The 71,899-nt window shown below is 37.8% G+C and overlaps 5 protein-coding genes across 6 annotated transcripts; 2 read left to right on the top strand and 3 right to left on the bottom strand.

The window, feature by feature from the left end:
* Positions 1–850: 850 nt before the first annotated feature.
* On the bottom strand, positions 851–6,884 carry FDC2 (2Fe-2S ferredoxin-like superfamily protein). 2 transcript variants are annotated; one of them, XR_014348808.1, is made up of 6 exons: positions 6,578–6,884; positions 6,426–6,489; positions 5,513–5,601; positions 3,977–5,123; positions 1,298–1,342; positions 851–1,140 (listed from the first exon to the last, which is right to left on the bottom strand). XR_014348808.1 is itself a non-coding variant. In XM_028227731.2 (6 exons), exons 1-6 carry the CDS (start codon positions 6,788–6,790, stop codon positions 1,096–1,098), a joined length of 525 nt encoding a protein of 174 aa, XP_028083532.1. In that variant the 5' UTR covers positions 6,791–6,884; the 3' UTR covers positions 851–1,095. The 2 variants fall into 2 exon arrangements, 1 of the variants encoding a protein (XP_028083532.1); XM_028227731.2 differs by having other exon boundaries at positions 3,977–4,045.
* Positions 6,885–14,021: 7,137 nt separating this feature from the next.
* Positions 14,022–14,429, bottom strand: LOC114317252 (uncharacterized). Its single transcript, XM_028263964.2, has one exon. It carries the CDS (start codon positions 14,427–14,429, stop codon positions 14,022–14,024), a length of 408 nt encoding a protein of 135 aa, XP_028119765.2.
* Positions 14,430–14,468: 39 nt separating this feature from the next.
* Positions 14,469–16,197, bottom strand: LOC114316799 (uncharacterized). Its single transcript, XM_082900469.1, has 3 exons — positions 15,762–16,197; positions 15,238–15,516; positions 14,469–14,821 (listed from the first exon to the last, which is right to left on the bottom strand). Exons 1-3 carry the CDS (start codon positions 16,195–16,197, stop codon positions 14,469–14,471), a joined length of 1,068 nt encoding a protein of 355 aa, XP_082756595.1.
* A 2,130-nt stretch (positions 16,198–18,327) lies between these two features.
* Positions 18,328–20,676, top strand: LOC114284783 (late embryogenesis abundant protein 18). The gene is made up of 2 exons (XM_028227733.2): positions 18,328–18,516; positions 20,216–20,676. The coding sequence occupies exons 1-2, from the start codon at positions 18,430–18,432 to the stop codon at positions 20,447–20,449; spliced, it is 321 nt and encodes a 106-aa protein (XP_028083534.2). The 5' UTR covers positions 18,328–18,429; the 3' UTR covers positions 20,450–20,676.
* A 19,761-nt stretch (positions 20,677–40,437) lies between these two features.
* On the top strand, positions 40,438–50,379 carry LOC114284784 (AP-2 complex subunit mu). Its single transcript, XM_028227734.2, has 13 exons — positions 40,438–40,869; positions 41,894–42,071; positions 42,565–42,655; positions 43,910–44,004; positions 44,185–44,274; positions 44,354–44,402; positions 44,479–44,617; positions 46,216–46,332; positions 47,330–47,420; positions 47,498–47,640; positions 49,129–49,243; positions 49,795–49,839; positions 49,936–50,379. The coding sequence occupies exons 1-13, from the start codon at positions 40,787–40,789 to the stop codon at positions 50,014–50,016; spliced, it is 1,317 nt and encodes a 438-aa protein (XP_028083535.1). The 5' UTR covers positions 40,438–40,786; the 3' UTR covers positions 50,017–50,379.
* The last annotated feature ends 21,520 nt before the right edge of the window (positions 50,380–71,899 follow it).

Genomic DNA, 71,899 nt, shown 5'->3' with positions numbered 1-71,899 from the left:
CACCCCTAATGACAAACATACGTACAATTCAGAAACCAACAAAGCAAAAATGCAATTTATCAAGCATCTCATGTAATTTAAGAGCCACAATGGATGTGAGAATTTATCCAATTTACTACCTAAAAAGGACACTTTCTGTTTTACTTTACCCTTAAAGAAACAAGGCCTAGAAGTCCGTTCTATCCATCTTAGCCCCACAAGCACAAATATTGAAACCCTGCCACCAACAAATTGTAATCTCATCCGCATTAAAGTGGTCCACATTTACCGTCAAGAGAGTAAAAAATTCAACAACATGGATTAGACATACCAAACAAACAAAATATGGTAATCTAAATATCATCTTCAGAATATTAATGGATCTCCTGTCACCTGGAAGGGCTTTAAGGATTGTGGAGATGTTCCAACAAAACAAAGCCATTCTGGGTATCTTCACATTTCTTTTTTTATTCAAAAAATTGAGGCCCCAACTTGGTTTTTGATGCAGGGAAGATCTTCCATAATCAGTTAAAATGGTTCATCTGGTAACTCAGAGAAACAAGAAAACACACCCACCATACCAAACCTCAAATGGCCATAAGATATAAACCTCCATTCTTTCCTTCCTCTGCCTCAACAACCATATCCAAAGACACAGTTTAAGAAGTGTCCCATCAAATGACCTTCATGTTTAAAGTTTGAACAGTATCTAGGTGACATTTAAAACTGTCTAATCTAGTTAATTTTCTTTTCTTCTTTCTTTCTCAAAAATTGTTTAATCTTGTTAGTATTGGCGGTCTAGCAAAAAACTAAATACCCATAGGTAGACTCAAATCTTCATGAAAAAAAAAATAAAAAAAATCAACAAACGAAGGCAAGAATAACTGCTTTAAAGTCTCCCAGAAAAACAACATTCAGTTCCATGGGAGAGCCATAGACAGCATGGAATGTCTACTCAGAGAAATCATAGTACATTTTAAGTGCAAAATGGAGGTTACAGGATTGATTGATAAAAGAATAAAACAAAGATATGAAAGGGGAGGGGAAAATTATACATCTTCATGTTTCACTCATAAAACCTCACTTCTAATTCAGTATCCAACGCAACATATTCTGTTATTCATCACCCATAGCTAACTCTAATGCATAGTCATCCCTTTCCTGCAGAAATAATACATTGCAGAAGTAAGATAACTGAAAAGGACAACAGAAGTAATTTGGTGGTAACTCCACTCTCTTTCTTTATCATTTGACTTTATCATTTAGTTTGGTAAAAAGGGTTTCATTCAAAAAAAAAAAATTAGGAATATAGACTTACTACAGGTCCTCTGGCAAAATATCTTCCAAATTGAAGCCAATACACCTGAACAAGACAAGAGTTTCACATATCCATGATCCAAATAGTAGAAAAGATATTCAAAAAAATATATATTTCCCTACTATAGGACGTGGTCAAGTACCCAATGAAATATAATAACACAAGTAGCTTACAACAACCACCTCCAAAGGAGGTAACTTTTTACAACAAAGAAAATTAACAAAAATACACCTAATGACAAAAATACTCAAGTACGCAGAAACACAAACCTGTACTTGACCATACCACTCAATAAAATCAAATGAAAAAAGTTCCAATTTCTTAAACTCAATTTTCTGTCCTTTACAAGCAAACAAGCCACATTTTCCCATCAAATATGGGGTTGTTTGGGGCTTAGTTGCACGAAGCGGGAGCAGGGGCGGGGGCGGGAGCGGGGGAACGTGGCCACTTAGAGGAGTCGTAAATTAGGAGCGTTTATGTATTATTTTTATTAATTATATTTTATTTATTATAATGAATAATAAATTATGTTAAAATAAATAATAAATAAAAATTAGATGTTTTATTTTATAAATTTTTGATTTTTTTTTTATTATATATGATTTAAATAGATTTCTTTTAAACAATTAGATAATTTATTACATGTTAAAAAGTTAAGAAATAATTGTTAAAAAAATAAATAATAAATAAAAATTATATTATATATAATAAAATAAATAATTTTTTATTTTACAAATAAAAATTATATTGTTTATGATAAATTATATTATAATTTATAATTTATAAATTATATTATATATATTATATTATATATGATAAATTATGTTATACAAAATAATGAAATCGAAGAGGGAAAGAAAGAGAGAGAGACAGAGAGAACAGAGACGAAGAAAGAGAGGGAGAAGAAGAGACGCAACATAGATCGAGAGAGGGAGAAGCAGAGACGCAACAGAGACGAAGAGGAGATCGAGGGTGAGAGAAGCGAGAGAGAGAGAGAGAGACGAAGACCTAGGGCTTCGAAGAGAGGGACGAAGACTAGGGCTTCGACGGGGAAGTCAAACGGCAAGATCGAAGTCGTCGAACGGAGGATCGAAGCCAGCGACCAGGTACTCCGTTTGCCCTCTCAATAGTGCTCCCTTCCCGCATCAGATTCGCGTTTCCCTCTCCTCAGATTCGCGATTCTGATGCGATCCTTCCTCAGAAGCGCAAAATCGCGCTTTTTCCTCGGAGTCGTCGCCATCTAAGACGATTCCTGCTACTAAGGTTTGGGGTGTCCTAAATAAGTGCACATTTTGTCTTTTTGGACTAAAAAGTTGTGGAAAAAAATATGAATGTTTGGGTTAACTTTGACTTTTTATGAAAAAATATGTATTAAAAAATTGTATAAATATGTATGAGAAGATAGGGTGACAGCCGTACGGAATAGCAGTGGTGACGGGCTGTTTGAGTAGATGAGAAAATATTGTCTACTTCTCGGGTTTTGATTGGATGGCGTTGTTTGGCCCGTGTGGCCCATCAGGGGTCCCCTTTTTCTAATCGGAACCGTTCAATGTGTAAAACTCATCGAGTACTACATGCTTGTAAAAAATCACATTGATTGGATATCGATAACTATCTAATCGTGTTAGTTTTCTTTTCAACTGTTAATTATAATACCATCCAATTTTTATACAAAACTGATTTGATCATATAGTTAGCGATATCCGATAGACATAATTTTTTATAGGCATATAATACTAGACGAGTTCTACATATCGAACGGTTCGGATTATCAAAACGAGACTCATGGTGAGCCCCCACAGGCCCAACTTTACCATGCAAATGAGTGAATGTACACATTATTTTTTTGTTTTTGCTTTCCTAGCAGGTGGCTGACGTGTCTGTACGTTGATGGGTTGGTTGGATTGAACTTTTATATTAATTTACCATTTAAATTAATATTTGTATATTATTTTTTTAATAATTTTTTTTGGTGAATAGTGATAACTTTTTAACCATTTTGATAACTTTTTGACTTTTTGAATTTTTCAAGGGTTGCCAAACTTGGCCAATTTTCACCACATCTTTAAACCCCTCGCCCAGCATGTGCACTGGTAACATGCTTCTAATCTGATACGCCATCAAAAAATTTTATCCATCTATTTGGGTGTATGTCAGAGAGATTTGACACCATAATCACCCATGGAAAGCCACCAAAAACAACAGAAACTCTATCTCCCCCTCTCCTCTCTACTCTCTCTTAGATGTTCTTCCAAAACTAACATGTCGTCAATAACTTCTTTTTCTATTTACTAATCAAATTGTGATGAGTGTTAGAGAGTAAAACAACGTATAACTGTATAGAATGTAAAAGCATTTCATCCATCCATTAAAGTAATCCATGGCAGGGCTGCATTGACTCCACGAGAATGTCTCTAGGACAAATTGCATTTTTTGAGAAAAATTAGCCAGTATTCCGGATATTAACAACAAACTGAAACCACAACATCTCATAGAACCCTAAAATGTAAAAACTAATTCTTCGGGCATGCAATGACTTACTCTCATTTTATTTTCCACATTTTACATTATAACCCACCCCATGCTGTCTAAAATGCAACCAAATGATTTGATTCCTTTTGGAAGTTCAAACATGTTGTTAGGTTTCTAAAAGCATAAATAGTTAGTCATCCACATTACCTCGTCCTCATCTTGTGTTTCAACTTCAATATCGGAGGAGGGGAAGCCCACGCAAAGAAGTGCATACCCCTGCATTGTAGATCAAACAAATGTGAAATTGTAATCAATTTTTAAACTAATAGATATAAAACATAAATTCCTCTATGTAACTTTTTATATTTTCCTTTTTTATTGCTGGAACAAGTAAATTGTTTAATTATAAGATGCAACATGCCAAAAGTAACCCATGTTCCAAACAAATAATGAGCTCCTTTTAGGGTTTTTTCTTTTTCTGAGCCAGGGAGAACTTTGGTAAAAGTTAAAATGAAATTTTCAAACCACTTATGCGAGGGCCATTTCAAATGGTTTGACATGACTTCCTAATTTGTCAAATAATAAACCACCCACAACTAAAAAGGCAGTAGTGTTTATTGCATAGTTTTCTTTTTTGTTTCAGGGGATTTTTATTTTTTTTATTTTTTTTAATTTTTTTTTTTATGAATCCTCCTTTACTCCTGTAGATTTTATGAGCTTTCTTAATCTCTTATAGTTTTTTTTTTTTTAAGTTACAACCCTTTGGCATCTTATTTATAAAATACTTTATTAATCAAAAAAAAAAAAAAAAAAAAAAAAAAAAGTCCCACAACTTTTAGATAGCTCCAACCTAAGAAGCACGTTCACTTCCAAGAAGGTGCACGTATCAGTGTCCAACACCAACACTCATTGGACACTTCCCGACATGTGTTGGACACATGTATATCTATTGCTAAACACACAAAAAATACATTACAAATTTGAACAAAATAACTTAAAAAAATACAATGATAAAGAAAAATAATATCAATTTATACCTATTAATCCCTCCTCCTTTAAACTTTAGAAATTAGTGTCATGTTAAATTTTTTATCATCTTCGAATGAAATATTTATATATATAACATATAATAAACATATAAAACTATATTTTTATGTGTATCCCCCACGAAGGACGGGCCTAGCGTAGCGGTAAAGCTACCCCTTGGTGACCTGGTGGTCACGGATTTGAGTCACGGAAACAGCCTCTCCATTTGCAGAGTAAGGTTGCGTACATCAACCCTTCCCCAGATCCCACTTAAGCGGAAGCTTCGTGCACTGGGTACGCCCTGTGTGTATTCCCCATATGTCATGTCCTACATTTTTTTTTTTAAAAAAAAAATTGACATATCAGCATGCATGTGTCGTATCGCATGTTCGTGTCAAATGCTTCGTAGGCACCAACATTATATGGCTACTTCCAGTGTTGTCCAACTGGAAATGTTCAAGATGCAGTAATTAACATGAATACTTTGGGTTTACACCGTTTTGTTTTCCCAAAGGATCAAAGTATCAATCTTAATCTTCAATTTCAAGCTATGCTATGATTCATGTACACATAAAGATGAACTACAAAGAAAATTCCAAGGATGCAACATGAGAACAAGAGACAAGAATTCAAACACAACCTTTGATTCACAGTATTCTAGTGAAAATACAAGCTCATAAAAAATTATATTTGACAAACCAAGTGAATTTTACATGCCTTAGATTTCAACTCCGCAGATATCCCTAATGCTTCAGGCTGTCTAATTTGCCCAGATTTTATCCGAACAGCACAGCTAGTGCAACAACCTGAAATGTACAAAAAAAATACTTATAATTAGTGCTTAGTTCCTCAGTAAAATAGAAAACAGTGCTAATATATGTAACCAAATTGCAAAATAACGGTCCCCATAGTAGGGAGGGAAAAAAAAATAGGTGCATAACTTGGAGCCGAAAGGCTTAAGTATCATAACACAATACACAAACTTAACATGTAAAAAGACAGCAATAAATAACAAAAAAACAAATTGAATTCAAACAAGAAACAAAAAAATGAAGAGTATTGTTATTCAAGCACAAAAATTAGACTCAAAGATGTGGCACTTTATTAAAATATCTACGTCAACTTTCTCGCTCATTTATTCTCTAATCATCAACCAATCATTTTATTTATACATCATTGGACATAGAAAATGGGTCTATAAAATGGAATTGCATATCATTTTCCAAAAATGAATTGTAAGAGATAATCTCAGTAGTAAAGCTTCTATCGCATTAATTCCCAAGCTATAATAGAGTTGGTGCCTAAATTCCTCGCACAATTTCAGTCTCCTAGATCTGCCTAACTAACAGACATTGCAAAAAGGGTAGTGCTACTTCAACCAAAAAATTAGACCCAATTTTCAAAACAATCAATTAGAATATCTAAGCCAACGCTCTCTCCTATCTCTCTAATTATCCACCAATCATCTCTCTTACAGGCAGTATATGTATATAATTTTCCTTGCAAAAATTCTACATAGACTCATTCGTGATAAAGGAAACATTTTTATACAAGTAAACACTCTGAAGAATAAAAATTAGGGAACGGCAAAAGAAAAAGTATCGAAATTTTGAGAATTACAGAACAATACCATGCCTGCAAGCGAAAGGGAGCGATATATTCTGAGACTCAGCAGTATGTAGTATATACTGGTCCTGCACATAAATTGATCATCAACAGAACTCAAAAACAATTACATACATATATACATATATAATTTATATATATGCCCTAGAAATTGACCTCGGGAACGAAGAACTGGTGGACGAGTCCACGTTGTCTGTCGTGAACGGTAACTCTGTGAGTTCGAACGGACGGCGAAGAGTCACCGGCTACCGGCGAATGAAGCTCCGACGACGTCGTTCTACGGCAGAATTTGAGCGAATAATTGAAGTTCGGCGAAGGGAAGAGCCGGTAAAGTGGAGTGGAGATAGTAGATGGAGCTTGGAGATTCATTGAGGCTTTTCTTTTCTGTGTCCGTCTCTACGGAGCTTTTGTTTGTTGGAACAAGATGATAACAACGGAATGAGAATTGTTTTCGTAAATCGGGGCCCATGTTGTTCGGGTCCGGATCTATTTCAGGGTCGGATCATAAGTCGGCTGAATTTTTGGAAACGAAAAATATTTGAGGGCCATAATTTTTGTGACTTAAGGTCATGTTTGTTTGGGTGGACATGAGTTTGGGATTGGACTAATAATCCAATAAAATTATTAATCCAATGTTTGGTTAAACAATTGAAATACGGACTAATTATTTTAAACTTAAGATAGGATACATAATCCAACGAATTCGTAATCCTAGGACTATTAGTCATGGGAATGTTAATCCAATCCGCCCAAACAAACATGGCCTAAATGGTTTGAAATTGTCAAAATGACGTTATTTTGGCAATTTCAAAGTTGTTTTGTACTCAAAACGATATCGTTTTGACAATTTCGAGCCATTTAAATCACAAAAATTGTGACCCTCAACCATTGTTGTTCTAGAAATTAGCTTCAACTTTAGAGGGGGGTGCTTGGGAATAGATATTTTGGACTTTTTGAGTTAAAGAAGTATTAAAAGATAAAATAAATTAAAATAATTAATAAGATAAAATATTACATCGAATTTATAATTATTTTACTTTTTTTCTCATAAATATCACATTCAATTATAAAAAACTTGAACCATCTTACCAAACACAGCTATTTTAACCTACTAAAATAATCAAAAATTAAAATAATTTATTAAAATAGCATGGTTCTTCGCCGTCCCTCTATGTAAGATGTTTGGCTCCAGTACTCAAGGTTGTGACTTCTTTTAAAAAATTACACTACGCTCCTGTAGAGTGGATGTGGAGCTTACGGTTATTTTGGTGGGTTCCTTTCTTTCAATTGAGTTAATAAATCTGTCCATCATGTTTCCATGGATTTTTTTCCTTGTTAAAAAAAAAAAAAAAAATTTGAAATATTTTAGAAATTGATTTTAATTTTAAATAGGGAAAACTACCAATAAATCCCATAAGTTGATCTTATGATCCATTTGGTCCCAATTTTAATCTAATGTCACGTTTGGTCCTGTGTTGCGTGAAAGGACATATTTGCCACAGTGTTTAATGTTTCCGTTGTTGGCGGATGGAAATGGCTGTGTTGTTGGCGCGTGGGACAACGCGGTTTGCAAAGTGTGGGAAGATGATTGAGTTGTGTCACGTGACACATAATAGCGTGTCACAGATTGGCAAAGCGTACTAAGGGGTTTTATAATGGTAATAGAGTTTTTGGTAGTGACATATGTCACACATTCGGGTTTGCCCACATAACCGAACTATAACCCGTTTTACAACTCATTTCATACATCCACATCCCCACATGTATAAAATGCTAACCCGTTTCGTATTTCCCACAATGAAGAAACCCTAATATAGTGATTTCGTGTATTCGGTAGATTTCGATTGACAGTATATTCCGTTGCGTGATTCGGGAGAGGGAGGAGCGATACTGAAGCTTGGTTGCAGCGTTACGTTGATTTAAGATTTGTGTGACATTGTCGGGCGTTCAACGTTTCGGAACCCTATTCTCAGTTTTTTGTGTTCGTTGGGTTGTCAGACGTCTGCAATGGCCAAACAAGGTATGTCACCTAACATTGGTTTTGAAATATTTGTGTGGGGTAATGTCTTATTTTGGTATTTGGTGTTTTTGTTCAGATTACCGGTGTGGTCGGTCGTGGTTCTGTTCAATCGAGCAGTTTTTTTGGGTGTGTGTTTTGTTTTAGGGGGTATTTGCGATGTGGATGTTGGGCGTGTGGTTTTGGGTGTGTGCTGGGATAGTATGGTTGTGTGTTTTGTTTTTATGCGTAGTTGGTTTGTGGGTTGTGTTTGTGATGATGTGTGTTTTTGGATGGTTGTATGACTGACAGTTGTGGTCAATGTAGTGGTATATATTATTTAACAATAGTTGGAACCACAGGAAAATGTATACTTTTTTAATGATTTGTCCTGCATATGTAGAGGTGGGATCCCCACTTTTTTTTGGTGCTGCAAAAAGTAAATGGGATATGTTGTGGTTCTGGTACGCAGGTGTGGATTGTGTGAATTTGTGCATTTTATTTCTGGTTTTGGAATTAGGTTTGGGTAGTTGGTTGGTTTTGTGTTTTTTTGTTATTGTGTGGATGTGGGTTTGTGTGTTGGTAAACTGGACAATATTTGAATGTGGTACATGGGTGAGTTGGTATTTGGTTTTGTGAGTTGGTATGTTGTTGAGTCTGAATGGTTCGCGTTTCGTAAGTCACATAAAATAGAGGGTGTTATGTATTTTGTGTGGGTTTTTTTTCTACAATGACTTTTGTACGTGGTTGTGTGGCATGTATGTGATTTGAAATGCATGGTAAATGTGTTTGTGGTTTTGTCTTGCAGATGGCGATAGGGTAAGGAGTCCGTGGACACGTTCATGTGAACATAAACGTGTTGAGGGGCAAACTGGGTCAAATGCAAACAACCTTGGAGTGAAAATGCAGGAGCGAATCCTATTCAAGCAAGCTAAAATAAGAAAAGGTGAAGATGCGCGGTCTGTGGGTAAGCTTGTAACGGGGTGCCAGCCTAAACACAACACGAGGATGAACTTCCGTTCAAACATTGCAGGGATAGTGAAGCTTGTGAGTTTGGCAAACCTGCAGGAGGGACACTTGAATCAGTTGAGAAGAACACCATTCTGGGTTATGATAGAGGCGATACACGTCAACAAGTTGATCCATACCGAATTCCGAAAGTGTGATGAGTTAATATGCTAAATTATAAAGGCATACAATGAGCGGGAGAATGCATTCAGCATTGGAGGTTCAATAGTGAAACTTGGTAGCAGTGACATTAGGTTAATCTTCGGATTACAATGTGGAAAGAGGCGCATGGACTTGTCACCTGGACAAAGACCAGCATCGGACTTCATTCAACGTAGGTGTTCTGAAACTTCACGCATAACATCGAAACTAGTGAAGACGTTATTTTTAGAGGCTGTTAGTGGTCATAGCAAACAAGATGAGGAAGACGCTGCGAAATTATTAGCGATGTACATTTGTGGGAAGCTTTTTTTTGCCAACTCTGGGGAGACAATAAGTTGGACATTTGTTTGGTACTTGAACAATCTGAATACCGTACGGATGTATGACTGGACAGGCGCAATCTTGTCAACGTTGATGGGTTCAGTCAAGGATTTTCATAAAACGCCGGGGAAGGTGACCGGCTGCGTGGTTGCGTTGCTGGTAAGTGTGTGACTGAATGTTTTGTGGTTATTGTCTTGTATGTGTGGTTGGGTTTATTTGCACGTTTAATTGGATTATTGAATTTTGTGATGTGTGTGTCGCAGTATTGGTTGTGTGAACATTCTACAATAGTGGAGCCTGACATCGAAAACATGTTTCCAAGGTTCCTTAAACGGGGCATTGGAACACTACTAAATAAAGCGCAAGGGGTAGAATTTGTTGGTGCTGTAACGTTCCAGGTATGCACGACGTTGGTTCCCAATATGGTTGTTGTGGAACTTTGTCAGTTGTAGTCTGATAATGACCTTTGTAATTTTAAAATGTCATTGTGTTTGTCTGTGTGAACAGGTGAAGACTGATCGTCTGAGGTCCCTTGAGTATGAACGGGAAATGATGGGATTGGATGTCGAAGCAGTTGACAGAGATGTGGCCGACGTTGTTGACATTGGCGCAAACAATATTGGCAGTGAAGATGATTTTGTTGACAGAGTTAATGTAATGAAAGAGACAGTTGATGTTGGAATGCAGGGTGGGAGTGTTGAGGCACGTGGGAAAAATAAAATTGGCAAGAGTCATGCGGGTAATGTGCGTGATCATTCAGTGGGTGTGTTCGGCGCTGGGCTGGATGTACAGCGTGAATTGATTAGTGCATATGAAAATTACACGCAGGTAGATTCTAAACTAGAAGAAGCGTTAACTGCAATCACAACACTTCAGCTGCAGAACAAAAACAAGGACAATATGATATCACTCTTTGAAGAAGAGATTACTAAGTTGAAGAGTAAGAGCGACTTGCAGGCTGTGAACATAGTTGGCGGTTTTGGGTGTGTTTTGAAGATGAAAGATGAGGAGCTTGAAAAGTTGAGGAAGGAGAATGGAGAAATGCAGAAAAAAATTTCATTACTGGGAGACCAACTGGAGGACCGTGACGTGCATGTTGTCACGCAAGTATTCCGTGATGCTAGAGATAAGCAAGTTGCTGGTGGAAGTAGCACGGGGTGCAGTGGATATGGTGGGTCGTTTTTGTGTGATGTGTCACCGTTATGAGCAGTCAATGATTGTGCATGGAAGGCAGGCAATGAACCGAATGAGGTGGAGGTGCATGATCCAATGGATGTCCAGCAGTGTGATGCGGAAGTAGAAGTGTTGCCATATGTGGGTGAAGGAGTACCGCGGTTGGGCGGGCTAAATTCGTTAGTACGTAACATTAAAGGCAAAGTGAGAAAGGAGCGGAAGTTGGCAGACTATGAGTACCCGTTGTTAGGGGTTCATGATAGAAGGATGGGATCAAAAAGTGATAATGTTGGGGGAGAGAAGAACTGTGTGAGTGGTAATGCCGTTATAGACGTGGATGTAGTTGAGGTAGCAGGGAAAAAATGGTCGGGATTAGATATCAACAGCAGGTTAGGGGTGTAGAAGATGATGACATTTGAAGAGAAGACGAAGATCAAACAAGCGTATGATCGTAACGGCGACGGGTAAGGTTTTTTTTATTGTTTCTCTTTTGTTATTTCTGTTGCTGTGTGTGCATCACCCTTTTGTATGGATTTTAAAAACATATTGTTTGTAGGGCTATTGTGTGGGCAGACGGTTTTACCGGGCAGACGGTTTTACCGGCGTGACAGTAGACTTTACAAATTTGAAGGGACTGGTTAGACAAAGTAGTGTACGGAGCAATGTACGTTCAATTTTATCTTTAATGATTTATACTTAGCGTTTTTTAGTTGTAGAGTATGAATGTAGCAAATGGTGGCAGCATGCGATGTGGTGGTGTTTTTGTTTTTTTTATTTTCTTGAGGCGCAGTTGTTTTGTGCAACGCAGGTGATTGATGCATATACAGAGCTGTTGAAAACTGATCAGCTGAAGGTGTTTGGAAATGATGATCAGGCAGACAAATCATATTTTTTCAGTAGTGTTTGCCTGGTGAGTTGTTGTGGGTGGGTGGTAAGTGATTATGTTGTGGTTATTTATAACGTGGTGTGGTTATTGTATGTGTGCAGGATATGGTGAAAAGCGCAGATGTGGGAGGCTTTGATAAGTTTGTGCGGAAGAATATTTCTGCCGGTACCATGTGTCGGTTCATTCATTTCCCGATGTGCCATAATGGACATTGGACACTTGTCGTATACGATACTGAGAGCGGTGAGTGGAAGCATTACAATCTGATGCGGCAGCGTATGGACAGAGTAGACGTGCATTACACGGAAGCGCTTTTGTTGGTAAGTTAATAAGTAAGGTTTGTTGATGTGTGGGTGGAACTTATGTGTTCACTATTGTATGTTTTTTGCATGCGTGGCAGAAGGAACGGGTGACGAACGTCATGAAACAGTCGTTGCTTGAGTTAGGAATGGATGTTCTTAGCATCGAGTTTGATTTTGATCATGTGCTGGACGCTGTGAGTAGGTGCCCACAGCAAAAAACAGAATCGTAAGTGTGGTAGTTATGAAAGTGGTGACCTATTGTGTGGGTGAGTAGTGTTGTGTACTTCACATAGTTTTACTGATTTAACGTAAATGTTGTTCAATGCAGGCTTGACTGTGGGATAATTGTGTGTGCCATAATGAGACAGTACGTGCACCATTACGATGTGGAACGGACACTGCAAGGTTCCAACTGCAGCATGTTGCGTGCAAATATGGTGAAGTCTTTCGTCAATGATGCAGTGCGGGGGTTGACATAGTATGTATGTCTGCTGGTGCTTGTTTTGGGCTGATGACATTATCATTAAATTAGATATATTTTTGCGAAATGTGCATATGACAATTTTTTGTTAGAAATGTTGTTATTCTCGTGTAGTTATTTAGGTTTAAAACATACTTTTAGTAGTTTTTGGTGTTGGTTTTTGCAGTTGTTCAACGTATGTTTTTTGGTGTTGACATACAGTCGTTGTCCAGTACTTGTCACGGGTTTTGAATGAAAATAGTTTTGGTTGGACAAATAATTTTGTGTGTTTATTGCTGTGTATGTATGTTGGCGGTTATTATTATGTGCATGATACTTGGGACAAAATGTCGACGAATGTAGCCACGTTTCTTTGGAAACGTAGCGATATTAGTACGTGCAGTTTGACTTTGTTGAGTTGTGGTTACTGTGTGACTGCTTTTAGGTAGCATAACTCATGTATGTTGTGATCTTGTATCTATGACGGTACAATATGAAAAGGACAGGGTATTATTGGGCAGGTCGGATTTATTGAGTGTGCGTTTATTTGTCGATGTTAGGTGGATTGATTGGTATAATGTGGTTTTGAAATGTGAATGTAACATTATAATGTTGCGAATCAATTAGCCGTCAAATTGTACAACGTAATAACAGGATAATATTAAGGTTCGTGCGTTGCATGTTACGTATCTTAAAAAAACAACAGAAAATGTTGTCGAAGCTGAAAACATTCTGAAAATGTAGCCACGTTTCTTTGGAAACGTAGCGATATTAGTACGTGCAGTTTGACTGTGTGGAGTTGTGGTTACTGTGTGACTGCTTTTAGGTGGCGTAAGTCATGTATGTTGTGATCTTGTATCTATGTTGGTATAATATGAAAAGGACAGGGTATTATTGGGCAGGTCGGTTTTATTGGATGCGCGTTTATTTGTCGATGTTAGGTGGGCTGATTGTGTTAATGTGGTTTTGAAATGTGAATGTAACATTATAATGTTGCGAATCAATTAGCCGACAACTTGTGAAACGTAATAACAGGATAATAATAAGGTTTATGCGTTGCATGTTACGTACCTTAAAAAAACAACAAAAAATGTTGGTCAAAAGCTGAAAACATTCTGAAAACATCAAAAGTGTTACGGGTCATAGTGTGTGGCAAACCCGATTATTCTCATTAAAAACATAAAGACTATAAAAATGTTGTATTTGAAAATATATGTGGCTGCATGTAATGCTAAATTGGTTCTTTGCACGTCTTTCTGTTGTGGTTCCCCAAACGTTGGCAACGGCTGCATCTAATCTGTTAAACTTCTTCCCCCCTTGAAAGCATTCGTTTTTTTTTTGGGGGGCCTTCCCGGTGGTCGTTTGACAGCTGGTGGTTCTATGATGTAATCTTCAATGCTAAATGGTGGTTTCTCAACCGTGGGTATGGGGTGTATGTTGCAAGCGTAAGAATTTCGGTACTCCGACACATGGTAATACGGATCGACTAAATCATAAATGTCGAGTCCGCTGTTGCGAATAGCAACAACAGCGTGAGCACAAGGGAACCCTTTGATTTGCCACTGGAAACATGAGCATGTACGCCTTCCCACATCAACCATTACTGATGGGAAAGAGTGGACCTCGAAAATCTCATTGTTGGACCGACTTAGAAGCCATGATCCGCCTTTGTTGTATGCTTTAACTAACCGATCTTCCATCTTCGGGCAAACAACACCAGGCCACGATTGCGCCTTGAGTCAGCGTTTGGACATCTGTCGCATAATCTTGGTCCGAATACTGTTAACCAATTGAGTGATTGGGAGGTGGCGTGTTTCCCGTATCCATGAGTTGAATGACTCGACGGCATTAGAACTCATTTCGCCATAACGCGCACCGCTGGTGGGATAGATACAGTGACTTTGTTGGACAGAAATATACAAGGTGGCATTGTGAGCATGACACAATATAAATTTGGTAAAATTAAAAATGGTAACTGTGTGCCGGAAATGCGCATTTGCCCAGTACTGTGGCAGTAAATCTTTTAAGAAAGCTGGTGAGACCTTGGGACTAGCCTTCATGAACTCCTCAAATTTCTCGTTGAATGCAACAACTGTTGGTGCATACGCACAAGATCGGAATTTTGACAACAAACACGCGCGGTATGAACTGTTGACGTAGCGTAATTTGTCTTGCAAGTTACGTTTCAAATGTTCTAAGCAAAATGCGTGATGTGCTATGGGAAATATGGCTGGGATTGATTCCAGCAGGCCTGCGTGTCGGTCGGACAAAAATGTTAGTTCTCTTTGGCCGTTTACAACGTTTGCGAGGTGTCCCAAAAACCAAGCCCAATTTGTAGTGTTTTCGGAATCAACAATGGCTATGGCTAAAGGGAATAGACCTGCATGCAATTAATTTGTCAAAAGGTTAGTCGAGTATTTTCTTATAGACTAATGTGTACATTAATGTAAGCAGACATGATCGAATGTGGCAAAATATGTTGCGCATGGTCACACAAAAACGTCATACCTTGGTTGCCATCTTTCGCTGTGGCGGCTAGCAAGTTCCCCTTAAATTTCCCCTTTAGAAATGTCCCATCCAAAAAAAGCATTGGTCGGCAATGGGTGAAACCATCAATACATGCTTTGAATGATATGAAATATCCTGAGAAACGGTTGTGTTGTTCGTCGTACTCAATGTTGACATAACTACCTGGGTTGTTAGTCATAACTGCATCGCTGTACCAACGTAATTGGTCAAACGAGATTGAGTGTGCACTGAACATTTCACCACGGGCTTTTTCGACACCTAACCAGGCAACCCGAGAGCTAACCTCCAAACCGTAATCTTTTTTCAAGTCGTACACAACATCAGTGGGACGTGTGAGGGGTTTGTCACGCACCCGTTCAGAATGGCATCAGACACTAAGTCAGAACCAGCCCTTGGGTTTTTGGGTGTCCGAACGGAAACACCACAAGTGTGCAAGCCATTCCACTTACATACGTAAAAAAAACCATTGGCACGTAAAACACGTGCATGTACGGACCACATACATCCCTTCGATTCGCGTATCATGCATATTGCTGTAATCCGAACAGAATCATTCTTAATATATTTGAAGCGAAATCCGTACTCCACCGCATACTTGCGAAGAACCGTTCGAAATTCAGCAGCTCCCCCTTCAAAACTTTGACCAACATTTCGAATTCCGTTCGCCCATAGAGCAGACAAAAAAACCTTATCGACGTGGGGACAATATTTGTCCAAACAATCTTGTTCGTCATCCATATCCGACTCGTCAGACAACACATCCGACAGACATGAACCAATGTGTACATTGTTTTTAGGATAGTGAACATTTTCTGAATATCCCGCACGTGGTACCTCAATGATAACATCAATGCATTGCACCCAAAAAGATCGAGCAAGAGATATCATGTTCTGCATATCGACATCATTCTGTAATGTGAAGTTATTGTAACCTGGCATTTTGAAGAAATAACACAGATTGGCAGGTGTGAGTCCGGAGAATTTTTCGTAAACATGATTCACCAAGTCTTGAAATCGGAATGGGGCTTCCAAATTGCCAGCGACATTTGTATTACCGTGACAACATATCAACATTACATGTGTATCCATCGGCTGTAACAGAACACAAGCCCACGCATTCAGAATATGAACTTCAATAAGCAGACAAAGTCACACAACCTCACCCCAGAAATTAATAATAGTGCCACTACAAAAAAACACAGATTTAGATGCACATACAGGAAACACCCATACGAAATCAGCACCATTCCAGTCTCCACAACCCACATCCCAGTGAATATACAAACATTGTAAACACATCCACACAAAGACAAACCACCACACAAACGAAACCCACTATCCTACCTCCCTTCCGACTAATGCATCACCACAAACACCCACATTGACCATACCCCACTAACACCAATTCATACACATGCCCAATACGTTATGTAACATGACGTCAACGTACTGGTGCAATCTAGTTCACAAAACAAATCAACAAAACGCATAAATCAACATCGCAAAAAAAGCATGACATACCTGCAAACCAACTGACATTGTCGAGGTCTGAAGTGCTGCATATGCCACCGAAACACACAGGCGTCACAGCACCAACACTACGACGGCGCACCACAAACCCTATCAAATAAGTGGCTGACCCATCCTTTGAAGCAATATTCAACTTACCAAATATGGTGTAACATTTCCAAAAAGAAACGTCTGCCCATGAAACACGTCCCACTGAACAAATTGAGGGCACAATCGTCACAAATGAATACAAAAAATGAAAAAAAGGATCAAATGGAACATATCTATCTAGTAATAGGACTTATTGGTTCAACAGTTTAAATTGGGGATTGATTGGTATAGTTGTTTGTGAGGTAGGATTTATTGGTAAATAATCCTTTTAAATAATACTAAGTTTTTTGAGTGAGCCAAATATTTTTCCTTATTAAAATTGCAAAAAAATAGAAGGTACATGAAATAATAATAAAAAAAAGTGAAAATAAAAAATAATTGTGGTATATAGTTAAAAAATATTTACAAAAGGATGGTCAGATTTTTTTTCTTCTCCTATCAATTTTGCCCCAAGTCCCTTTTGAAGAGGTCCATTTTGGAATGACATACAATTGCTCTCTCGGTGCGGCTTGTTGCCGTGGAAGGCTTCTAGTTAATAGGCCCGTTTGGTAGAGCTGTGCGAAAATGATTATGCCTTATAACTTAACAGCTTATACCTTATAACTGTAAACATAAGTTGATTTTTAACTTATAAATTAAGCGTTTCTCCTTTCCCATTCAAAGAATAAGTTGATTTTTGACTTACAAAAAGCTATAAGCTGTATTGTTAAGCTGAACCAAGCACATCAAAATAGCTTAAATTAAGCTAAAAGCTGAAATAAGCTGGAAATAAATCTTACCAAACAAGGCCAATGTGTGGTAATAGATTTGTATAGTAGCTCTTGTCCACCTCGTTTTAGCTGTTTTTTGGATTGTTTGCTATGAGCGTGTTAGATTCGCCTAATGTTTTGTCCAATAAGTCATTTTAAAATATCATATTAAAAAAATTTATATAAGTATGATATTTTGAAAATATAATTTTAAAAGATAAAATATGACATACTTGATGGGTGTTATGATTTCTCATTAATCACAGTAATATTATGTTAGGTTATGAAATGTAAGTATATTTTATTCATATTTTATATATCTTTTTTCTTTTTCTTTTTAAATCACTTTTTAAATTTTCTAACTAAACAGTATAAGAGAGAGAACGAGAAAAAACCAATCTTTAGTTGTTCCTTTCGAAAGATAAGTTTTACATTACAAAATAGAGACAGACAAATCAAATAAGTGTTTTTGTCATCACACTTATCTTTGCAAATCAATAAATAGAGACAACAAACAGAGATAAATAAATTGTTTAATGAAAAATAAAGAAGATAGAGAGAGTGAGGTGAAGCATGTTTTGGGATTTTAACGTGGCATCATCTCAGTACAAAAGGTCTGCATGTGAAACAAGTGTGCATCAATCGCGGAATGCTCACAAGGTCTCTCTCTCAACTCTTGTCTAAATTTATAAATAGTTGGACGATCCATCTTTGATTTTAACTTGTAAGTTGGTGAATCAACAGGCCTTAGATTTTTCATCATCAGTTGCTGTGATTTCGAGAGTGAGTGAGAGAGAGAAAGATGCATTCTGCAAAGGAGAAAGTTAGCAACGTGGTCAGTGAAGCCAAGGGAAAACTTGATGAGACCAAAGCCAAAGCTGAAGAGAAGGTATACAATTTGTTATTATATGAGTTATATGATTTTAAATCTTCAATATATTTTAATATATTAGTAAAAAATAAAAATTACAAAATATGTACATATTGATTTGTTCGTGATATGTTTTTATCTGTAATATTTACAATTATTCGGTCCACTCAAATAATATTTATTGGTCTTGGTTTGGGAGCGGTCTCACATTCAAAACCTCGCCCAAATAATTTCTTCGGCAAGCTTACTCTGGTTTTAAATGGATTAGGCTAGTGAGATTTATTTATTTATTTATTTTTTATCATGATTTCGTTAGTGGGATGGGTCCTCAAATTTTGACAAGGATATGTGTTATTAAAAAATACGTGTAGCTGTCATAATTTTTTTTTTTTTTTTTTTTTTTTGCGATTTATAATTTAAAAATCCTTTAGTATTTTTGATATTGTTACAGTAGCCTCATAAATTAGATTTAAAGTGTGACAATTTAAGAAATGACATTACGTGCTAGCTGAGTTTGGAATGTTTTTTATTATTAAAAAATTTAGCCAAAACTCCTCTATTTGACCCTCTTTCAGTGAAAATAACAGTTTAATTTATTTTGCATCATAAACAGAGGAGACGTGCATAATTGTGTAAGAATAAAATAAAATATTTCTTTTTTTTCTTGGACAATATTACCAGAGTAACATGTTACTGTAAACCAGAGTAATATGTTAATCTCAAAGAGAGTAATATGTTACTATTTACATTAATTTTGACGGTAATAGATTTTTTTTAAAAGAATTTCATATTCAACAAATATCGTATTTGATAGAATTTGATGAGAGGATTCTAAAAATATAATTTTATTAAAAATCGACATCTAGATCAGAAGTTATATTATTTTAAAATTTAATATTTTGATAATAGTAGTATGTGTTGGATTTTTTAAGGAAAAAAAAATATATTTATTTTTAATGCATTAAAGTTTTATTATTAGAGGATTTTGATCAAATTTTTCTTATTTATTTTGCAAATAGAAAATTTATTAAAAAAGCACATGATGTGTTAAAAATATATATTTTTTTAATAAGGAGTGTGGGGATATATTTTCTGAGTCTCAACACGTAACTAAGGTGACGCCGACGTGTCAGCCGAGGTGCCACGTGTCTAGATTACGACGCCGAGGTTATCTCGGTAAGGCCGAGGTTATCTCCGAAGATATCGAAATCCGAGATGAGCGGATAAGGCACAAGAGTCCTAGAATAAGAAAGGATTTTAGCATGGATAAGGATAACACTCTTAGGGAGTTTATCTTTATCTCTTGGAGAGTCCAGAATAAGCACTGAGTAAGAGTCCATTAAAGCTAGGCTTCTAGTGAGATAAGGATTGAGTTAACTATAAAAGAGAGGTACCCCGATAGGTCTAAGGTATGTCTTTTATGTTTTGTCTAGTGAGTTAAGTACTATTGGTTATCTTTGAGAGATATTTTACTGATTTGATCGTCGGAGTGCCCCGGGTGGAAGAACTACCGCCGGAATCTTCTCTTTCTGTTGCAGGTCAGCCATGTGTCATTTATTCTGCCAATTCTCTCCAGCTGATTACTGAGTTGACAATGTGATCGAAAAATCACTCACACAAGGAGGATATAAATGAGTCACATTATTTTGTGTAAACTTATTTATAAGATTTGCCGTAGGAATGAAAATGAATCAATTTTGTGGGTTGAAATTTGCAGGTAGAGAAAGCAACGGCGAGGACAACAGAAGAGGAAAGGATGGCTGAGGAGAAAAGGAGAGCCAAGGAAGGTGAAGCTAAGATGGGTCTGCATGAAGCCAAGGCAGAGCACGCTGCAGATAAGTTGCAAAGTGGCCACCATCACCCTGTCGGGACTGCAGCTCCGATGGCCGGGGCCACAGCTCCAACTTACCCTCTTGGGGGAAACCCTCCTGGACATCATAAGTACACATAGGTTTCTTGTAGAAAACAAGAAAAAAGATAAGAGTAGTTGTCTGTGTGTTTGCGTCTGTATCCATGTTTGTGTCTATGTTTGTGATTTGGTTCTAGTGTTTGTGATTTTAGACATTATATAAATAGGTTGCTTGTAGTAATCAAGAGAAAAGTATGTGTGTGTGTTTGTGGTTTACTTCTAGTGTGTGTGATTTTTGAGTTTAATGAGCTTTGTACTAGAGATGTTTGTGGGTGTTCTTATATATTATCGTTTAGATTTAACTTACAAATTTGTTGAATTTTACAATGTGTTATTTTATTTTTTTTCATATAACAAGTCACTCTTAAATAAAATTTTTAAATTTTGTTCACTTTATTTTTTTTCATACAACAAGTCACTCTTAAATAAATTTTTTAAACTTTGTTCATTTTACAGTCTAGTCTTCCTCGAATTGAACCAAATTTGACAATTTTTCAAGGGATCAAAATATATTTTTAACATTAAGAACACGTTGCTTTTAAAGTTGTGACACCTTTCTAGTGTTTCAAAATAGCTTGTCAATAACAGGAGACAAGTTGCATACACTAGCATATTTTAGAAAAATAATTCAAATATTTAATTTATCATTATTAAAAATCACTCTTAATGATGAATTTGACAAGTGTTAAATTTTAATTTATCAAATATTTCATTACGTGAGATCTAATTATAATCTTAACTATTAAGAGAGGTTTAGGGATAAAATAATAAATTAGAAAGATGTAACATTGTTATATGTTTTATCTCCGAGAGGAGGAAAAAAAATTTTAAAAAATCATGACCGCATAACAAAAGTGCACCTCAAAATATCTTCAATCTCAGCCACTATAAAAAAGTATTGAACTTCACAAAACTAAGATTTAACAAATAATTTAATACACTTTCTATATCAATTGTTGTATATGTCCAACTCTTCTAATAGACGAATCAACCAAAAAAAAACACTAATAAAAAAACAATAAAAGTAATTATGATTCACCATTGTTGTGATGCCTAAATGCATAAATTGCAGGAACATGTAGCAAAGTGCCACATCGCATCTATGAGAAAGGAGAGAATCAATTCTTAACATTTTTGGAAAACTATTATTGTAGCCAGATTAGATGAGAGAAAATTACTATTTCATAATTTAATTGGCCAATAAATTGTTGGAGCTCACAAAATGGTATAATCTTCAAATTATGTCAAAAATTGTAGGATTGATTGTATTTTTTAAAAAAAGATCTTAAGGGAGGGGAGTGTAATTTATTTAACTTCTGTTTTAATGATTAATAGTTTATTTGATAATATCTTTTGTGTATGTCATTTATGAAAAAAATTAAATCAATTCTATAATTATTACTTATTCATTCTATTGCGCTTGTCTCTGAAAAAATAAATTGGTGTATTTTTAATTTTTTTTTTTTTGACAAATGTCATAAAATGAAATATTACAATTATCAGATTAATTAAATTTTTTTTTTTTTAAGAATAAGGCTTCGTTTGAGAACATGTTATTTTAGTAATTTTTTGACTTTTTACGAAAAAATGTATAGAAAAATAAATAGAGCGATGTGACAGCTTAGGAGTTGTTTGGGAAGTGCTAGCTTGGTTTACTTTTTGATTTTTTACGAAAAAAAGTGAAATATGGGTTGTGTTTAAAGTGATGTGGTAGAGAGGTGATATGGCCCAAATAAGATGATTATGACCCAAATTGGACAATGTGCTACAATAGTATGTGTAATTTTAGCACATGCCAAACAACCACTTATAGTTACTTTTTAGCTAAAACTGAAGGTTGTCTAACGAGACCTAATAATATGCACGAAAAGTCTTATAATATGAACTGTTTCGATTATTGAAATGAGACATGTAGTAAACCTTATAGGCCAAAGTAATTTTTTCCAGTCTAGGCAAGTCCATTCCTAAATTTTACACCAAAAAATTTTATAAGCAGTTATGGGAATAAAAGTTATGCCCAAAAACCTTAGGCCCCATTTGTTTTGGGGTGTAGAAGAAGAGATGAGATTAAGCTAGATGTGAGGCCCAATTAATCTCCTGTTTGTTTGTAGATTTGAACAACGGATTGATAAGCCGAATGACTTAAGATAGGCCTTGCTAACAGGTTTCATAATCTGCTCCAACACTTGGTAATGAAAATTTAGTTCGTTGGCATTAGGAGAGTGATTACTTATTTACCCATCGTTGCCCTAGCTCATCCTTGGAAGAAGCAACAACAGGAGAAAAGAGAGCAAAGAGAAACTCTCATCTTATTCAGATTTTCGATTTGAAGAGTCTGCCCTACTCATCCTTGGAAGTAATAGCAGCAAGAAGGAGAGGCAAAAAGAAGCTCTTTCTTCTTCACAGTATGCTCTAGCTCTCTGTCATCTTCAGATTCTGCATTGGTAATTTTTTTTTTTTTTTTTTGTTAAGCAAGTTATTATTTTTTATTACAAACCTCATTGGGGATGTGAATGCAATTTACACTTGTTAGAGATGCTCGCTCGTCATTTGTTCACGAAAATACTTCTCCATTATCCAAAAAACCTAAATCGTATTTTCAATTCCACTTCAAAGATTTTTGTCTGGCTCCAATTCGCCATTGTTAGCTCTCTTTCTGTAACAACCCTGACCTATGATTAACTGTTAAACCATGATTAAGAATGCCTAATAAGTAATTAAGGTGGAATGTTACGTTAACTACATGTGTTATATGCTATATGAAATTCTATCTGTTTTGCGTTGGATTATCTGGTTGTTTCTGCTTTGTTCTGCGAATTCAAGGCCTTATCGGCATCTGATCACAAAATTGACTACGGTTATGTGTTAGTAGGAATTTTTAGGACATTATGGTAGGTTTAATTGAATTTCGATTCGGAACGAATTAAATTAGAATCTTTAATGTTCACTCAAGCCTAATTAATCAATTCTCTAATCAAGCCTATATAAGGCATAAGTGGACCCTTGACTATACTTTATACTTTCTCATTTTGTTGTCTTGAGAACAAAAACATGAGAAGAGAGAAAGAGTGTCACGACCTAAACCCACCCCTATGGGTTTGGCACTGTAACTGGCCAGTAATCCGTGATTACCAAAGGCCTGTTTAACAGTAAAGACAGTAACACAGGGTAAGGGGCTGGTGGAAGCCAAAACAGTAAATAAAATGTGTCCAATGAGTTGTGACATTCTAAATGCAAAAAGACTTTCCTGAACATATTCACATTCAAAACCAAAACAGTATATACATACATCATATACAGACATTTAGGTTAGGGACCAAATTCCTAACATTACAGTACAGTGCAAGTCTCAACATTTATTACAGAACAGAGGCAAAAGGGGAAATCTAAAACACCCCAAACCAGCCTTGGGTTTGACGCACTCGGAACCTCGAAGTGAGGCACAATGGTTGGCTTTGACAAAATGGGAGCTTAGCCTGACACTCCTAGTATCGGTTCGGTGCCTAGACACCTACATATATATATAAATAGTGAGCTAAAGCCCAATGAATAACAGTTATGTAAAGAGGTTAAGAATGAATGTCCTTTCAGTAATTAAACAGTCATATCAGTCGTTTAGAAACCATAGCAGTCATATGTGGTACATCCTATAGCAAAACAGTACAGTAGGTCTTAACAGACCGAACAGTCAGTTGATGGCCATCATAACAGTAACAATGGTGGTTCCAAACTTGGGAACCGACAGAGATCTCTGTGACAGTCGCAGTAACAGTACAATAACAGTAAGTTGCTAAGGATGCCACGAATACAGTTTACAAATAGGACAAACATTCGTCCATTAAACAATAACGTTTCAGTAAACAGAACAGTTGATCATTCAGAAAATATTCATAATTGAACATATCTTTACAACATTGTTACTCACAGAGCATTGGGCTATAAGCAGCTAATGAGCGTCCTCGGATGCCAATCCTACACAGTTACAGAACGGACACACACTAAGTTACACACTTGGGAATCAACAACTTAGTCCCTATCTTGACTCGATGTGGTTCTACATCAATATCCTCATTAAGATGCCTTAAACATGGCCTAGGAATGCCTAAGATGGAAAGAGGATGCAAAGATGCACTTTAAAACACTTTTCAAAATTTTCAGAAAACAGGGGTCTCGCTCGAGCGTGGCTTTCTACGCTCGAGCGGACATGCAGACAAAGGATCTCCGCTCGAGCGTGACTTTCTTCGCTCGATTAGACTGTAAAATTCATGAAAAGTACTGGATGCATGCAATTTACGCTCGACGAACGCTCGACCTCCGCTCAAGCGTGAGACTCAGGTCCTCGCTCGAGCGTGAACTCTCTCGCTCGAGCGGATTGTAAAACACAAGAACTTCTGGTTACATGCATTTCATGCTCGAGCGCAACTTTCCACGCTCGAGCGGAAGTGCACGACTCAGAGGGTACGCTCGAGCGTGAAGTCCTACGCTCGAGCGTGGATCCAAAATCTCGAATTTTCAGATTCATACCCAAGCACAAAACTCAAGCATTTAAGCCTCAAACTCGATCCTTTTGGGCTAATTTTCTGGAAAACACTTAAAAACCCATAATACAACATGTTTCAAAGATCAATTTTGTAAAATCAAGCCCAAAGGTAAACCAATTGAACACCAATTTCAAATAAACTTCAAGAACAAGATGTACATTTAACATGCATTTGTTCAATTGAATTCAAAGCTACTAACACATGACCAAATGCAAGTTTTAGCTCAAGAACATGATGAATTCATGGACTATAACAAAAATGTGGACATGCATGTGGAAATTCATGAAGAACAACCTCAAAATGCTATGGTATAGACATGCATACATGAATTCACTCTCAAATTCAACTCTTTAAACCAATTCTTGAATCTAAACACTAATTTACCATGGACCATGCAAGATACAACTCAAATTCACAAATGAGAGGATGAAATCTCTACCTTAGGTCTTCAATTTCAAGTATGGAAGCTTAATTATGCAATTTATCTTCAAATCTTCTATGTTTCCAAGCAAAACTCTTGATGAAACCAATTTTCCTCTACTCTCCCTCTCTTTCACGGTTTTCCTCTAGAAAAGGATGAAGAATGATGCAACTAAGCTCTAAACAATATTTTTGACAAAGTGGCCCACTAGTATGGCAAAAATGTAATTAAGTCCAACTAATGTACTTTAACTTAAATACTCTAATTTAATCATCCCAAATCAAATTTAAATTAAAGCTACCATAAAATCACATAAATTCTAATTAACATAAAACACCAATCGATTTCAGATTCGACCGCCGATAAGGCCTTCAATTCGCAATTCAAAATTAAAACACGAACAGATCATTTAGTAGTTAAACAGATAGAAATGCATTTACAGACAATACACTCATGCAATCAGCTTAGGATTTCCTCCTAATTAGTTACTTATCATAATCGATCACAGTTTAGCAGTAATCAGAGGTGAGGGTTGTCATAGAGAGGAAAGCTTGAGAATTGAATTCAGCAAACAAGAAAAGGAATAGAGAGATTGCTAAACATTGAAAGAGAATTTGGAGAATTTTAGCACTCTAGAGCAAATAAAGCATCTTAGGTAAGGAATCAAACTCTTATTTGTATACTTGAGTTAGTTCATGTAATAATTTAGGTGAAAGAGATGGATTAATTTGAGAATTGAGCTAGAATTGAGGAATTGGAACTCGATACATGCATGCATGCATAGTTCACGACATTGTAAGTTGAATTTTAAAGAAACCTCATGTGCATGTGTTCATCTTTCTTTTGATTTGAGAATTCATGATGTTTATAACCAAAGTATCTCAATAGTTCATGATTTGGAAGCTTTGAAACCAAGATCCTTCATGCATGTTATGTTTTCAAAGGTTTGAGCTTGATTTTGCTCAATTGGCAAGTTTTTGGGCCTTGATTTCATGAAATGATGTTTAACTCTCCATGTTTTCCAAGATTACACAAGTTTCCTTAAGTTTTTGGCCCAAGAAAACATGAATCTCAACTTGGAATTGGAGTTTTGAGCTGGAAAGAGCAATCTAGAAATTCCAGATTCTGTCTCTCCGTTCGAGCGACAGAACCTGCGCTCGAGCAACCACTCTGTGATCTTGCACTTCCGCTTAAGCGATCAAAAGTTGGCTCGAGCATGCAATGCAAGCTCCCAGAAGTTTACATGTTTTGCAGGCCGCTCAAGCAACAGAAGTTGCACTCGAGCGAGGATTTAAATCTCCCGCTCGAGTAAACGTTGAGCGGAAAAATCAAGCAATCAGCACTTTTGCAAAGTTTACAGACCGCTCGAGTGACAGAAGTTGCACTCGAGCAACCACTCATATTTTTTAGCCTCCGCTCGAGCGAGGCCCCTATTTTCAGCAATTTGACTAAATGTTGAACGACATGTTTTGGCATCCTCATTACATCCTAGGCCAAAATTAAGACATAATAATGAGAGCAAAGGCTAGAAACACACTAAGAATGAAATGAAATGAGTTATGTACGACCCAAGTGTGTGTTTCAGTATATGTATCTGTTTAAGTTTGTGTAGGTCTCGCGTCGTGAGCTATTGGTCCATCGGTTTGCTATCAAGCTATCTATGAGTAATAAATTAGTAAAGTTATGTTCGATATGAAATACTTTCTGAATATTATGATATGCTATGAACTGTTTTTGAATGGTAAAAAGAATGTGTTGTGATTCCATGAATGATGATTCATTTATTTGAAATATAATTGTGGTATGCTTAGTAGAGGCCCTCACCCAAGGAACATAATACTGTGGTTTATGGTCATGAGGCCCTCGCATGGGGGAGTTAATACCGTGGCCCAGGCCCTCGCTTGGGAAAATAATACCATGGCCCACGTATGAGATATGTTACCTAATACCGGAGGTTCCAATGTGGAACTTAATATGCTTGACCAAAGAGATATGTTTAATGCTAACGGATACACCACTCATGTTATGAATATGTTTATGACTCTATTTCTGATACGAATATACTTATGCTTCTATACAATAAGAGATTTGAAAGTTATATCTGTGACAGACATCATTTATTAAACCCCTTTACTATGTTATTATTCACTGGGCTTCCGCTCACTATTTATATTATGTATGTAGGTGACCAAACACGTGACCAGGCTCAGAGTTGATGACCTGGCATCTCAGTTCTATCAGCCAGCCGTTGTGCCTCCAAAGAGGTTCCGTTTTGTGAACGAGTCAAGTCTGAATGGCTTATGTTTAAGACTTTGTCTTTTTTTTGGTATAGAACAAGTTCTGTTCATCTGTACACTAGGCTAAGTCCCATTTTTGTTTTATCTGTATACGAGAGTGATACACGACTAACGTATATATATATATATATGATGTCACATATGTTATTAAAGTTTAAAATTATCTGTCCCATTTATGTCTGCACAGTTTAATGGACTACATATAATTTTTGTATATTTGCTTCCACAGCTCCTAATTATATGTTATTCTGTTCAAAGGCCTTTGGTAATTCAAGGATTACTGGCCGGTTACGATGCTAAACCTATAGGGGCAGGTTTGGGTCGTGACACACACACACACACACACACACACACACTCTCTCTCTCTCTCTCTCTCTCTCTCTGTAGTTTTCTCTGTGTTTCTCTATTCTTTTTTGAGTTGGCCCATCAAATAGTTTCTTTTTTTATTAACAGGGTTCTCTATTTTTTTAGGAATTACTATGTTGGGATTGAGTTTTGGTGTCATGTGATTTGTGATGCTTGAAGGAACTATATAATTATGTGGAATTACAGGTCTTTGTCATGGGAATTTTTTTAATGTTAGTTAAATGTGGTATCATAACTATTGGTTGTTTGATTGAACAAGAGAAAATAACTTTTGGGTTGTTTGTGACAAAGTAGTATGCTGCTATATCCCTCGTAATTTGCTATAGAATGCATCGAAACTGGTATATATTTTGGCAATTGCTTGTGTTGTGATGCATATTCTGCTTTTTACAATGAGTGCTCTAGAAATTATATTGCATTTTTCTTAATGTTAATGGAATTATGGAACCCAAACTTCAAATATTTCCAAAATGGGTTGATCTGTTTTACATTTCTTTTCATGGGTCTGGTTTTTATTTGTTTGCTTTAAATGTCTTCCTAGTTAAAGATAGAATCTGTTCCTGAGAGTGAGAAAGTGAGCTACTCATAAAAATTATTAAGTTCCTGTACACAATAATTATTTATATGACTCCCTTATATATCCTCCTTTCAATATTTGTTTCTGAGGTCAATGGTTGGTTTGTTCTGGGAAGTGAAAAAGATGAAGAACTTTAATGCATACAAGAAATCATAGCTTATGAAAAAGGTTTTCCCATATTTTCTTGCAATCTGTATTTCCTTATATTTGTGGATTGCATGTTGCCTTTTCCTTCCTCATCTACTTCTTTTCTATTATTATTTGGGTTTTGAATGAGGTGTTCTTAAGCATCTTTGGACAAGTTTATTTTTTTTCCTTTCGGTTTGGTTTGGTTATGTGTGGTGGTGTTTTGTTTTGAATTAGTTCATTTTGAATCCTTGCTCTCACTAATTGTAAGAAATAATTTAATTTATTGAACCTTGGCTCAAGTGGTCAATTTTTTTTATTTCTTTGATGGGTTTTTAGTTTTATGAGAATTAAAGTCTTCAATTCCATTATTGGTTATATATGTGTGAATAGTACTTTCAAGTTCTTCACTCATGATTGCAATAAAAAAGGTCATTGGAAAGTTCCTTATGTGATTGAGCCAAACATACTTTAATGTTAATCTTGTTCTTTATTAATAGTGTTCTATGTTCTTAGAAATTACTATATTGGAATTGAGTCTTGGTGGAGTTTAGTTGTGTGCTGCTGTGGGATTGGGTTTTCGTAGTTTAGCTAGCTGTCAACATGTTCTTTTTGTGTTGATTCAATGGTTTAATTTTTTATCTTCTTTGATGGTTTTTTGGTTTAATGATTGTTAGGTCTTATATTCAATTATTGTTTGAACCCAAATTTTGTTTTTTTTATTAATTTTTTTTTCAATTCTGCTGTTCTTATAGGATATAAATGAATTGTTATTTGCTTGAGTTCAAATTTTGTCCCATGTTTTTATATATTGTCCCGTGTTTGTCTTGCCTGATCCCATGAGTTGTGAGTGGAGAAAGCTCTACAAAATTGACTTTGATGCTAAAAAATATACAAAGAATAGCATGTTGAACAGTTTGTTTCCTCGGCCTGACGAGAATTCATGTCTTGAACCAATTGCTTAGGTGGACAATGGTGAAGTGTTCTTATGTCTTGCTGACATACCAGTTCCTTATATTGCTCACCATGTCAAGTCAAGTCTGGGGAGACTTTTTGTAACAACCCCAACCTATAACTACCCATTAAACCATGATTAAGAATGTTTAATACGTGATTAAGATGAAATTGTGAATTAATTACATATGTGTTACATTATTTTTGTTTATCTCTATCTATCGTAGAAATATCTGTTTGAGTTTCTGTTGATTCTGCGAATTGAAGGTCTTATCGGCATCCGAACACGGAATTGACTTAAGTTATATGTTATTTGGGATTTTTAGAATTTTATGATAGGTTTAATTGGAATTCGATTCGAAACAAATTAATTAGAATAATTAATAGCCATTGTTTAGCTTAATTAGAGTTAATTAGCCAACTTTTAATTGAGCCTATATAAGGCACTTCTATAAGCCTCAACTCACCTCTTTTCTTCATTTTGTTGTATCAAACAAGATGAAGGGTGAGAAGAGTGAGATTAGAGCCAAGTTAGAGGAGAATTAAGCTCAAGCTAAGGGAACTGCTAGGAATTGAAGGATTGAACTTGAATCAAGCCTATTAAGCCTAAATTGGAAAGCCTAGGTATAGCAATTCCGGTTTTGACCCGTTATCTATTGTATTCCGGACTCGGGTTGATATGGTTTAGAATGGTTATTCATATCTTGTTTTCCTTGTCTCCCATTTATTTTGGTTATCAAGTTGTAATTGTGCGTTTAGAACAGGTTGGTTGCTTGTATTTCAAAGCCTGTGATGCCCAGATTTTAGCTCTTCCGCTTGAACGGGCATTCTTGTGATTGAGCGGGCTTCACAAATTTTGCTCTTCCGCTTGAGCGGTCATTCCTGTGCTCGAGTAGGACTTGTCAACTTTCAATATTTTTGCAGACCTGCAAATACTGAAAGAGTGCATTGGACGCTCGAGCATCCAGTCTCACGCTCGAGCGGAACACTGTGTCTGACGCTCGAGCGTCACTTTCCATGCTCGAGCGAACCGCGTGTATAACAATCCATGGAGATGATGTTTTGAATCACTAATTCATTTCTCTTTCTTTTTAAAACTCTCTAAAAACCTAGATCTACACATTCTCTCACTAAAACTCACATTCTCTCTTAGATTTCATATAGATCCGTCGATCTCTTCATCCTAGTGCCTTTGAGAAAAAGCTAGAGCACCTCAAGATCTACATTTTGATCCGAATAGAAGTGGATTTCGATATTCTTGGAGTTTCTCTCTTGTTTGGGCTCATCTTCTTCTTTTGAGGTAGGGATCTTTTCTACATATTCATATGATATTTAGCTTAGTTATTTGTCTTTTGTGTAACAATGATGTGATTTGAGGGTGTTTCAAACAAACCTAGGGTTTGGATATAATATGAAAAAAGGGATTATTGTTAAATATGAAATAAATGAATGTGGGTTGTGAAAATGAAATTATGTTGGGTCAAAATGGTTGAGTTTGATGCTTGGGTTAATATTTGAAAAAGGGAAATTTTTGCCCTAATTTGACTATCATAATTATTTTATATAAATAATTGAAATTGGTGGGGTAATCATGAAATTAAGCAAATGTTGAAATAAATGGTGGAATTGTATATGTAATACTTCACATCTTTGGAAATTTTGGATAAATTATTTGTTTTGAGATTGCATATTTGTCTAGAAATATCTGTATTGGACTATCGGTGGAGGATAGCTATGATTGTTGTAGAAATTGCATGCGGATTAGGTGAATTGAAACTAATCTCTTGTGGTTGTCATTAAATATGACTGTTTTTATATACATTGTATATGTATGGTTATTTGGGAGTGAAAAGGGGATGTTTTCCACGTATGATTATGTGTTTAAATACATTGCATATGTATGAATGATTTTTTTAGAGGAGAAAGGGGATGGTCTCCATTATAATTAAGTTGGCCGGAGTGTCCTGGGTGAAAGTCCCGAAATTATACATGGGTGCCGATCCCGCAGACGAAATATCCGTATAATGGCAATTGTAGTGCTTATATAGCCTACGTTTACATGGGTCTCGTTTGACAATTTCCTGCAGATGAAATATCCGTGAAAGGAAAGTTTGAAGTGTTTATTCGTTGATGATATGAGTATAGAACTAATGAGTTATAGTCTCATTTGGGTTATTGAGAAATGATGAAGTTGGCTTATGTAATGAAATGAATCGAGTGAAAATGGATAAAGGATTGAATTTGGTATCTTATGACCATATAAAATGTGAATGTTCTATCACTGATGTTGTATATGCATAGTATACTTATACCTTTGTTAAGTTTCATATACTATGTTAGATGATTCCTACTGGGCTGTGGCTCACCCTATTTGGGGATAACATTTTCAGGTATTGAGTGCATGACTCCGCCAAGATAATAGCTGGGAGAGACTTTTAGAAGCACGAGCTTCCGGTTTTGATTATATATTTTTGTATAGCCAAGGGCTTATTTGTAAGACCTAGTATCTCTTTTGTTGTAACCAGGCCGAGGCTTGGAAAAGTGTAAGCCGATAGGGCATTTCTTTATGTTAAACTTTTTTGTATCATTAACTTCATCAAATGAAAGGACTATTTACTCTGCTTTATGTTACCAATTATGTATGCTTTGGATCATATTTATTGTATTATCTTGGGGGCATTACACTAGGTATGAATCCAACCTCTAAACGATAGGATTGTGACAAAAAGAACATGAATTCAAGAGAATCGGAAGTTTAAATACAATAATGAAACTTAGATGTGGCAATTAAGCAAAATTCATGCATGCATGCACATTTTCTTGCATTTTGAGTTTAATTATTAAGAATTCTCACATGTATGCACCATGTTTTCCATAGTTTTGAGAATTCATCATCTTTTCCATCAATTTACCTCATTTGATCATGTTTTGGAAGCTTTGAACTTGCATCTTTATATGCATTAAATGTTTTTACAATTTCAAGTTTGAGTTTCGAACAATTGACAAAACTTTTGGGCTTAATTTTGGGAAATGGTTTTGAATTCATTATGTTTCCCAAGTTTACACAAGTTTCCTTAAGTTTTGGGCCCAAAAAGATGTGAATTGTAGCTTTGAATTTGAGTTTTGGACTTGGGAGTGCAATATGGAAATTCCAGAATTCAATCTCTCCACTCGAGCGATCGATCCTCCGCTCGAGCAACCACCTTCGTTTTTGCACCCCTGCTTGAGCGACCAAAAGTTGGCTCGAGCATAAAATACATGCTCCCAGAGGTTCACATGTTTTGTAGACCGCTCGAGCGACATAAGTTGCGCTCGAGCGAAAACCTCAATCTCACGCTCGAGCGATCGTCGAATGGAAAAATCACACAACCAATACTTTTGCAGAGTTTACAAACTGCTCAAGCGAAGGAAGTTGTGCTCGAGCGACCGCTCACATATTTGAACCTCCGCTCGAGCGAAGGAAGTTGCGCTCGAGTGAGGCCTTTGTTTTCAGTATATTTGCCTAAGTGTTATCAAGTACCTTTTTGCATCTTCATTGCATCCTAAGCATTCCTAGGCTAAGATTAAGACATAATAATGAGGATAAAGGCTAGAAACACACTAAAAAAGAAACGAAATGAGTTAAGGATTATCCGTGTGTGTGTTTCAAGTATGTATCTGTTATGTTTGTGTAGGTCACACGCTGTGAGCTATTTCATTTGCCTGCTTTGTCTGCCAACTGTAGAGCCATCATTGAGTTATAACTCTGTAAAATTACGTTTAACTTTAATTATTTTCTGATGATATGAAATGATCAGTATTCTGAAATGCTATGTTTTGTATGAATGAATGATTGCCCTATTTCTGATATGTATTTGTGGTATCCCTAGCTTCATGTGATATTTGTTAGCTGTTACTCGGTATCGGAGGTTCCTTTATGGAACTGACAAGTATGATGGCCCTTACTCGGGGTTAATAATACCATGGTCTCATGGCCCTTGCCCGGGGGTAACAATATTGTGGCTCAAGTATGTTACAAGTTTCCAATACCAGGGGTTCCTCTATGGAACTGACAAGTATGACCTTGAATGCTCTGTATTTGATCTATTAACGCTATTTGATGTACCACGTATAATCAAACATGAATTCAGATTTTTGTTTATGATATGAACAAGAATATAAATCTGTTTCAAGAACATGAACCTATTGCTACCCTGAATTCTGATTTTTGAATTTGGCATAGGACATCATTCATTAAACCTTTTTACTTTGTTATTATTCACTGGGTTTTCGCTCACTATTTATATTATGTATGTAAGCGAGTAGGCGTGTGACCAGGCCTAAGCTGTTGCCTAGTGAGTTTTGGGTTAGCCAGCTACCGTGCCTCTCGGGGAGGTTCCCATTTAAGAAGTCAAGTTTTGTGGACTATGCTCAGAGTTTGTCTTGTGAAGAACGTATTGTTTTGTTTTTGTTCATCTACACACCTTGTACTGTGTTGCAAGACTTATGTGGATATGACGTCATATATGTATATATTTTATACAAGTTTTAAATTTTTGTTCCATGTATGTCAGCACAACTCAATGTGTGACGCCCCAAAAATCGCAAACTTCAGAGAATATATTATCAATTAAATACAGGGTTTATTTAAGGTTAGGAGTCTAGGAAATTGCACTAATGAGTCCTATGACCAATAACTGAGTAAGATCCCAAATTTTTGGAACAGTCAAGTTAGCCTCTCTTCTAAGTCCAGCTTTCTTAGGTAGCGCACCACCCTTTTGACAGATCTCAAAAAGCATTGACACAAGATCTCATAAGCAACGCAGAGATAGGCATAGGATTACAAAGTAAATAATAATTACAGCGTCTCAAATTTTTAATTTACAAAACAAGTTCCATTACTATTACAATCCAAAAAGAATAAATAAAAACACAATTAGACTAATAAACGAAATGGTTCCAAGCTTTCTTTAAGGAAAACTTAAGTCTTCAAATGTCTTTGACTCTTTGTTGGCTTCGTACGTTTTTTCGATACTTGGCATGAAACGCCATGAGCTTTGAATGCCCAGTAAACGCACGCATACCCCATCAATTTTTTCCAATCCAATACACCATCACAATTATAACAAGCAAGTAATGAAGCATGATAATCATTCAATAATAAAGGATTACAAGGTTAGATGTTAGAAATCTAGAAATCCCTCAAAGAGACTTCGTCCTCCCAACCACAAGAATCAGACGCGGATTATTCGGTATGCCCCCTCTTTTGCTGCTTTGTTGCAGAACTAATCTCGGATGCCTACCAATGGTTATATACCGCGTAACGCCAACCGCAGGGCCTTAAAAGAGACGGTAATAATGGGCCTTGCCAAAATCCCTCCTTACACCATATACCTAGGGTCCGAATACAACCGCTCGTTCAAGGGTTCCGAAAACCATTTGCGCAAGATTTTAACTTCCAAATAGGGAACGCATCCGATTAACCAATCAATATCTTAGTAATCTTGTTCAAAAATTCGCAACCCATTACCACCCATTAAGTTTCCCGTTTGAGTTAGATAATTTAAGTTAGAGTTAGGACATGTTCTTGAAACAACATCTATTGCACAAGTTTGAATAACTAATTAGTACAAATAGAAGGAAATAAGGTTACAACACATGAGATTCATATATGACGATAGGCACAAGTAGCTCTAGACATATTCAAGTAGTTAAGGGAATAAATTCGCACATGAATATAATTTCTAGATTTGCATAAGTGTGAGCACCATCAAAGGATTAAAATAAAATACATAAACCTATGACATGTGAAATATCATATCGAGACATGATCATAAATTAATAAGCATATTCATGAACACAAGAGCATAAAACACTAATGAAAACAGAATTTCCAGATTCAGTACTACCTAAAGATTATACTCAAAAAGGCTATTTCAGATTTTTCCAGAGCCCGGCCTTCCTATGGTTCGTAGGGAATTTTATCTAGTTTTCAGAACATCTTTTGGAAATGGAATAGCTTTTCTAGATTTGTAGTTATTTCAGAAATACTCCAGCTCTGTCCAGATTCGTCAACCGTTACGAAAATCAGATTTTCTTACAAACCGCTCACTCGTTTTCAATGAAACCTATTTTCCTTGAAATAAAACTCCTTAAGAAAGATTTTGACATAAAATGGAGGTCCATAATATTTTTATACATTTTTTTACAGTTTTCGTAAGGTGGCTGTAAAATAGATTTTTATGGTACAATTCTTGAAGATAGAAAGTTTGTGAGAAAATAGGTCAGCTAGGGGAGATTTTCCACTTATCTTGTGATGAAAACATGCTAAATAATATGTATTAAACTCAGAAATTTAAGGTGAAGGTGTGCCTTTGAAAAATTTGATAGATTGATAGGGAAAAATGTAGTCATATACTGATTAAGAGAAATAGAAAAAGGGTAGAATCAAGGCTCAACTCCTTTCATTTTTTACACAAGAATACCATTATAACACATTTGAAAATACCATTTTAAACTTCTAATAATATGTATTTGAAAAAGGAAAATGGAAGAAAGAGTTGTGTTGTGGCTTACTTGAGGGTTGTTGGAATTGCTAGCAAACTTTTTCTTCCTCTCCTCTCTTCTACCAAGCTCACCCTCCTTCCTTTCTTCTCTCTCAGCTGAATATAGTGGGGGTGTTTGAGAAGATCAGTTTGAGGCTAAAATAGTCTCAAACAAAAAAAAAAGCCAAAAGGCTCCTAAATTAACACTTTATAAAAATAAAAATAAAAAATTGCTGCAACCGTGGGACAGTGTAGGCACAACCTACACTGTCAAATTGACAAGTTGTCCCATCCCTTGGTAAATGACGATTTTGCCCCTTTACATTAATTTTGAAAAATGTGATGTTAGGGATAAATTTGTCATTTTAACTTTAAACATCATTTCAACACATTTTTCAATACAACAACTCAACTAAAAATTCATCTCATCTTCCCAAACACAAAAACTAAAACAGGATACTAAAATAGTCAAAAAGCCAAAAAACCTCTAAAATAGCCACTTCTCAAACACCCACAGTGTATATAAGTGTTGTTCTTGTATGTAAAATGCTAGGGGAGGGGTTCTTTATATAATGCATTTGGTGCAAAAGGTCCAAAATGCCCCTTGGTTGGAATTAGATTGGATAGTTTGGATTTAGTTTGAATTCAATGGAATAGTGGAGGATTAAAGGTCTTAATTAGATCCCTAAATATGATCTAGTTAGGGTTTTCCTCCTAATCAAACCAACTTAGTTGCTCTTATACATGTATATAAAAGTTTGTACCTAGTCAAAGATTTTTCTTTCTTAAATCATGGAAAATTGTCTCATAGTACATTCATTACACCTACAATGGTGATGGTTAGCTATGTGATGGTGAATTGATGGACTTGTTTTATTTTTTATTTTTATTTATTTTATTTTTTTATGTACAATTGTTGAAATTTGTAAAATAAAATGTTTTCGGATACAAGTGTATATATAAATATGTAATGGTACTTGTTTGGGGTCAATTTGTGATTTAATAAAAATGTGAGGGCTTGGGCTCAATTAAAGTATCTATTTCAAGTGCAGAGTTAATAAATTAATGTTAGGAAAAATAATTCGATTTGTATTATCTTGCTTTGAATTTAAAGATAAATAACTGAACGAAAATTGTAAAAATCGGAAGCTAAGGTTTGGAGTGATTAATCTAAAATTTGAGCATTAAATAATTAATATTAGAGTGTTAGAAATGATTTTTAAGCTTCCAAGATCGATTAGAGTTTGTATGGGTTCATCTGTGATGCGTTTTCAGTTCTGGGGTTTAATTTGCGAACAATCAACGAATTAAGAGTTTTATTATAATAACTCAAAATTTAGGGACCTAATAAGGTTTACAAAAGTTAGGGGTCTCACACAATGGACTATCTATATTTATATATTTGCTTCTGCAGCCTCTAATTATATGTTATTCTGTTCAGAGGCCTTTGGTAATCCAAGAATTACTAGTCGGCTACGATGCTAAACCTATTAGGGCGGGTTTGGGTCTTGACACCTTCATATTTGAAATTTTTGACGAGGATTCTTGGACCAATTTTTGGAGTGATTTTGCCTATAGCCTTGTCCCGTTGCTATCAAGTTTTAGTTGTTTATCTGTCGATATCTGATCAAATTCTGTTTTATTTATTGGGCTATTTTAATCTTTCTTTGTTTATGAACTACAATTGCATTTTGTTGTACTTTTGAGGTTAGTGCAGTTGTAGCTTGTACGTTATACTATCAGTGGGCTTGAACAGATCTTTGTAATTGCCATAGTTGCGTAGTCAGTATTTTACTACTTTGCTTCCTATCAAATAAGGTACATGTCTACTGTTATAGGGTATCAAATGCGGTACAAATCTACTATTTAGGTGGCAAATCTGCTTTGCTATTGGATTCATTAATATTTAAAAAAATTAAAAAATAAATAATATTGACTAAATATTTTTTGATAATTGGATTCTTTAATATTTAAAAAAATAAAAAAAGAAGAAGACTAACATTGAGTAAAAATTTATTTATTCTTTACTTGGTATAAGTTCAAATTTGATAATAATGCAAAAAGGGTATTTGTGAAATTTTATATGGTTAATCCCATCTCTATCCCTCAAAACAAACATGAACTATTACTACTCCATTGGTTATTAAATAAATATAATTTTTCGTAATCCTCTCACTAACAGTCTCCTCACTAACAATTTCCTCTATTTTACTCTGAAAACAAACGGGGCCTTAGGTCCAAACAAGCCTAGGAAAGAGAAAATTCCAATATAATGTCAAGACTGAAGTTAGATGGTTAGGCAAAGCACAATGATACCGATCCTAGTGATCAGACATAAGCAACACAATTCACTGACAATGGGTCATTTTATACGATGAAAAAGAGGGATATCCAACGGTTTGTAACAATTGAGCATCAGTTGGCTATAAAGAGGTGTTTTGGAAAGATGATTAAAAGCTATTTTTTGATTTTTTTGTAAGAGAGAGAAGTGGGTTAAAAGCTGTGAAGTGGCTTTTAACCCACTTTCCGAAATAGGCCAAAATGAGGATCCAACAACACTACAAGTGCACATAATAAAACAAGGAAAATACATATAATATTTAGAGGTTGTTTGGGATGAACTGTATAAGTGTGTTTTTTGAATTTTTAGATAAAAAAGTAGAGGAAAAAAAAATTATTTAAAATAACTTTTTGATTTTTTACAAAAAAATATATATGAAAATATTGTGTAAAATAACAAAATTACATTTTTACCCATCTGAGTACTGACATGCACGTGTATGTCAGTACGACTGTTAAGTTTTGTGTGCAAGCTTGTAAGCTTTGTGTGCAAGCTCTGTGTAAGCTTTTTGAATTTTTTTATTTTATTTTTTTTGGATAGAGGAACGGATAGAGAGAAGGGCAAATTTGTCTTTTTTTCTCTGACTACTGAACCTTTTTTCCTGCCCAAACTTTTGTGAATAGGTTTAATTTTTGAAAAATGTTTGGTGGCCACAATATTCGCAGCTCAAATGGCTCGAATTGACCAAAACGACGTTGTTTTGTGTTGTTTTGTGTCCAAAATGACGTCGTTTTGGTTAATTCGAGCCATTTGAGCCTGGGAAATTCGGGCTCTCTATCATTGCTGTTAATTTTTTTTATTTTTTTAATAATTTTTTGACTTTTTATCTTTTGTAAGAGATTCCAAACAAGCACTTAATACTTCTATGACCAATCTAAGATACTAACTAACTTGATCATCGAATGATCTTGTCAACCAAAGTAGATCGATCAGGAAAGACCTCAAATTTTAGGATTTTTTTTTATAGAGAAGATGAGAGTGTCGATGTGCCATCACGTCAACATATTCGTATTTTTTTATTTTACATAAAAAAATGTTAGATTTTAAACTTAGGTTAAGTTTGGCATCCCTTAAAAAGGTTAAAAAGTCAAAAAGTCATTATCTTATTTAAGTCAAATAATCTTATTTAAGTCACATCATCTCTCTACCACATCACTTTAAATCTAACTCATATTTCATAAAAAGTCAAAAAATATACTTATTTAGAACCTCTCAAATAATCCCTTAGGAGAACTTGAGGGTCGTATGCTACCACGAGCCATGTTTAAGATTTTCGTATATATTATTTTTTTAAAAATTTATTAGATAGATAAAATTTTAAATTATTATATTTGTATTAAAAAAACAATAATTAATAAAAAAAATAAAATCACACCTCTTTGTGAGACTAACGCTATGTTTGGATTGAGTGATTTGGAGAGAAAAGAAAAGAAATGGAGTGATATGTATTTTTTTTTATTTGTTTGGATAATCTAAGTAGAGAGAAATGAGAAGAAATGGAGAGAAATGGAGAGAAATTCATTTATCTTACAAACCGCATTTTCAATCTTCCCAAAAGTGGAGAGATTGGGAGAGAAAAGAAACTACTATTTTTATAATACCAATTTTGTCCCTATAAAAATAAAAGAAATAAAATGATTGAAAATATAAAAAGGTTATTTTAGTAATATAACATAAAATAATTTTTTTTCTTTTCTCTTAATGAAATCTAACTAAAAAAGAATGAGAGAAATCACAAATATTTTATTTCTTTTATTTTATTTTTTTCTTATCCAAACAAAAATGAGAGAAATCACAATTTTATTTATTTATTTATTTATTTTATTACTTAAATAATCATTTCTTTTCTTTCCTCTCCTAAGTTTCTAAGCATAGTGTAACAGTGGAGAAAAAGAACTTCAAAATTATTAAAAAAATAAATAAGTATTATTACTTTGAACTGCAAAAACATATATTAAAAAATTCTTCCCGGAATATCCAACAGGACCATTCAACAATTTCGTCGAGCTCCCGCAACATACATACAAGACAACCATAGAAAGATCGAAGACAACACCGACGACCCGAGTTGCTCCGAGTCACGCTCGCGATTCGTACGAAAGACCTGGTCGCCATTGCTCTTCGCCTCTCGAGATGAAAACCCTAGTTGTGACCTGAAAATTGCATCGATCGATCGTTTCTTGTCCTTGTGTTCAATAGTATTCTGGAAATTGGATCCAATCGATTGCAGCGATGCCGGTGGCTGCTTCCGCTGTTTACTTCTTGAATCTCCGCGGCGATGTCCTCATCAATCGCCTCTACCGCGACGACGTTGGGTCAGCTCCTCTCTCTCTCTCTCTCTACATATAATATATGTGATTTGGTGAGCAAATGGTGCATTTTTATCCAAGTGTTGTTCTGTCTGATTGAAGTGTGTGGTCTCTCATGTCATGTTTTGAATCACAGTTACATCTAAAAAACTTAAGATTTCAGATTGTGATACAGGACTATAAATTTTTTTTTTTTTTTTTGATTTGAAATGTTTGCAATTAGCAGTTTGGAAAGAAGAAGAGAAGTTCTTTTGATATTCAAGTGTTAAAAAAAAATTATCCTTTTGGTGAGTTGTGACAGAATGTTTACTGCATAATTTGGAAGGCAAATAAATTTATGTAGAAAAAGGGCTAATACAAATTTAACATGTAATATCCATAAGGGAAAAGAGATGAAATGAACACGGAAACTTTGTAACTTAGGTGTAAGTCATTAACTTGTGGAGTTTCAATAGATTCTATGATCAGATTTAAAGCATTTAATCATATTATTTACAAGAAGAGGAAGGAGCATCTTTCATAGTTTTTCAAATGGATATTATAATATCAATGCGATAAGAATTCATAATTGGGAAATAACTAACGTTGAAGCTGTTTAAAATATTTGCGTGACTCTTTTATAGAGTGAAATAAAGTAAACTATTAATCTTAGACTCTCACATGTCTCAAATATTTCCGACTCGTCCAGCAAGAGCAAGAACAAAATTGTGGGATTCATCTCATTCTCATTTCCAAGGACACCAGGCATGACTACATTATGTGTCAGCTTTAGAAGCATTACTCATAGTTGTATAGTAAAGTTGACTATTTATGTGTTGGGTCAGGTGCATCTCGAACTAGACATGTCCTACACATTTTTCACAATTTCCATACCCTTATCTAAATGGCAAATGTCCAATACAGGTAGGTAGGTCACAAATTTAAAAGAGTTCATGTAACATAGATGTTATATGGTAGAGGATTTTATTTTATGGCTTAATGCTGTATAACTTTTATTTTTTGTGTTTATTGACTCTAATCATTTCTCCAGGGGAAATATGGTGGATGCCTTTCGAACGCATATAATGCAAACGAAAGAACTTGGTACATGTCCTGTGCGGCAGATTGGAGGCTGCTCTTTCTTTTACATGAGAATTAGCAATGTCTATATTGTGATTGTTGTCAGCAGTAATGCTAACGTAGCATGTGCATTCAAGTTTGTTGTTGAGGTAGTCATCATTTTCTTGATGCTTATACTTCTTGATTGACGGATTTGGCTTTATGTTACTTGAGTTTGGAGTCCAGACCTTTGGTAATGAGCAGGAAATTTTGTGCTTGCTTAGGCGGCTAATTTCTTTTATCTTAGCACACCAATACAAATAATTGGAGCTTTATTCGTTATACATGTTTATATAGATATACTGTGATTGGAGAGATTTGAACCCAAGACCTAGCCAAACTGTATTCCACTTAGTCTTGGTATTTTCTCTAATTTTCTTTGTCCGCATGCTTCTAATTCAAATAATTTTGTTGTTGTTGTTGTTAGCCCAGCCATACGAAATAGAATGATCGTAGAAGAGATATAATGAAATTCTTTACCTTGAATAATTTATCCAAAAAAAAAAAAAAATTCTTTACCTTGAATACATTTTAATCATGGAAGTATATTAATTTTAATGTCTTCATTAGTGATTGATATTTGTAGAATGCATTTTTATGCAGGCTGTTCAGCTGTTCAAATCATATTTTGGTGGGGCTTTTGATGAAGATGCTATTCGTAACAATTTCGTTTTGATTTATGAGCTATTGGATGGTATGGCATTTTAAGTGTATTCAATTTTGCATTTAGCTCTTTCCAGTCTTTTAGAGTTTTATATTTTATTTTTGATGAATATTATTTGAACATGGTTCTATGCTGTTACCATGTGTTATGTTATGCTCGAATGCTTCTTAGTGCATATCTGAGTGCATTTGTGTGTGCTTTAAAAGTCAACTTGGAATTTTAAATGGGTTGTTAAAATGCACAAGGAGTATGTAAACTGGGTGAAAAAGACTAAGCTTATAAAGTATGGAAGACCTCAAGATAAACATTATACGCTACATCTAATCAAATATTTCCTCTGCCCTATTTTACTTGTCTTGCTTTCCTTTTATGGAAATCCCATTTTATGTGTTAGTTATAAATTTCAATAAGTTTAATCATCGCTTTCCCATGTTACCCCTGTTGTTATTTATGTTTAAATACAATCACAATAAAAAATATATATATTCAAATAGAATGGGTATTTTTCTGTAAATTTATCATTCAAAGATGCTTAAAGCTTATGCAAAGTCAACCTTAACACATAAAATGGGATGGGGGGAGTAAATTACTAGAAACTTAAAATGGGATTTAATACCATCTTTATTAAAATGAACCCATCTGAAGAGGTTTATAAAAATAGATGTTGCATTGCCACCAATGAACAAATCTACCACCTGTGATGTTGATCTGCAATTCTGACTACGGAAATCGTCCTACTTATTTTTCCAAGGATAATAATATGATCCATGTAACATCAACACTCCGAGGATATAAAATTTATGTTTTAGAAACTAATGCAAGTGTTGAAGCAGTTCTTTCAATATAAGCATGGCCCTGCCTTTGAGACAGACAGAATCTTCAAAAAAAACATCTATGTTTAGTTTGTGAATTATCATATGTTTCTTATGCGCGCCTTTCCCCTTTATCATCCTGCTTTCCTGCATATTCTTAATAAGAAACATTTTAGTACCATTGGATTCAGGATAATCATATGCATTCGTGCACATACAATTCATAGATATGCACATCTTTATTTTTTCAATTATGCAAACTTTTTCTGGTGTCTACACTCTTATATTCTGAGCTGAACTGTATGAAATTTGTATTTTAAAAATGCTTAACGTGCACTAGATTGCACTCTTCTTCTTAGCCACCTGCACAAGCATGCAATTGGGCAATATTGTCTATGATACAATTGCAAGGCTTAACAAATTTCTCATGAATATCTGCATTAACCCTTGGTACTTTTGTCCAAAATTACAGAGATCATGGACTTTGGTTATCCCCAAAATCTTTCTCCAGAAATCCTGAAGCTTTACATCACTCAGGAAGGAGTACGCTCGCCATTCTCATCAAAGGTTAGATTTTTGTTTCAGCTATTTGTTTTAGCAGCATTCTCCAGATCAGTTTTAGATTCTTGTTTGTTACCGTTGTTGAAGTTCTGTTCTGTTCTACTTGTGAAAAATGAAATGACTTGTCTTCTTTTTCTTAAATATTATATATTCTTCTAACTTATTGGTGCCATATGGACAAAATAGCCTGCAGATAAACCAGTTCCTAATGCAACTTTACAAGTTACAGGTGCTGTTGGTTGGCGTAGAGAGGGTCTAGTTTATAAAAAGAATGAGGTAATTTCATTTTTCTTCCCTATCTCATTTTTGGCGAATATGGGCATCCTACTGGATTATAACCCTAGTTGTGTAACAGGTGTTTTTGGATATTGTGGAAAGTGTCAATCTTCTTATGTCTTCAAAAGGTATGAATAGTTTTATGCTGGTGTTTTGACTGATGTACTTCTCCTTTGATCACTAATAAAAAATTTGTGATTATAGGTAGTGTTTTGCGTTGCGATGTAACTGGGAAAATTCTCATGAAGTGCTTCCTTTCTGGAATGCCTGATTTAAAGTTGGGTTTAAATGATAAAATTGGCCTTGAAAAAGAGTCACAAATTAAATCACGTCCTACAAAGAGGTAACTTCTAAAGGCATACTTCTTGTATCCTCCTCTCATGTATTCATTTGTTTGTAAATATTTATTTTAGAAGATAAACTAATTCCTGCCGTCCTGTAATATCTTATTTTTATTCTTGCTAATTGTGCTCTTCTTCCAACATTTATTTCTATAACCTCATCTTGTGATAGTGATTTCATCAAAATCTAGGTGCCATTTCCTCTTCCCCCTTCTTTTTTTGGCATTCAATGGGCCATGCATGGCTTGGTTGCCAAGGTTTTAAGGAGATGATTTGGGGTTATCCTAGTAGGAGAGTTTGTAGGGTTTGGCAGGTCCTCCTGGTTATGCCTTTGGCAGTGTAAATGGATGTAGATGTTTCCTTAGCAAGAGTGGAGATTATGGTGGTTGAGTTGAATACTTGATGTTGAGAACTTCATAATTTTTTTTTTTTTTTTTTTTTTTTTTTTTTTTGGGATAGATAACAAAACTTGTATTGAGAGACGCATCTTTTTACAAAGACTGTATAAGAACAAAAGGTTCAAGGAAGCTCAACACAAGGACAAAGCTCTCATATGAAATTTACAAGAGCAAAAGAGGATTTTCATAGTACAATCCTCTACACCAAAAACAAAAGCTATGCAATAAGAACATCTCAAGCGTTTGCAGTTCCATCCTTGTGTCTTAAAACGGTTCCACTATCTACAAGCATTGCATAATGCATAATAGCGTGGTCCATGCTTTCTTCCTCATCTTCACCCAGCAACCTCTCTCAGCACTTGTAACTACTTGGGATAAGAAATTGACATGATCCAATGAACTTCAAAAGTGGTCAAAAGCAAGCTCCATAACTCTCTAGCAACATAGCAAAGAAGCAACAAATGATCAATTGTTTTCTATTCTCGAAAACATGAACGGCATTTGTTAGAAAGTTTATAGCCCCTCTTCATCAAATTATCAATAGTAAGAATAGAGTCTGAGGACAATAGCATGACAGTGACACTCCTTTGCTGAAATTATCTTCTTCGCAAGGATGGTATTGTCTGAGTTGGGGGTGATTTGCTTCTTTGGGTGTTGATGACGTTTTGGTGGGGAGCTGGTCTGTGGATGCTGGTGAAGGGTTTGGGGAAAGGGGGGAGGGTCTGAATAGGACTGTGGACTCTGAGGAGTGTACAGAGATGCAAGATTTTTTGGGGGGCTGAGGACAAGGCAGGGTTTGATGACCTTGGCTGAATGTTGAAATAGGGGAGATAGCAGGTTTGTCTCAGGAGGGTTCACTGGGTCAAATGGGTGTGGGATAGAAGGAGATGGGCACCGGATTGCCTCCGGCTTGTACCCCTTTGGCAGTCTTGCCTGCCAAAGGGGATGGTGGAGAGGAGTTAGAGGTAATCGGGGGAGTGTTTCTGATTGGTTCCTAAAATGGATGAAAGGATTTAGTCGTTTTATGAGGGTCTCTTGCCTCTTCTTTCTTTTTGTCCTTATATATATTCAGCATTGCATCTTGTTTGCCCATATGGATTTTTACGTAGTTTGGCTGAGATTTGATTTTAATTTTCTTTTATGTTTGATGGATTTTTTATGCCTTATCTGTAACCAATCTTTGAACATGCTACTTCATGCAGTGGGAAAACAATTGAGCTCGACGATGTTACTTTCCATCAATGTGTAAACCTGACAAGGTTTAACTCAGAAAAGACTGTTAGTTTTGTGCCACCAGATGGTGAATTTGAGTTGATGAAGTAAGCTTACGATTCTTTTTCAATTATGAACATTTTGGGTAACAGGTATTAATGTAATGTATTGTACATAAGCAACAGCAAAGAATGTTACGTGTATGATTTTTTTTTTTCCTTGAACTTACTTCTACACTGAATATAATTGTGAAGTTGCTGTATATACTGTCCACTTACTGAAATTAAGTGAATGATGGGCTTGTAAATATGGATGTAGTTTTGAAGATTAATTTCTGTTGTAAAGGATAAGTGAGTAAACCTTCCTCAGGTAATGTAAGTATCAGTCAATGAGGTCTGAATGAATCCTGGTTGGAATAAATACTGCTGATACCATTCTTAAATTAAGTTACTATACCATCCATGTGTTGTTACTCAACTTTATTGAATTGATGCATTAATGTCCTGTTCAGTTGAATTTATCAAGTGACATGTTTTGTAGAGTGTTTGCTATTTTGGAATTTCTTTGGCTCCATGAATTTAAGGCAAAAATGGGGCACTGCTTTAGGATGAGTTGGGGAAGGGTAGTGAATCTTAAATATTTAAGCTTTAACTTTTTAAAACATCCCTAGCATGGTGGCTAAGGCATCTGGAAAGTTGGGTACGGGTTGGTTTACAAATCCTGTGGTTAATCAAGAACAAAAACAAAAATTGAACCTCTGAGTCTGGGTAGAACCTAAGCCACCCATGAACAAGATTTAGTTTCTGTAAGTAGGTTTTCAATATTTAACTTTGTGTTGAGCTTCATTCATACATACACATGCGCACACATCAAGAAAAGTAAATCTTGTTTTAAAGTACCATGTTGCCATCATTTCCTTGCAGTAAACATGTTCAAGCAATCTTATTATCTTATAAACTGTCATCAATGTTTTCCTTTCGGCATGATTTTGTGTATGTGAATGCATATTACTTGTTTGATGGTGCCTGAATGAGGATCCTCATCTACTATATATATACATATATTTAGGGCCCACATTTATGTTTATATACATTTTTTCCACAGGTATCGTATTACTGAGGGCGTGAATCTTCCATTCCGGGTGTTGCCTACAATTAAGGAACTTGGTCGGACACGCATGGAAGTAAATGTCAAGGTTTGTTGTCTCCACTTAGAAGCATGCTTTTTTTTACATTGATTACCATTTATTTATGTCATTGATTTTAATTTCAGGTAAAAAGTGTCTTTGGTGCAAAAATGTTTGCACTTGGAGTTGTAGTTAAGATTCCGGTACCAAAACAAACAGCAAAAACAAGTTTCCAAGTGACATCAGGACGAGCTAAATACAATGCGGCTATTGATTGCTTGGTCTGGAAGTGAGTATTTGATGTTAGTTATTATTGAGTTGCTGTCTGCTTTTTGAAAGTGTCATATGCACAAATTGGATGTGTTTAATTTCTCTTGTGCTGAAAGATGGCTTTTGAGGAAAAATATTTGTTGGAGTTAACACAAAGACATTTTTTGTTATCTGATTAACCTGAGGGGACAGCTTGGGGGGAAAAGGATTATAGGCATGTGCAGGGATAACAAAGTTGGACATTTGTGTATGATTGCCTAGCCTGATACTACCTTGCACCTAGGCCAACATTAACTCTCAGGAATCGCTAAAATTAAAGTGTAAATGGTTATGACATATACTAATATTGAATCATTGATGGAAATGATAATGCAAGTATTAAAGAAGACAAAAGTTGAAGCTTGGTGAATATTCTTTTAAGTCAATATGGATAACATGGTAGTTGTGGAATGTAATATAGTTGCTAATCATGCTTTTGTGTAATTTTGAGTACTTTGTGGAGCTGAGATTCTGCATAGATAATCACAAGCCAGTTGTGCTTTTTTATCCCTTAAATGTAGAATTCTTTGATTATCTGAAAAGTGGGCAGATGTTTTAGTTTGTTGTTTTAACAACCTCTCTTTTGTGTATGTGCACTCAGGTTGTGCTTTCTCTGGTTTTCCTGTGTTTACTTAATTATAATTTCAGACTTTAATACTTATGTTGATTAAAATTAATGTTTTCATTTTTATAAAAAATGATGTTCTGCAGATAGAATGACAATATAATAAGAAACTTTTAGAGTTTGCACATATCCTTCGACGTCAATTACCCTCTGCTGGACCTTGATGTGTGCCTTCATTTCTAGTAACAATAAGGTTTTAAGGAGACCTTGAAGTTTTTAAGTTATCAAGCTTCACTCAAAAGTTTACTACAATGGCCCTGTTTGGTAGGGCTTACTTCCAACTTATTTAAGCTTTTAGCTTAATTTAAGCTATTTTGATGTGTTTGGTTCAGCTTAACAATACAGCTTATAGTTTTTTGTAAGTCAAAAATCAACTTATTCTTTGAGTGGGGGAGGAGAAACTTAATTTATAAGTAAAACAATCAGCTTATATTCACGGTTATAAGTTATAAACTGTTAAGCTATAAGTTATAAGCTGTTAAGTTATAACTTATAATCACTTTTCCACAGCTCTACCAAACGGGGGCCAATGTGTTTTTCGTTGTTTCAATTCAGAAGAGCATTCCAGCTAATTGACACGTCAAACCTTGTTTACCAAGTTCAAATATTGATTGTGTTTATTTTTAAGCATTTGAAAAATACCTAAATTTCAAAACATGTGTTGACAGCTTTATTTGGTAGATTTCATGGTAAATACTCTTACATGAATAATATGGTCTTATATTTTCAGAAGCATCTATTAGTATCTTAGCATTTTACTATCGATTTTTATATGTACTCCATTTCGTTTGTTTTGTTTGACATTTTAAGTTGCTAGTTCGTCTAATTTTTGCAACATTGTAGGATAAGGAAATTTCCTGGACAAACTGAGCCAACCTTGAGTGCAGAAGTAGAGTTGATTTCCACGATGACAGAAAAGAAGTCTTGGACTAGACCACCAATTCAGATGGAGTTCCAGGTGCTTCCCTACTTGATCAAAACGATTTTATTTAATACTGGTTCACTTGTGTCATGGAAATGAATGGAAAGTATCAATAACCCACCTCATGCCAATTTGGTAGGATGCTACAACTTTTACATGCATTACTTCACGAAGACTGAATTTCGTGGATTGTATGATATGATTGTCAAAGCAGGCTTACTTATGACTTTTACATGCATAACTTCACGAAGATTGAATTTCGTAGATTGTATGATATGATTGTCAAAGCAGGCTTACTATAACTTTTATGGGATTTGATTTGGTTCTTTTTCCATCTATGATTTCTCAAGTCATCTATACCTTCAATGGATCAGAAACCTTTCTGTGCGCAAAATGTGCATGAATAGAGAAGATAAAATAAAAAAATAAAAAAAATTATGTTTCTGATCATTATATTTGAAGTCCATAGCATCTTTGACATGTGCTGTAGGCTGTCAGTGTTCTGGTTGCATAGTTGCTATACCATGAGACATACACCATATTAACCAATCTTCCACTGGATAATTATTGAAATTTGTGTTTTACAGGTTCCTATGTTCACAGCATCGGGTTTACGAGTCCGATTTCTCAAGGTAATACCGATAGATCTTTAAAATGATGTAATTCCTTTTTGTAGAAATACAGTTGTTTATTTTTTTATTTTTTCACACCTAATTGCCCATGTGTAGGTATGGGAGAAGAGCGGGTACAACACAGTGGAGTGGGTTCGTTATATTACCAAAGCCGGCTCGTATGAGATTAGGCTGTGAAATTTCATCGACGACTTGTATGGTGGAGATGGGTTCAAGGAATTACTGCATTCAATTCATTTTTATTTGTGAACGAGGTCTCCACTACCCGCTCTAAAACGAGTCAGCTTCAGCTTCAGCTTCAACTTCTAGTTCTGTTCAGTTATTATTTGAGGTTTTCACGTTTTTTTTCATTGATTGCACACATAGGAGTTATTTATGGAGCCCAAAAGGTTTTGATATTTGTATTGTAAAAGGCTAGTCCTTCATTAGGACTGGTAAAGCTTGCAATTTGTTTTTTTGACACTTTATGGTCTATTAATTTTTTTGGCACAATTATGTTCTGGTATATTTGTGAGTGAAAATTTGTGTTTGTTTGCGCCACTTGATTTTGGCTTCATTATAATGCACATGATATTATTACTGAGTGGTTGTTATTGAGTAACAGTTTTTTGTGATATGCAATCAAGAAAAGAAAATGCACAAGATATGCATTTAGGGCATGATTCTACATGCATATATATGACATTTATTTTGTGATTTCATGTAGATTTTTTTTTTTTTAATTTTTAAAATCCAATAATGCATGCTCTGTAGCCCTCTAGTTCCCTTATTTGCCCTTCATAATTTCAATGAAGTGTTATCCAAAAATGTTACTGCTGTATTATTTTGATGGCTAATTTTGGGTGAATTTTTTTAGAAGAATAGCTTTTTCTTTCTTGAAATATAAAGCCATGCTCAAAAGTGCTCATATCAATATGGCCTAGCTTTAGATATATATTAGAAGGGACCATTTGTGTTATTTTAATGCTATGTTTAAATCTTCAATTTGTGGAGAAAAAACGAGAGAAAAAAAAGAAAAGCTTTTACATCATTCATTTTTTTCTCTTTCAAATCCATTCACAAATCAAAAATTCAAACTCAACTTAAAATCTATCTATATATATATATAAAAATTCTCAAAGAGATGTGTTGTACCAATCATTGTGTGACCATCCCTCAGATGTAATTGGTTTATCAGTTTAATGTTCATCATCATTGATGTGAGTTGGACCTTTTGATGACAACTTAGGCACATTAAATTAATCTCATACCCATTATCTTAATTAAAAATGACCAGATCTAACACAAAAACACACACACACACACATATATATACTATTAAAATTTTGTGGTCAATCTACAACCAAGATTCCAAAATGTGTTGCCATCATCATTATTGCAGCTATATAAATATACACACAGATATAACAATCATTGTGAAATAGTACCAAACATGTATGTAACTTAGAAAACATGGTTAGGCTTTATGAAAATTAATTTTGTGGGATGTGTGGATTTGGAGAAGAATAGAAAAATTGTGGGTTCTTGATAATAATAAGCTAATATGATAATCAGTTCTTGTTAGTTTAAAATCATTTTTCGGTGACAGCTTACAACCAAAAATGCACACAGAAAGTCATATTTGATATATTATAATGGTACACGAAAACCTTGTCAATCATTATTTCAATCCAAATTTCTTATTATTAATTATTTGTACACACTTGTGTTTGTTTTTTATTTTGAGGTTTGGTAAACTAGGGTCCTTGTACAGTACTAACTACTCTTCATCAATTGATAAGCTCGAATCATTCTATCTCTTTTTCTCTCCAATCGGTAGAGGGAAATAAGAAAGCGTAAGGCTTCTCTTTAGTTGACGATGTTGACAGGGAATGAGGGGTTATTACTGTGCCATAGGCATAGTAGTAATTGTTGTATCTCAATTTGAGAGTTATTATGGGTTTATTTTTGTAATTCAAACCGTTCATTTTGTAGGGTTTGTTGAGTACTTCATACTTATCAAAAATCATATTAATCGCATGTCAATAACTATATGATCAAATTACATTTATCATAAAAAATAAACAATAAATTTTTTTTTTTTTGAGTAATAGCATAAAAAAATATGTAATCCGATCACATAGTTATTAATATCCGATGAATATAATTTTGATAGACATGAAGTACTCAACGAATCCTATAAAATGAGCGGTTCGACTCATAAAAATAAACCCATAATAATCCTCAAATTGGGGCACAATAGTTACTGCTGTGCCTTTGGCACAACAATAATCCCCATCCTGTTAACAGGAGGTGTTACTGAATCAAGCGGGTCTAATTTACTTAAGCTAGTCCTTTGGTCATCGAGTCTCTCTTAAAGAGAGATTTTGGATTCCACTCTTAGAAGTGGAATGGCAGGATAAGATTTTCTTACAAGATGTATAAGTGTGAATGTCAACTCCCTCAATGTGTTAACCTAACAACCAACCAACTAACTTTCGCCCATCAAAAAATAAATAAAAATGGAGGTGTTACTAGGCCGTGGTGGGCTATCCAGAGGGCTTACCTGGATAATTTAAACAGTTTATAGCCGGTTGAATATATTGTTGAGCCGGTTGAATATATTGTTCTTAGAAAAAATCACATTGATTGGGCGAAGTAGATGTATAAATAAATTATAATATTTGTTTTCAAAATAAAACTACATTTGTTATCCATTTTTTTAAAAACAAATATGATCTAATTATGTGTTTACAATTGTCTGATTAATATGATTTTTTTTTTAATAAAAAATGATCTGCCTTATAAGTCTGACAATATGAATTGTTTAAATTATTAAGATGAGACTAGTGGTAAGTGGACGCCCAATAACACCTCCAATTATCAACTAGAAGTAAGCCTTGTACAATAAATAAATAAAAAAAAGAAAGAAAAAATAGTAACGTGAGACTCAAATCCACATAGGAAAAGTCTATTTATCCCAAAAAAAACACCAAAAACAATAAAGAATTTTAAATTCATATTGTGTATTTAAACTTTTTGTTATGGACCTCATCACTTTAGATTGCCAAATTTTAGGCAATTTTTTGGTTCTATTTTTTAGGTATAGATCTGTAGAAACGGACAATACCTCCGATTTACAACGGGATAGAAGCCTCCTCCAAAAAGAAAATAGGAAGGAAAGACTTGAATCTAAATATTGCATCCGTAACAACGAAACTCTATTTCAAAACTCCTATCTCTTAAGGAAGGATTTCCACTATAACAAAAAGCACTTTTGGCTATCAAAATTGTATTTTTCGTCGCTGAAAGTAGTAGAATTGGCGACTAAAATGGAATTAGTCGCCAAAATTGATTACTTTTGCCGACTAAAAGAGTTTAGTAGCCAAATATAAGGGTATTAGCGACTAAAAGGCAGTTTAGTCGCCGAATGTAGGGGTTTTAGCGACTAAAGTTGTTTAGTAGCCAAAAGTCACGATTTTTGACGACGAAAAATGATTTAGTAGCCAAAAGTGATGGTTTTGGCGACTAAACGGCAGTTTGGTCGCCGATTATAGGTGTTTTGCCGACTAAAAACAGTTTAGTTGCTGAAAGTGAAGTTTTTTTGCTACAAAAAAAAAATTAGTAGCTAAAGGTCAAGAATTGCCGACTAAAATGCAGTTTAGTCGCCCAAAGTAGAGGTTTTGGCGACTAAAATTCAGTTTAGTCACCAAAAGTGTTATCCTTAGGCGGGATTTAATTCTTTTAGCGACAGAAAACAAATTAGTAACCAAAAAATGGAGAATTGGCGACTAAAATTCAGATTTAGTCGCCAAAAGTGCTATTCTATTTTTTTAGTAAATAATTTATTTTTTACATAAAATATATTAAATAAAAATAATTATTTATATATATATAATTTTGTATTAATACCAGTCAATATAGTATATAAATAATAAATGTTGCATTAATATTTATGTGATGTTGTAGTGGCGTAGTGGGGAGAAAGTGTTGGTAAAGGTTGACAATGTTGGGATGTTGCGAGTTCGAAACTTGGGACTAGTAGAGGCAATTTTATTTATTTATTTATTTTTTTCTGAAAAATGGTTTTGGCGACTAAAGTCTGTGGTCGCCGAAAAGTATACTTTTTGGCGACGAAAATTTAGTCGGCAAATGTTTAAATAATAATAAAAAAAATCAGTATTAGCGACTAAAAGTTTAGTCGCGAAATGTATAATTTCCAAAAATGGAATTGCATTTGGCGACAAATTTTTTCGTCACTGAAGACCTATATATTGCCGACTAACAGTTTTTTTGTCGCCAAAGGTATTCGCGACCATGTATTCACGACAAAACCGGCAACTAAAATTTTTGTCGGGGAAAGTGAAAATTCGACATTTGGCGACTAAAAGGTGTTTTTTCTTGTAGTGTTCATTCATCAGGTTAACCACTTTGTATTTCTGTCTAAAGTAGACAATAACACATGATATGATAATATTGTGATAATTGGGACAATATAATTGATGGTGGGTTTCTATATATTTTATATGAAATTTATGATACCTCACACACAAACAAATGAATGAATTTATTTTCAAAAAAATACATCTGTGGGTTTTATTTCCCACCTCTCTATCTCTCAAACCTCTTATGGACCTAACAATCTATTTATAAGTTTCTAAACTGTGTATGAAACACGTGTGTATTTACAGCTGTGGTTTGAATTCAGCTTCTTACCTTCTAAGTTTCTGTCTTGGTGAGCTTCAAGGAAGCTTCATAGCTTGTTTCTTCATTATGGTCTTCCATCTTCAGGCAGCTTCTGGAGATGGGTGAAAGGTTCAAGTTTATTTTCCAACCTCCCCTTTAACCTTGAATCACCAAATAAGGTAACTCCAAGCATTTTTCTTAGCTTTACAATGTTGTTGTTTTGAGGGGCTTTGTAAATATGTGTACAACTTGATCTTCACTTTTCGTGTGTATCAATTGGATCTCTTCTTCTTATGCATTCTCGTGTGAAATGAAATCTTGTGTCGATATCCTTGATTCTATCATGGAAGATTGGATTCTTTCCTAACTGAATTGCTGACTTGTTATCCACACATATCTTTGTGGCTTCTTGTTGTGGTTCTTGAACTTCTTTCAACAAATTTCTTAACCAGATAGCATGATATGCTCCTGTAACAATAGCTACATACTTTGTTTTACATGTCGATAGAGTTATTATCGATTGTTTCTTTGAGGACCTGTAGACACCCCATTTTTGACCGACCTTAAGACTCAGACGTCACCGATTGAGCGCTCGGTGGTGTTGCATATTGTGCTCGTTCTGAGGTTTCAGAGTCTCGACTGCGAGCCTTGCCTCCGAACTTCCGGACTCTTTCATGTTTTGCCTCGGTTTGCGAACCAGGCTCTGTTTTCTCTGTTTTCTCTTCCCGAAGGGAGGGAGAGGTCTCGTAGATCATCTCTCAGTGGCCGTAGGCTACGTTTCGTGGTCATAGGCCATTTTGCCCGTTTGGAGTCCGGTTTCCGATTTTTCGGAGCCGTTGGCCGTGTGCCTCGGTTCGGGACCGCTTAACCACCTCCGTTTGCTCTGATTTTTGGCATACATCTTATTTGCTCCCTATTGAGGGACACTGGGGTCTGAGAAACCAACTTCGTGGTCGAACACCACTTCCAGTGCCTAACAGTCAGTTTTCGGGGCCTCGGGCTGCGCGTTTCGGCCCCCGAACCTTCATCTTGCATCGGTTTGGGTTCATTTTTGGTAGAGACCTCTGTTTCATTGTTAAGAAGGTCGTAGAAGGGTGGGAGGCCAGAAATTGTTCTGACAACCAGTTTTATTCCTCCATCGCCCTCCGTCGCCCGTTTTTTCTTACTTAAAAGCCAATGTTGACCACCCTAAGGCTACTTTTTCTTGCCCCAAACCACATATTTGTGTTGTGCACACCTGGGAGGCCACCAATATCACATGGCCGGCCAGTAATTCTGTGTGACCCTTTTGAACCCCTCCTAAAAGTGGCCTTTTCTCTCTCCTGGTTCACTTTCTCCAGTTTTTGACTACATGGTTGTGTTGTGCACACATAGGAGGCCCTTTTTCTGGGGTGGCCGGCCACTAATCATGATTGACCCTTTTGATCCTTGGCCGGCCGGCCATGGGAAGAGCCGGCTGGCCACCTGCAACCTCAATAACCAGCCGGCCATGATCCTCTCTCCAGGTACATTACAGAAGTGTATTCTGTTTCCCCCCAGAATTTGTATCCGGGGGGCTGCACTTTTGGGGGGAAACTTGAATTCTTTCCCCCCCATTTTCCCCCCTTTTTCTCCCCTCTTTGGCCTATATAACAGCACCTCCAGCTCCTATCTGAGGGTTACAAAAATTTGCCCTAAGCCTCTTGCATTGATCCTCCCTCTTCTCCTCTTCCAAACACCAAAACCTCTCAAGTCCTACACCATTTACCCTACACCCCTTAGCACAAGGCCTCCATACTCCATACCAGTAGCTTGAGGCTGTTTTTCAGAGCTTAAGAGCACCCAAACTTGGTCCAAAAGGCTGTCAAAGATTAGTCTTCAAGGGTAAGTCTTTTTCTTCTCTTCTTGGCTCTATTTTTGCATACAATCTAAGCTATACTTTCTTGCATATTTGGGCTCCGACCCTAACTGAAAATAGCATTATTTTGAGCCCCTTTTCATGTTTGTTGAAGGGCTCTTCACTATTTGAGGCTTCCTTTTAACACTTTCTTCTTTACCTCTCTTGTATGCCTCTTTCTTGCATAGTATTTTTGGCCTATTTATAAACTGTTTTGAGCTTGGTTATAAACTGTGAAGTGGATTATTTTGAGCCCTTATTCAACATTGTTGAAGGGCTCTTCACTATTTGAGGCTTCCTTTTGTCACTTGCCTCTTTATCCCTCTTTTGGCCTCATTTTTGCATGTTTTGTTAGCCCCTTGTGCTTGTGTTTTTGGACTCTGGTCTGAACTATAAATAGCCTTATTTTGACCCCCTCTTCATGTTTGATCAAGGGTACTTTACTGTTTGAGGCTCTCCTTTTACACTTTGTGTTTAAACCTCTTTTTAGGCCTTATTTTGCATAGTATTTTAGGCTTGCATGTGAACTGTTTTGGGTTTGGTCATTAACTGTAAAATATCATGTTTTAGGCCCCTCTTCAACTTTGTTGAAGTGCCCTCCTCTGTTTGAGGCCAGAAACCATCACTTGCTTCTTTGTCTCCCTTTTGGTCCATTTCTTGCACATTGTTTTAGGCCTGTTTGTGTTTAGATCCGTGGCTTGTTGTAAACTATAAGGTGCTTCATTTTGAGCCCCTCTTCAACTTTGTTGAAGGGATCTTGGCCATTTAGGGCCAGAAGATGCTACTTGCTTCATTACCTCTCTTACGGGGCCATTTTTGCATGCTAGTTTAGTCCTATTCGTGTCCATTGTTTGGCCTTGCTTAAAAATGTGAATATGACTCTCTTGATTTTGTCTTCACACTTCATGTTCAAATAATGCATGCTTTGCATAGCCATAGGTCATTCCATGTACCTCATTTCATGTTTCGGGATTCATTTCATGCATCGGGTGCCATGTTTCCATGATTCGGGGCTGTTTTGTGTCATATTTTAGTGCTGAAATTTGCATGTTTGCATACCATGTTCCATGCCTTGCCATGCTTTGGTAGAGTGGCATTCGTGCCTTAGGTTCGGTCCTCGTACACGCACTTCGAGTGTCTCATTTTCATCTCATGGCTACCAATGTGAGTGTGGCTGAGGTCCACTCATGTTGGTGTAAGTCCATTATGCATTGTGTATGCCATTTCATTTCATAGCATTGCGTATGCTAGGTTGTATGTTAGAGCATTGTGTATGCCATGTTACTTTGTGCATCGTGTATGCCATCTCATAGCATTGTGTGTGCTAGGTTGTATATTAGTTGCATTCATGCATGTCATGCATATTGCATTGTGCTTGGGATAGGAGTTAGCCCGAGCATGGGAAACGAGGGACGTTTCGTACTTCGAGTGACGGAACGTGTCTCAATTCCCTGTCACCGACACTCTGGATTGCCCATGATGGAGTTAGGTCTTGTTGTGTTTTCATTTGCATTCATTTTATATTGAGTTGCACAATTCAACTCCTTGGCCATCATGCATCGAGATGCGTGATTGGTGGCACGAGGATCGAGGCATGTATACATTTGTGAAAATACATTGCCATGCCCTTTTCCTGCTCTCTGCTGCAGCAAATCAAGAATCAGTAGCCTTCCAAAGGCCTTGCACAGCATTCCGGTATTAATCGCAAACAAAGGCTAATTGGGGCATCGCAGTGGATTTCTGTGCCAAGCAACCCGGACATGCATCATTTATCATCCGAAGCAGCGTCGAGGCAGTCCCTAGCTTGCATGCTAGTTTACAGCTTACCTAGTTTAATTTGTTAATTAATTAGGATTTTGTAATTATTTGGATTGTAATATTTATTCGGGACTGTATATTATTTATTCGGACCCTCTGCGCGAGGGCACAACTGTAATAAGTGTGCGTGTGTGTGATGTATGTCTTCCAACCCCACGTCTTTCTCCCTTTTATTTACCCGCTTATGATGGTTAGATTAGGGCATATTTCAATTAGCATACAGTATGATAGCATGTTTGCATTCATTCATCTGTTTTGTATGCACCGGGCTCGGCGCATCATACTAACTGCATTGTATTTTCAATTCCAAGTTGAATACATGTTAGCTGTAGCATTTCATATGCCATGTTTAGAATAGCCGAGCCTGCTATAGTTGCATTTTTGCATGTGTTGCATTAGGCATTTCTGCATAATTAGGATCATGCATGGATTTCTAATTAGCTTCTGTTTTGGCTTGGAGTACTCGGTAAGTTTTATGCTTTAGCATCCTTGCGTGCGTGTGAGTGACTGCCATGAATAGCATGCTTACCATGAGGCTAATTGCTTATGTGATATAACTGCCTGAATGCCTGTGGGTGAAGGTTGGGTTATTTGAATTGGAACAATTCATCAAATGTGTGTTTTAAGCCCACTAGATAGTGGCAAAATCATGTTTTCTAAGCCCACCTGAGGGTGGCAAATCCACGTCTTAGCCTACTTGCGGGTAGCACCATCAAACCACTTTAAAAAAAAATAAAAATAAACATGAAATGTTTTGTTCCAATTCAGGCGACCCAGTCTATACTCGTATGCTGTGCGCATCACATAGTAAATCTAGGCTAATAACCGGAATAAGAACGCATAATGTTTTCAAAAATAGATATCATGGTTAGTAGAGGCCGATCTTTGATCGGGCGAGTGGGGGTGCTCACGAAGTGACCTTCCCCAATCGTACCCAAGTTCCCGAGCCGAGGCAACTTTGGTGATGACGGACACGTGGCCTTAGGCAAACGAGTCAGGGTTTCCTAAATTTCCCCAAAACAAAATATTTAGGTGGCGACTCTGTATCTGGCAAAGCAGTCCATGTTTGGCATTTCTTTCAAAATCTGTTTTCTCAAAACGATTTGCCGGATTTGGACTTTTTGGTTCAGATTTAGAACCGTGACAAATTTTAGAGTCCTGAACTGTAGTGAGCCCAATATCGAACGGAACGGGGGACTCGTTCCTCCCCGGGGCGTTCGGGGGACGTCTACAGTTTCTGGCGACTCTGCTGGGGATTTAGAGAACTTGACTCGAACTCATGATATCTGTTTTTGACTACACTTGTGTGTTTCTTTGCATTGCATTTGCATTGGTGCGCCTAGGACACCGTGTTTGCCATCTGCTATTCCTGAACGGTTTGCCGGAGGCTTGTCTTGTCAAGGGATGACCATAAGGCTGACCGGTTGTGGGCTCTGCCAGTATGGGAACACAAACCCCGGTTTTACCGGGGCACCCTTTTTGACCATTCGACCTAGTGCATATTCGGATCCATAGTGACCATTCCAAACTAGGACAGGTTGCTTACCCGTTTATAGGTTGTTTGAAACCGCTGCGTGCGTAGTGAAACCCTAGCTCCTGACAAAATAGGACAGGGAAAACCCTACCCCAACATAGGGGTGTTTTGGCTCTCACTTATCTGCTATGTGCTTCTAGGAGTGTGTCTCTACAGGGATTACATGTATCAGTTTATGAGTTTGGGGCATCAGGCCTGCGGGCATCAGTCAGTGTTTGAGAATCAGTTATCTGCGGGTATCAGAGATTCAGTTTTGGGGACAGTGATTCAGGGATAATGATCAGTGTTGGAGGACAGTGTGTATTCAGCTTATCGACCGTGTGTTGTTATGCCCGGCTGTGTGTCATGCATTTACTTTAAGCTGTTATGCTGTCCGTTTATCTGTTTATTTATTTCCTTATTGCTTTATTTATCTTTTTACTAGGGCAGTTTTAGCACAATTGCTTCCGACCCAGTAGATATTCCCCAAGCACTTTGGACAAGAGGTCATCGGCTCAATCGATCCGAAGATCTGGTTGACGGACAGCCAGTGTTTCATTCTCTACCCCCAATTGTCATAAGAAGGCCGAGAAGACGCAGTGTGTCTGAGCAGAGGTTACCAGAACAGTGGTCTACCCTAGCAGTGAATAGCCGGGTTGAGGTGTCAGTTTCTGCCATAGAGATACACATACCAGTCAGTCAGCAAGATCAGTAGAACACTGCCAGGATGGAAGAAATGATGCGCCAGCTCCAAAAGAGCATGAAACAAATGCAGGAGGATGCTGTCCGCCAAGCAGAATTCTCTAAACAGCAGGCCGCAATCATGGCCCAACAAGCGGAGATAATTACCTGGCTCCAGCAGCAAGCCGGAGCATCAGCCTCATATCAAGCTCCTCCTCCACCAGGGGTCCCGTTACCCGAGCAAGCACCTACTGTCCAGAATACCCTGCCAAACACCCAGAACACCTTACCCAATATCCAGAACATCCAAGAGCACACGGACCTTCCAACGGGGCCAGCTTCGCCCCCGCTTCCGCCTCAACTGTCCAAGACCCATACACCCAACCACCCGGACTCTCCTTTCAAGTTCGAGATAGACCATACAACTCTGAAACTGAGCAAGCTCGAGAAGCTTTTCAAGAAATCACAAGGGGTAAAGGCTATTCCAGATATCGAGGACGGATATACCGATGTGGCCGTAACTTTGCCAGATAGATTCAAGATGCCGCAGATTGATTGTTTCGACGGATCCGGGGATCCCATGGTCCACCTCCGGTTATTCTCAGATATACTGCGGCCAATGGGCCTAACCTGACCACAAAAGCTTTCGCTGTTTGGCCGAACCCTGTCGGGTGTGGCCGTTATCTGGTATGCAAAGTTGGAAGATGAGGTAAAAAGAAGTTGGGATGAAATGGCCGAAGCCTTTGTCGCACAGTACTCGTACAATACCCAGATCGAGATTACAACTCGTGATCTCGAAATGACAAAGCAGGAGCCCAAAGAGACTTTCTCAGATTTCGTAACTCGATGGAGGGCGAAGGCATCGATGATGACTTTGAGGCCCACTGATAAGGACCAAATCAGGATGATTGTGCGCAATCTCCAACCAAAATTGATGTAGAAGATGATTGTACTCCCCTTCCCTACTTTTTCAGATCTGCACGAGATGGGGGTACAGATTGAAGATGCAATGAAATAGGGTCTGATCGACCAAGATAGGGAGCAACCAAGGAGGACTTTCAACCGTAACAACAATGCAGGCCCAAGTGGCGCTGCAACTACAAGAGCTTCGGAGGTGAGCATGGTCACCACCACCCCCCTCCCCTTCCAAGACCCATGGCAGCCATACCCTTCTCCGGTGCATCCGGAAGTAATACCCAAACCACTAAATACCAGCCCAGAGGCCAAAGAACCTTCACCCCACTATACATGCCTTTATCTAAGGCTCTGGGGGTCTTAATCAGAAAGGGGCATCTAAAACCCCTGGAGCCTAGGCCATTACCAAACCCACTTCCATCCTCTCACAACCCAGCCAAGTACTGTGCATACCACCAGCAGCACGGTCATGATACTGACCAATGTTTCAGGCTGCGTCACGAGATTCAAGACCTCGTTGACAAAAATGTGATTCTACCCCCGGAGAAACCTAACGTCATAACCAATCCACTCCCTACACACAACCAAACTCCACCTCCCAAAAGAGTCAATCTTATCCAGACTGGGGTCGTGTCTTACGATCCTAGCATCTATATTACTCCTACCCATCTACCTAAGCCGGAGGTGCTCCTTCCCGACTGCACTGACTTCTTGTGCATGATGGACATCTCCACAACCCAACCCAAGCCAACAGTGGTGACCATCGAAGATGGGACAGGGAAGACTTCAGGAAAGAATGGGATTGTTGAGTCTGGGATTGAACAGTTTGAGAGTTTTGCTGGGGAAGACTACAATCCAAGTGAGTACATCTTGTCAACAGGCCAGATTGGGCTGGGTATAGAATTGCCAGAGAAGGAAGAACTGTGTGTGATCCAGGGGGACGGATTTGAGCAAGGGGCAAATGATCTGACAGCTGTGGAGGAGGACTTTGCCAACCTACAGTTTTTCAATGACCAAGAATCAGGAGGCGCGGCAGTCAACTGGTTTGATTATGAGGAATCGGCAGAGGCCACTGGATGGCTGGATGATCAACCAGATGTGGTGGAAGAATCCCAACCAGAACAGGACCCGGTAGGGGCGAGAGTATCAATTGTGGCCGGAAGGGCCGGAAGTTAGGTTACATTGCCGGAGAGCGCCGGTACAAAGAATTTCGCTCAGGACAGAAGCATTGTGAATGCAGGGAAAGTTGAACAGCAGATTGCACTGACGCAGGTAGAACAACAGGGTTCTGAGAGAACTGAGAAAGCCAAAATCCATGAGAGGATCGGAAGTGCTGTGGACACAAGAACAGAGGATGCTGTGAGCATGCAGGCTAAAAGTGCTGTGAATACAAACATACTCGAGCCAGACAGGTGCCTTTTGAATGCCAACGGAATATGGTGGGAAGACGATGACTTATGTCTTGCCCACACAGACGAAGACTGGGGAAACAATTAACCAGATGACACCTGGTACCTCGATGAGGTTGATCACATGACAAGAAGCGGGCGGTACTTCAAGCCCCCGCACCTAGACCAACCCGAGGCATCTGGGAAGGATAAAGAAGCTGAGAAACAGAAGGAGAAGCAGCTTGAAGATGAGGCTGTATTGAAGCAGTTAAAGAAAATACAAGCAGACATCTCCATCTGGGGACTGCTTATGGCGTCGCGAGTACACAGACAGGCCGTCTTATCTGCCATGGACAAGGCCAAACTCTCTATAGATACTACACCAGAACAGCTGGTTGGGCTGGTTTTTCCGGGAGGAGGTTCCCCGGCATTAACCTTTTCAGACAAAGAACTACCACCTGAGGGCACAAATCACAACAAACCCCTCTACGTTTCCGTGGAATGTAGAGACAAGTGGGTGCCAGTGGTTCTTATTGACACGGGATCCGCCATTAATGTATGCCCGTCAAGGACGGCATATGCGATCGAGTTGAAGCCCACGGACTTCGTGCTGACTACTCAAGTGATCAGAGCCTATGATAACACTAGCAGGGAAGTGATGGGGACTGTCAAAATTCAGACTCAGGTTGGTCCAGGACAACACGACATTGAATTCCATGTCTTGGACGTTCCCACAACCTTTAACCTACTTTTGGGGCGACCGTGGTTACACCAGGTCAAGGCAGTCTCGTCCACTTTGCATCAGATGTTAAAGTACCCTCACGGGAAAGGGGTAGCTATTGTTTTTGGGAATTCTTCAATCCATCCACCGCCAGAAGTGTCTACACCAGTCTTGGAAATCGAGCACGGCATGGAGGATGTGTTCTTATCAGGATTTACTCTGGCTGAGGCCCGAGTGGTGCAGAATATTATGGCTGTGAATGAGGGGGTGTACGTCAGTGCTCAATCCGTCTACCTCATGAACAAGTTACAACACATCCCCGGGATAGGATTAGGAAGGAGCGGCCGGAAGGGCGTCGCAGCATTGGCCGAAGTGCCACACAACCCTCATACCTTTGGCTTGGGTTATCTGCCCACCAAAGAGGACTGGGTGAGGAAGGGTAAAGAGATGGCTGGGAGAGCCAGAGCAAAGAAGGCTGGGAAGCCTTTCGAATTAATGCATAGGCCCATTTAGGGTACCCTAAATGGACGCTTCGTCCGGGAGGGGGAGGACTTCCCGTTTTGTGGCTTCCCAGAGCCGTGGCTAAACGCGGAAAAGAAGCGCGTGCCAGGTTTCGAGATCTTCTTCGACCTGCAACTATCCGGCGATGACATTGCCGAAGAGCAGACAGACCCATCAGCCGAGGTTGAGCAGTATAAGAAAGTGGATTCCGAAGGCACTGAAATTGAAATGGGGGTAGCGCTGGCGAGTCTATTCTCAGATTCTCCGATCGATTAGAGTGCTTGGGGGATAACTTCTCGGTATGTGTGATCGGGAATGGAACGGCTGCGAGCCCGCCAGCAACTATTTTGGATGCATCTATCGCACCCTCTCTCACTTGGCAGTACGAGGAGGGATTTTTGTCCAGCAGCACCGGGTCAAGTAGTGAGCCGGAATCTGATTCCACCGAATCTTATGAGTCGGAATCAGGTTCCAGCTCGACTGAGTCTGAGTCTGGTAATCCTGGGGATGATAACCCGGATGCCACAGTTATGTCCAGGTCGTCTTTTTCTTTCTCGTTTGAGTCTGTTGTAACCGAGAATTTGGACGATTTGGATGTTCTTAATGAGAATCAAGTAACTGTGGTTTCTGAGTACTTTTCTGTGCCCTTAATTTATTGCATAAACTCAGACTTTCAAAATTTTGATGAAAACGATGAGAAAGAAATTCCTTCGATTTTGCAACGTTTAATTGAGCAGGAGCATGAGAGATTTGTCAAACCCTTAACAGATGAAATCATTACCGTGAATATTGGTACTGAGGAGGACCCGTGGCTGGTCCAGATCGGGTCCACGTTGTCTTCGGAGGAATGCGAGCGCTTAGTCGTTTTATTAAAAGATTTCAAAAATGTTTTCATGTGGTCTTACGAAGACATGCCTGGGATCGATCCTGAGATTGTACAGCACCGGATCCCCCTTGACCCCGAGGCCCGACCTGTCAAACAGAAACTCAAAAGGATCCGCCCGGACTGGGCTCTCAAGATTAAAGAAGAGGTCACCAAGCAAATCGATGCAGGCTTCCTGCTGGTGTCTGAATACACGACTTGGTTGGCCAACATCGTTCCAGTATCGAAGAAGGATGGCAGGATCCGGGTGTGCGTGGATTTCAGGGATTTAAACAGAGCTAGTCCGAAGGACAACTTTCCCTTGCCGCATATTGATGAGTTGGTGGATTTCACAGCAGGGCACGCTTTGCTCTCATTCATGGATGGCGTCTCAGGGTACAATCAGATAGTAATGGCACCCGAAGATCGGGAAAAGACTACATTCACCACCCCGTGAGGGACGTACTGCTACAGAGTAATGCCGTTTGGGTTGAAGAAAGCCGGAGCTACTTATCAACGGGCCTTGACCACAATATTGCACGACATGATCCACAAAGAGGTTGAGGTGTACGTGGACGACATGATTGTCAAGTCCAAAGAAAGAGAGGACCACTACACCGCCTTGCAAAAGTTCTTTCAAAGGATCAGGGAATTCCGGTTACGGCTGAATCCTCAGAAATGTACGTTCGGTGTTACAGCGGGAAAAATGCTGGAATTTCTGATTACACAAAGGGGCATCGAGGTCGACCCTTCAAAAATCAAGGCCATCTTAGAAATTCCACCACCAAGGACTAGAAAGGAGGTGCGAGGCTTTCTGGGTAAAGTGCAATTCATAAGACGGTTTATCTCGAAATTAACCTTGACTTGTGAACCACTTTTTGGTCTCCTAAAGAAAGGAAAGAAATTCCAATGAGACGGCCGGTGCCAAGCTGCTTTCAAACAGATCAAGGAGTATTTACAGAACCTGCCCGTGTTGTCGCCACCAGAGCCGGGAAACCGTTGATATTGTACCTTTCAGTGAGTGAGACTACAATGGACTGCATGCTCGTACAAGAATTAGAGGATAAAGTGGAGAGGGCCATCTACTATCTGAGCAAGAAGATGTTGGATTATGAGACCCGCTACACTCTGCTGGAAAAGGCTTGCTTAGCTTTGGTATGGGCTACCAGGAAGCTGCGACATTACTTGTTAGCTCACTCCGTAATGTTGGTTTCACGATTCGATCCCATCAAATATCTTTTCGAGAAAGCAGCACTTACGGGTAGGCTAGCTCGTTGGCTGCTGTTGCTCTCCGAATTCGATCTGAAATATGTAACACGCAAGTCAGTCAAGGGAAGAGCAGTGGCAGAGTTCTTAGCTGACCATCCAGTGGAAGGGGGCGAAGCAGTCGAGTACTTATTCCCAGATGAAGCCATTTTGCACATCGACGACGAATATTGGACGATGTACTTTGACGGAGCGTCAAATCAGTACGGGTATGGGATAGGAGTGTTGCTGATAGCACCCGACAATTCCCGTATCCCTTTAGCCTTCAAACTCTGGTTCAAAGTCTCAAACAATGAAGCAGAATATGAGGCATGCATTGCCGGTCTAGAAGCGGCCTTGGAACTAGGAGCAAGACGGTTGGACGTCATCGGGGATTCAAACCTTGTTGTGTCTCAAGCAAAAGGAGACTGGAAAGTCAAAGAGGAAAAGATGATGATGTACCACCAGACCTTGGACTTGTTAATTCCTCGGTTTGAAAAGCTAAACTCTGCTCATCTTCCAAGAGAGAACAATAGGTTCGCAGATTCTTTAGCAACTCTATCTTCCATGATAGACATCCCGTTTGGAATCCGGATGCGTCCAGTCGTCATTGACCAGAAATTTATGCCAGCCTACGAGTCGATTGCTGCTATAGATAAGGTTCAGGACGAAAACCCCTGGTATTATGACATTTGGAATTTCTTGGAAAAGGAAGCATACCCGCCAGGGGTAAATGCCAAGGATAAAAGGGAAATCAGAAGAATGGCCGTTCAGTTCATCATCTGTGGGGGTAAGCTGTATAAGAGAGGTCATTTGGGAATGCATAAGCTGTGTGTCGAAGCCGAGGAATCGAAGCGCCTGATGGAGGCCATCCATGGAGGAGAATGCGGTGCGCATATGAACGAAGTAATGCTAGCACGGAAGATCCTCAGACAGGGTTACTACTGGTCCACCATGGAGGAGGATTGTATCAATTTTGTCCGACGATGCCACAAGTGTCAGATTCATGTAAACCGCATGAATATCCCGCCGTCGAAGCTGTACAACATGACTTCGCCATGGCCATTTTCAGTCTGGAGAATTGATGTGATCGGGACTGTCACTCCAAAGGGGTCGAATGGGCATGAGTTCATCCTGGTTGCGATAGATTATTTCACAAAATGGGTCGAGGCCCAATTGTATGTGGTGTTGAAGGCGTCGCACGTTGCAAAGTTTATCAGAAACAACATCATCGGTCGCTATAGGGTCCCAAACGAGGTCATTTCAAATAATGGTTCCCACTTTAAGAAGGAAGTGATTGACTTGTTGGAGAAATGCAACGTGACTTTCCATAAGTCATCCACATACCGGCTGCAAACCAACAGAGCGGTCGAGGCCGCCAACAAGAATATCAAACACATACTGCAGAAGATGGTGGAAACCTACCGGGATTGGCCAGATAAGCTGTCATTTGCTCTGTGGGGCTACAGGACTTCAATTAGAACTTCTACCGGAGCAACTCTGTATTCATTGGTTTATAGGATGGAGGCCGTCCTACCTATCGAGATTGAAGTTCCGTCATTACGAGTATTGGCTGAGTGTCAAATAGTCGAAGCAGATTGGCAGCAGAGCAGGTTTGAGGAACTTATGCTTTTTGATGAGAGAAGACTGAAAGCACTGTACCATGTTCAAGGTTATCAGCGCAGAATTGCCCGGGCTTTCAACAAGAAAGTTAAGTCCAGGAATCTAAAGGAAGAAGATTTGGTGCTCAAGGACAACCGAGCTCCCATCCACGACCCAAGGGGCAAGTTCAGACCTAATTGGACTGGTCCCTATATCATCAAAGCTATTTGGTCAGGTGGAGCTGTGGTTCTGATGGACCTAGATGGCCTGGAATTTTCCCAACCGATCAACATGGACAAGTTGAAGAAATATTATCCCCGAGAGGCTCGCTAGGCCGAAAACCCGAAAGGGCGACCTAGGCAAAAGTTAGAGCACAAAAATTGGAAAATATAAAAACTGAGCTCGCAAGGTTGAAAACCCACAAAGGGCGACCTTGGAAAAAGTTAGAGCGTAAAAGGAGAGTGAAAATACTCGAGTGAACCTAAGCCTGAACTACGTAAGGCTTGATTCCCATCTTCGGGATACGTAGGCAACTTCATCCTGAAGTTCAGCCATAAACTTTTCCCCGATCAACTTTGTCCATTTTGACCATCTCAGTCATCTTTATCCATCAGCATTTATCGCAATCTCCAGTGCAGTGCTATTCAGACTAGGGGCAACTTTTCGTTGCCATGCGGTGTTGCGGTACTATTCAGACTAGGGGCAACTTTCCAGTTGCTAAGATCCGGGGTTGTGCATCTCAGTGGCAGATCTTAAGCGTGTCCAGTTCTGATCCATATCGAAAATGGTTTTGAAAAGTTTTAATAAAAGTTGATTTTGTTCAAATTAATCTCTTTACAACTAAGACCATTTTTGGACCAAAGCGGAAAATTTTCAGTACCACAACCTTCAATTTCATTGATTTCAAAACAGAGTTCTCCTACTCTTGCATACAATCGAAGTTGCTTTTTATTACATTCATAAGAAAACTTGAAAGTACTAGTAAAGCAATAAATCCGGGGCATAGTCAAGTCAAGTATCCCTACGCCCCCTCCCAGATAGAGATGGCAATTTAAACCCGGCCCGACGGGGACCCGATCCCTCGACCCCGAATTGAGTGGTTTTCCCTGAAAAATACTCCCGATGGGCCGGGGATGGTGATCAAAAATAAATCCCCGATGCTATTCGGGCCGGGGACGGTGATACATTTTCTAGCCCCGGCCCGTCCCCGTCCCCGGCCCCGTCCCCGTCCCCGTCCCCGTTTAGGCCCCGATCTATATATATATATATATGTATACTGTGTGTGTTTAGTGTTTAGCCCCAAATTTATATAATATATATATATATGTGTTTACGTTTGTTGACCATCGGTCAAACACTCCAATTTATATATAATATATATATGTTTAGGTTTGGTTGTGACCATCTGTCAAACACCCAATTTATATATAATATATATATATATATATATATGTTTAGGTTTGGTGGTGACCATAAGTCAAACGCAAACAGAGTCTCATCTCTCTTTATCGCCTCCATCTCTATCGCTCCTCTTTGTCTCTCTAACAGTGATTCACCTCCCTCTCTATTTCCTCTCTCTATCGCCTCCCCCTCTCTCTCTCTCACACACGACCGCCGCTCCTCTCTCATTGACGTCGGCTTCTTATGTGTTTAGGGTTTGTTCTTCAGATCTGAAAATGCTGAAGATGAAGATGTTCTTGATGAAGATGATGATGTCGATGTTGTTGTTGTTGAAGGTTTTTTTGTTTTGTGCTTGATGATGTTGTTGTTGATGATGATGTTGATATTGTTGATGAATGGTTGTATTTTCTGCAGATTTATTTATTTATTTATTTTTTGTAGTCGGGGAATGTTCGGGGTCGGGGAAACCCGATCCCCGTTAGGGGACAGGGATGGGAGCGGTGATAGGTTCCCCGTCGGGGATCGGGGCCGGGGACGGGGGAAATCTGACCATCGGGGATCGGGGACGGGGAGTGTGATCCCCGGCCCCGCCCTGCCCCTTTGCCATTCCTACTCCCAGAGCTAGTCGAAGCCTCTGATGCCAAGCTAGGCCCAATCTGTGCCTCCTCATTGAGCCAATCCAAACACTCGTCAGACAAAATGCAACTGAAAGTAGGAGCAGGGGCCAGGAGCTCTCTAGTCCTCCATGCTGTGGCATATCGGGCAAGCTGTGCACCTCGGACCGGGAAAGCAGCCGGGTACTCAATCCCCTCTGGTGGGCAAATCTGATCATGACCAAACTGGCGCAGGAACCGAAACGGAAAGTAGAACACACAGTGGGTCAAACCAATCAACTGGATCCCGATCAGCCGGGACATGCTATAGCTCATTGCCGGGAGATTGAGCCAAGGACAACGCCAAACAATGCGACCTGCAGACAAATTGCACATCTAGTCAAACCACCACCTTTCATCAGGGACATCGACTAGGCGCTGTCGAAAGAAATAGCCTCGAGCTGAGTAGGCTGGGCAAGAGTCCATAACCTGCAATTTGTCCATCAACCATACCTGGGGGAGGGATGAAAAATGAGAGAATAAAGAATAGAGAGATGTACGGTGAGAGAAAAGTGAGAAAAGGGTTTTTGTGAGAAAAACCGAGCCTGAGGGCCGAGTGATGTGAGCAAATACATATGTAAGATTGGGTGGGAAACATTACCTGTAGCAGCAGTGGACTCCCAGCAAATCTAGTCGTCTCCCGGCGATAGATAGCATCTAGGCCCATCAGTGTCTCGGCCAAGGTCATGGCGATGCAGCTCTTTCCTTCTTTCAAGCCTTGAGCAACTTCAATCAGACGAATGCTAAATCCGCCAAAGCCCGAGGAAAGCAGAAAGTGAGACAGCAGACACAAGCAAAGGGCGTGTTGCCAGAAACTTTGCCAATAATGGTTGCTGCGGTCACCAGCGTCAGAAAAGCAATGAATCAAACCGAGGATATCCAGTTCCCCATTACAGATCAAAGACCGAGCGTCATGCGCGGTGAGTCCACACATCCGCCCTAAAGCTTGGGCGTGGCCAGAGCGGAACTGGGGCAAGATCTCTTCATGACATTCAGATTCCATCAAAACTTGAAAATCTTCAAAAGTTGGACATACCTCTTGCCCGCCAAAGCTAAAGACATGCGTCACCGGGTTCCAAAACCTCGCCGCGGCATGGAGGAAAGGAAGGTGTAGCGGAGTGCGACTCAGCGCGAACAGTGCATTCAAGCCGAAACCCCAGAAGTTCAACTTTTCCGAACCATCTAGAGAAGCGATCCAAGCTGTGAGATTTTCAACGAGAAACGCCTCCATTTTTGTGCAAAACTAAGATGAATTGAATGAACCACGGAGCTAAGGCTTTTAAAGAGGAAAAGACACTATTCGGGGGACTAGTGTAAAAAATTTGACGGTTGCTGAGCTGAGTGGCCGGCCAGCCACCTTTTCTGGCAGGCCGGCCATTTCTTTTTTCAAAAACTGGCCGGTGGCCTCCCCTTTGCAATAAATCTGGCCAGCCGGCCCCCAAAAGTAGCCGGCCATGCTCCAATGTGTGTCTTTAGCCCTGTTTTACCCTCCAAGAGAAAGTTTCAAGCATTTCCATGCAACGGATGTGTCGAAGGCCTCTATTTCCCTCTGTTTCGGATGCGTTCCGTTGCCCAAATCGTCCGAAGTACACTTTGTTTTGTTAAGTTTTGTTTATCGAGTTGTTGCTTTGTTTATCGAGTTGTCGTTTTGCTTATCGAGTTGTTTGTCGAGCTGTCGTGTTTTGTGTTTTTGAGTTGTTACTCTTTGTTTAAGCAATTCTTGTTTGAGTCTTGTTTATTGAGTTGTCAACACTATTGTGTTTTGCTTATCGAGTTGTAAACTTGCTAAGGTTTTGTTATATCTTAGAAAGTTAAGTTGTTGTGTCGGTTCACTACCTGACTGGGCAAAATACACAATGCACATTTCCATTCAATCTCATTATGATGCAAAATGATGCGATATGATGCTAAGAGTTTAAAATACAACATTTTTTTCAAAAGCTGTTTCATTCCATCATGCCTCACTTGTTACAACGTTTTACAGACTAAGGCACAAGTTTTTCAGAGAATACAACTGCCCGATAATGTACAATGTGCTACAACTACTAGCAAAAAGATGAATAAAACAGGAAACAGCCGCATCTGTGCTCTCAAGAGCAGTAATAAGAGGCCCTCTTCATCCTCTTCTGCGGAATAGACTCTCCGCCACCATCGCCATCACCATCATCTGAATTGGAGTCGTCATCCTCGGGATCCCCCTCAGCCTCGCCTCCACTCCC

The sequence above is a fragment of the Camellia sinensis genome, chromosome 13 (assembly GCF_055761805.1).
Source record: "Camellia sinensis isolate YWXY chromosome 13, ASM5576180v1, whole genome shotgun sequence".
NCBI classification, from domain to species: domain Eukaryota; kingdom Viridiplantae; phylum Streptophyta; class Magnoliopsida; order Ericales; family Theaceae; genus Camellia; species Camellia sinensis.
This window is presented reverse-complemented; position numbering and strand designations above follow the sequence as displayed.

Coding starts and splice junctions, on each gene's coding strand:
- LOC114284784 (XM_028227734.2), top strand. CDS start 40,787: ATGCCGGTGGCTGCTTCCGCTGTTTACTTCTTGAATCTCCGCGGCGAT. Junction 47,421..47,497: donor GCATGGAAGTAAATGTCAAG/GTTTGTTGTCTC, acceptor TTTTAATTTCAG/GTAAAAAGTGTCTTTGGTGC. Junction 47,641..49,128: donor ATTGATTGCTTGGTCTGGAA/GTGAGTATTTGA, acceptor GCAACATTGTAG/GATAAGGAAATTTCCTGGAC.
- LOC114284783 (XM_028227733.2), top strand. CDS start 18,430: ATGCATTCTGCAAAGGAGAAAGTTAGCAACGTGGTCAGTGAAGCCAAG. Junction 18,517..20,215: donor AAGCCAAAGCTGAAGAGAAG/GTATACAATTTG, acceptor TGAAATTTGCAG/GTAGAGAAAGCAACGGCGAG.
- LOC114317252 (XM_028263964.2), bottom strand. CDS start 14,429: ATGGAAGATCGGTTAGTTAAAGCATACAACAAAGGCGGATCATGGCTT.
- FDC2 (XM_028227731.2), bottom strand. CDS start 6,790: ATGAATCTCCAAGCTCCATCTACTATCTCCACTCCACTTTACCGGCTC. Junction 6,490..6,577: donor ACCAGTTCTTCGTTCCCGAG/GTCAATTTCTAG, acceptor ATTTATGTGCAG/GACCAGTATATACTACATAC. Junction 5,602..6,425: donor CCCTTTCGCTTGCAGGCATG/GTATTGTTCTGT, acceptor TGTACATTTCAG/GTTGTTGCACTAGCTGTGCT.
- LOC114316799 (XM_082900469.1), bottom strand. CDS start 16,197: ATGCCAGGTTACAATAACTTCACATTACAGAATGATGTCGATATGCAG. Junction 15,517..15,761: donor GATACGCGAATCGAAGGGAT/GTATGTGGTCCG, acceptor TTGCCTGGTTAG/GTGTCGAAAAAGCCCGTGGT. Junction 14,822..15,237: donor AGCGAAAGATGGCAACCAAG/GTATGACGTTTT, acceptor ATGCACCAACAG/TTGTTGCATTCAACGAGAAA.